We start from the raw sequence: 72,089 nt of genomic DNA on the forward strand, positions 1-72,089 counted from the left end.
CCCTCGCATTTGCGAGGGCCACCTTGCTAGTTGTGATTAAAATGCAATGAAGATGTATCCTAAATATGATTTATGAGAAAAAAAATGTACTCATTGAATTGTAGGCTAGCAACGACGACTGCGTCCCTAGTCCACGCGCTATCCGTGCTGCTGTAAACCTGGCCCAAATTTAGACCAACTTTGCTTTAAAATGGTATTCAGAGGACACGGTCCGTATATGGTTGTCCGTTGAACCTCGCTTTTAGCCACGTCAGGCCGCGACGTACGCGAGATGTCCATATGCTGGGAGAGGGGCGTTGGAGATGCCTTATCAACATTACTAAAGTAGCACCAACCTGGAGTTACAGCTTAACAATTAATTCTGAGTTATTAGTTAACAGTAAAACTTACCTACCTAGGAGCCTCCACAGCATTTTGACGTCCTTAGCCATCCGATCCGGCCATCTGATGGTCTATATGTACGCTCTATTCCCGAACTCAGCTTACCGAATCGTTACGTTGATCGATCACCTTAAAAAAGGCTCACTTCCGTTACAGGGCTGCTACTCCCCACATTGATTTAGGCCGCAGCATATTTGTTGGGCTCAAAAAGGTAAAACGGGCCTAGGATTTAGCTTTAACACAGCTTTTCTCAACGAAGAAAGCTAGGTCCATGTCGCTCCCTCTGCCCACGCTGCCGTTCATCGTCCGCCTGCGCCGCCATTCATCATTCGCATGTACTACGACGATAAGACAGCGAGCGATGCGGAGCCGCCAAGGCCGAATGGAGATGCGGCGGCGTCAACGTATCCAGGACGACGCGGAGGAGGCAGAGGATGCGGCATCGTCTCTCTGGTCAAAGGAGAAGGCAGGGCGACCTGTGGACTAGCATCTTCGACGGCGTGTCCTCTCAGAACTAGCATCTTCGAAAGGGCAATAGGGCACGAGTGACTATCCAGATTGAACCCTAAAAGTAGATGTACGCACTTCTTCCATATGCTGTACTCATCAGGTTTAATCGTTCAATCTATCACACTACTTTTTTGCAGATGCGTGTTCCATGGATGTGCTAGGAGGAGCAAATCTCATTCCATCAGGTTTTACCCAGATAAGCTCTTGGACTAAATCTCTTTAATTGTCTGATTTCTGTTTCTGACACGGGAATGGTTAATTTCTTGCTAGATACCTACATTGTGGAACATAGGTAATAGGTTATTATTTAATTGATATAGATGATCTTGGCTGGTTAGTACTTATTTATACTCGATCTGTACCAATATTTTCCCTGTGACATATCTGGTTCTGATTGAAAAATTGGTGTATTACCTTACTAATATGTATATGTGTTTTTCAAGGAAGTGTTGTTAGAACTTCAAAGAATTGAAAAACTTCTTCCATTCACTTAATATGACTGCATGTTTTTCCTTAATCACTTACAGGTAACATTCGGTGATTCGATTGATTTCAAGCAAAATAACTCCACTGTTAGCTACCATACAGTATAGGTACAACAGCTTAAGTATATTGATCGCTTCTTATCCTTGATTGCACATGCCTCGGTGAGGGATTGAACATGTGAACTATTGCTGGATTCTTCCCTTGCATAGGTAACCTTCTTTATGGATTTCTATGGTCATGTCTCTAGCTTAGCACTGTTTAATTTTGAGTTTTCAACTAGGGATCAAAAGCTCTCACACTAGCTTGCTGTAGCTTATGGTACTAGGAATCAAGATACTATTTCTTCTGGTGCTTAGGTTTGTTTACCGCTGATTTTTCTGGTAAGATGCAATATACAATTGATGAAAGATTCAATAAATAATTTAGCCGAAGGAATATATTTTACAGGTTCAACTAAGCTCGGATCTGTCCAGCTTGGAAAAGTTAGCTTTGCATCTGTCGACTTAATGAGTACCGTTGTGGGTTAGATGCATTTTCTGAATGATTGTTGAAATTTCTGTTTAGCATATTATATTTTTATGTACATGTGTCGATTCCTTGAAGCCTTGGAATTTATCTCTTACAGTGAGACTGAGAGTAGGCTAGCTAACTGGAGCATTGGCCTCTCTTTCCTTGTTTTACGGCTGCCCATGAAACTAAACTTTTGAAAATGGCATGTACAATCTCCGTTCTAAGAAGAAGGCACACTTTTCAAAGTCAAACAATGTAAAGTTTGACCAAGATAATTTTACGTCTTTATTATTGTATGAATTCTACTTCTCAAATAACTTACATCTTCTAAATTGTTTCCAGCTGTCGTATGTTGCCACTTTTCGGTGCTATTAAAATGTTTCTTCTCTTTATTCATGCGGGATATAAGATAATTCGGATCAAGTTGGCCCAGAAGTGTTAACATGATTAGAAGTGATGTAAGTAATACTTTCTTTTGAGATGATACAAGATCCTATGATCTATGAACCATTTGCGTGAGATAATTTCACATGGCAAGATGCCCACTTTCTTGGTCTTATTTCTATCATCCCAAGATAAGATTGTTTACATTGGTGGTATGCCTTTCGGAGGAAGAGCAGCTTGCTACACACGAGATTTGGACCATTGGTCCAGTTCTAGATTCAGCCGTTAAGGTTTGCCTGGCCTTAGAACATCAGTACTTATCTAATTGTACCACGTTGTTGAATTTACTGAACATCACCATTAGGATATTTTTGCTGCGACATATTGTTTGCATCAGCACAATCTGTAAGTTAATTGAGTAAAGATACACATGCATGTTAGTTATTGTCCAACATGGGCACAAAATAACTAGAACATTGTTCCCCATTTATTGTGGTTCGTATTCTAGAAAATAAATAACCAAACAAGTAGCGATGCAAGGTTGATGGCAAGTGTCAAATAAATTCGTCAGAGCTTATGCATGGTATTTCTGAATGTGGATGGCACAAACTTCCTTTACTTTGAAAGCTAATACATATAAAGCTCAGGTTCAATTCGTCCCAATCCGCTGCTCCTCTTCTCTTTTTGCTTGCGCTGACCTCAAGCAAGTACAGGTGCTTTTTGTTGTTGTGGCCTCATCTCGTGAGACATATATTTGTATGTTGGTTTGGTTTTAGATATTCTTTCGTGGAACCTCGTGGTGTTGCAAGGTATGGGCTATCGCACACTCCATACAACTGGGCTACCTTGGTTATGGCGTACTTGAATCAATAGTAGAAATCTCCTGTCAGTTGTTTGAATTTAATTTATCCTACCATTTCCAGCATGGCATGTTTCCTCTGAGATCTGTTCTGATACATAGACAATGGTTATGTTGTTAGGTAGATATTATGGAGAACATGCATCTTTTATCAAGCATATCCTAGAAAACAGGCTATGTAGGTATGGATCATATGTATTTTCTGTGGTTTGTTATTTTATTTCAATAATCTGGTGTGCATCAGTTGATCTTCTGCATTTGCAAGTGTAGGTATTGGACCAGAGGCAACAATTGACAGTTTTGTTCCTGTATGGTAACTTTAGCATTCTTGATTCTTTTACATGTAAGCAATACTATCAAATAATTTTACATCTTGGTAATAGTAGGTTGATCAAATGATTATTGCCACATATATGAATTGTCAAGATAGTTATGTCACTTTCCTCTTGGGTTTATGGTAATCGAGAACTGTGGCTTAGTAACTAACTAATCACCTGTATTCTGAAGTGTTTGTCTCAAAGGTGTCTGGTTATGTTGTGTCTGCTATAGGACGTGTTTGTGCTTTCCTGGTTTCCTGTGTTCTCCATCCACCTCCGTCCTAATTGCCCTCTTATTTCACTTATATGATGCACTAACATACTCATTTTGTTTGGATACAATTACTGTTCATGCTTCTTACACGTTAAATGATATCCTTTGTTCTTTTGGCATTGCAGAAAAAGAACGGATCAAGGTAGAGTATGGGGTGTGGAACCCCTTCCGACCTAAGCGGCACAAGCTAACAATAACCTATATATATTACTATATGACTACTTTTTGAGTCTTATCTTTTACACACGAATTGTGAACTCATCTCGATTTAACCTGATTCTTTGACTTCTAGAATGTGGATTCTTTGTATCGATTACCATCTTCTTGTTGTCGGATTCTATGATGCCATTTAATGTTATTGATGTCCAAAATTTGAATGCATATGGCCCACCAAGTTAAATGACTATATAGCTATTCAAATTTACTTAGATTGGACCATGTAAATTTTCTTTCATATTTCTATTGTTCTATATAATATGGATTCACGATGCATTGGATAAATACTGGATGTACTACTTAGATTGATATATTTATCTACATAGGAAATACCCAAGAACCGATATGTACAGTACCACGTCACACCATCGTTACGCGCTTTGCCTTTGTTCTGCTTGTCATCCATGGATCTAGAAGTATTGCAATTGGTGCAAGAAAATCCATAAATCTCGAAGTGGTGGCAATCAGTCTACTGGGAGTACATCCATGATTAGTTAATTTTCCCATTTCAGTTGAACCATTTTCTAAGAAATGATAAAAAAAAAAATTGGATGAACAAATAAATCGATATGATTGATAAGAGATTGTTGCAAGTGTGGTACTCATTTTATTATTTTAGTTATTGGAACTCTCATTTTCTGTTTTCTGAAGATAATATGGCCTTTTTTTATGAACGCTCGAGCAAATATGACTTGGTGTCTATAAATATGCACAATTGGTTGTACCATGATAATTTTCATGATACGTCATATAGTCTAAAATTATTCAAATATTTCAGTATTTTTTCCTAAAGATAGACGGGCGCGGCAACGCGCGCTTTTATGGTCTAGTGAATTATATAGTTCGTTTGGTTTTGAGAGTTTCTCTATCTCTATCTCTACTCAGGCCCGGTCCTGGGGCAGGGCGGGAGGGGCGACCGCCCTGGGTCCGTGAAACTTAGGGGCCCTTCGCTGGATTTAAAGCCTATGGCATGAGAAGGCTTCGTCGTCTACACATTCGTGAAAACAAAATCTCTACTACTTAAAAAGAGGGGGCGTGTTCCGTCGTCAATCATCAACCATGGTCCGTCGTCCTTCCCGTCCCACCGAAAACACCGCAGTCAAGAAAAAACACCCACACCCCTTGCCCCATCCAACCACGACCGCAAGCGCCCTCATGGCTCCGTTCCCCCGTGACCACCGCATCGCGCCGCCCCAAAGACCAACCCTAGCACGCTGCCGCAGAAGCCCAGCCCAGAGCGCCACGCACGCTCGCTGATTCACGCCGCCAGATGAGCCCAAGCGAGTTCTCCGCACCACCGGAGCATCTCCGTTCCAAACTTAGGATCCCCGCCGCCACGCAGGTTTCGGATCTGGCCGTGTTCCCAGATGCTGTGCTGAGGTCACCGACCGGCCGGCTCAGATCCACGCCACCTCTATCGTTGACAAGACACCCTCATATGGAGACCTAGGAGTTGGGCTCCGTTTTCCGCCGCCCCTACAGAAGCAGCTCGACGGCGCTGAGGCTCCTTTATAGGATGGGCTGGTGGAGTAGCGTCAGTCCAAGGAGCATGGCGCTCGACGTGTACACTATAGTCCGGGCGTTATTCTTGATGGAATACTGCTTTCCGATGCAATGATGGCTGGATGCAGCGAGGAGCGCAATCCCATTGGTTCATTACTTTATTGACTAGGAGTGCGATGGTTTCCTGGCCTGGTCCCCAATTCTAAGGTAAAGAATTTTGCCTTCTACTTTTGGATCTCGCAGATTGTAGTAGTAGGGACGGATGCATGAACATTGCAAATTTGCTACAAAATGATTCTTTCTCAGGTATACTTCTAGGTGCATCCTTGTAAACGGCATACAAGAAAAATCACGTGCAACTGTGTGAACATGATTCTCTATAATCAATAGGTTCTTAAGTTTTAGACAATTATAATTTATGAAATGTTTCTATTTTGCTTGAGAAGATTGTGGAGGTATCTGCTTGTTCGAATCTTCACGTCCATTCCTGACCTTGCCATCTTAGCAAGAGAGAGATAAAGCTAGGATATAGTCGCGTATCCGTTTTTTTTCTTCTGAATATGGTATTTGATGCTTCATAAATATGGTAGAAGATTATTTGATGCTTAGCTTTCTAAACGGTCCTTCTTATACCAATTGATGATGTGTTGTGCAACAGTTTACCTCCTCCGTTATCCATGGAACAGATGCTATACCCTCCACGGTAAGATTTGTTATGCAAGGTACTTTCCATTTTTAAAATCCCAAGGGCTTCTTTCTGGGTTTTTTTTTATTAGTGTAAAAGGTGATCCTTAGTTGCTGCCCGGTAGGCATTTACTAGATCTGTTAGTGGATCCAGCTTGATGAGTGCATCGGCGCTAATTCCACTTTCAATTGGTGTTTGTTTAACCAATAGATATCATTAGTTAATGGTACAAATTTGATTTTTCCAGCAAGGGAAGGGCTGGTATTCAGATGCCTCACCTCAAATAAACTCATGTTTGGTTACCTAGCCCTGTGAGGCTCAGTTTGGTGTATCTGTGTAATGTTGTATTGATATATTGATTGGTGGCAGGGAGATCCTTGATGGTGCTCTAGGGTCAAGTTTAACCCACAACCGTTGAAATGCATGTACGTCACATTATGTAAACAGTTTGGTTTCCTTGCAGCAACTTAAAATATGTCTGTATGAAAGGCTAACATAATGCACATTTCTTTCAACTATCTGAATGTGTACTTTGGATTGACTTGTTTCCATCTAATTTGTTGTTTCCTTACAGGGATGAGATTTATTCTATCATCATGGGGAAGATGGTTTTTATTATTAACGTAGAGAAGTACAAGGTTCAGGACTTCAGGTAGGTGATCCCTGACCCAAATGACAAAGATATATACACCCTCCCCCCCACACCCCAATAGGAAAATATGTACTATGACTGTTATTTTCAGTCTGTCATTTTAGACTCACCTCTCCATTTGTCACCATCTTGGTTCTACAGCTCAATTTGTTCGTGTGCATGATAGTAAACTATGTACTAATCTTTGTTAAAGTTGTGTACGATGTATGTATAAACCGAGTTTTGTGTGTATAATGTCTCGATCTAATTCATTAATCACACAGGTTATCCGTGGGAGGTCCCAGATAAACAACTTGAAGTTATAGTTATGAACAAGCTAAAAAGGTTTGCTGCATCCCTGTATATAAAAACAGTATGTTTTCTGCCGCATACAAAATTCGTTCTCTTTAAAGGACTTAAGGTTGACTTAGGATAAGAAGTAATTAAAGCTAGGTAAACTAGGCAGAACTTCGAACATCAGTTCAGTCTATACCTTGGCTTATAGTGGAATATTAGTTGACGTGTTAAGCTGCTTGTTACACCAGTCACTTTGGGATTCTTCTTTGGTGTGTGTCCTTGCCTTCAGAAAATACATATGATCCAGAATAAGGTAATTTTCAGCTATCTGGGATTACAAGTCCGCAATCGTTCTTCTTTCCTTTATTGACCGTTCCACTGATTAATTTCTATTGCGTATCTGAATTTCATGCAAAGTTGTTGCATAGATTACCATGATCGCAAGTTAACAGCCCTGCATTCCACAAAGTCGATAAGATGTAGCATACCGACAATGTAAATATTCAGGGAGGGCAGTACATCATTTGGAAAGCAAAAGAACAAACTTAGGTCAATGTGGTACTCTTAAATATATTTCTGCAAATATCACATAGTTTACTGAACGGATTTTCCACACTTTTTTTTAATGTTTGAAGTATGTAATGGCCATGGGATGTTAAGATCTTGCTAATATGTATGGACGAGGATCCAAAGGCAAGGGCTTACCGTAAAATACACACACTTGAATGTCATAAGTAGAAGCTGCTTCTATTCCAATTTAACCCACAAAATGGAATGTCACTTCCATACAGCTATTCCGGAAAAGGCTCCTTTGCAACCTTTGTCTTCAAGAAATATTGTGGGATAACACGACTACAAAATAAATATGTATCTCATTTAAAATATCATTATACATCAGATAGTTAATAAGAGAGAAATTGACCCATAGTTTTAAAAACCGGACCGGTGACCGAACCGGCGAGGCTCTCGGTTCAGGTTTTTACCGGTCGAACCACTGGTTTACCGGTTCACTGGCTGGTTTTTTAAGATATAAAATGGTATACTTTTTGTTCATAAATGCTGAAATAAACATTTAAATATGTACAAAAATGAATTCAAGCAAAAGCAAAGCATATATCATTAAGAATTTAAGATGCATGTAGCAGGCTAGCTGCTAGCAGCGTCCAGGTCTGGCTCCAGCCATAGTTGACGCATGTACACTGTAATGTACAGGAGCAAGCCAACAAGTGAACAAACAGGTAAAAATGAAAATATACTTCCAAGTTCCAAGGTTCCAGAATTTAAACAAGGAACATAATCTGATAATCGTCTGATATAACAAGGTTCTCATACATGCAACAGATGCAAGAAATAAACTTTCAAAGTCTCAAGTTCGAGAAACATGGCGCCAAACTCAACGGTATTCGAAGGTCCAATCTGTCACACTGCCACGATTCTCTTCATAAAAGGAATCATCTTCATCTCCGTTATGTTCATCTACTCGGCCTGCATCAGTGTGATCTTCCTCATCACCTCCTCCAGTATGTTCATTTTCTTGAGAAGCATTCATATCATTTTCATAATCTTCATCAATCCAGCGAGCCTCGTCTACACAAGTTCACAATTTTGTGTGATAAATATAAGAACTAATAGACATAAATCAGAAATGACAAGTATATAAGAGAAACATTACCATTCATGGCAATGGCATTGCAAATCTCTTTGTCATTTGGCACCAAACCTTTCCGATATCTCTCAATTTCTTCCACATTTAATACTTGGGGATCATCTTCAAGAATCCAATCTTCAGCAAACTTGCCAATGTCCTCCAAACAAATTGGGTCATAGTTTCTTTTGGAGAGTTGGGACCTACACATGGAATGGAAAGATGCAACCATATAAAAATAGAAAATAAACAAGGGAATACATAAGAAAGTAGATGTAATAGAGCAAGAATGAAGTACTTTTGTTCCAGCCTAGAGTTGCATTGAACATAAGCTATATCATTCATCACTTGATGCTCAAGTCTGTTTCTCTTTTTGGAATGTATGTGTTCAAACAAACTCCAATTTCTCTCACAACCAGAAGCACTACAAGTTTGGCTTAAGACACGAATAGCAAGCTTTTGCAAATTTGGAGCACTACATCCATAAGTCAACCACCATTCATCTAGAGCAAAGAAAAGATGCATATTAGCACACCATAATTCTGAAGTTATAAAAATTAATATAAATGAGCAAAGGAAATAAAGTGGCATACCAGGAAGCATTGTATCTCTATCAGCAATGGCTGTCACTCGGCCAAAATCTCCTTCCGCACCTCTGAAAATCCTCATTTCTTTAGTCAAAGCCTTGCGCAAAGCTGGATCTTTTGCTGCATATCTCTCGATAACATCAATAACCCCAGAAGTAGTGGTGTGGTACTTTGACATAAGCTCTTTATCATATTGGTTGGTTGGGTTAAACCAAAAGCCAGCTGCGTGCAGATTTTTGTTTAGGTGCTTATCCCACCTCTCCTCTATAGCTTTGAGTACAGGTTGCTGGATAGCTCTCTTTTTTTTCTGAAACCTCTTCTCAATCTCCTCTACTGCGCAATGTAATGCTCCAAATACATATCCCATAGCTGGCCTTTCATCACTATCAACAATTCTGAGCACACGAACTAAAGGTTCCGAAAAGTTACAAATAGAAGCACAATCTTTCCAAAATTTTTGATCCAATACAAGGTCAACAAAATTTCTTGCTTTTGCTTCTTTTGCACATGGGGCTGATGTCCACTCTTTTGATATAACCATGGTACGAAGAGCATCTTTTTGCTTGTGTATACTTTGCAATGCAACAAAATTAGTAGCAAACCGAGTGGGTGCTGGACGAAGTATCTCATGTCCATCAGTGAATTGCCGCATAAGATACAGTGGGTTGCAATGGTTGTACAAGTATCTAGTGATTTTAGATGCATGGTCTACGGTTTCTTTCACTAAATCAAGCTTTCCCAAATCAGTCAAGATCAAATTCAAACAATGAGCAGCACAAGGAGACCAATAAAGCGAAGGAAACTCAGCCTCTAATTTCTTTCCAGCTAGTACCATATTTGAAGCATTATCAGTCACGAAATGCACTACATTTTCGACTCCAACAAAGCGCACAACATCGCTGAATAGTTTGAACAAAAAATCACCAGTTTTGGAACTAGCAGTGGCATCCACAGATTTGAGAAAGATAATACCTTTTGGACAGTACACCAAAAAGTTGACGAGTGTTCGTTTCTTCCTATCAGTCCAACCATCAGCCATAATAGTGCAGCCACTCTCCTTCCATGAATTCCGATAGCTTTCAGCAAACATCTTAGTTGCTTCAACATTTTTTGTTAGCAAAGGGCCACGCATTCTGTACATGCTTGGCCCTTTATAACCGCTACCAATGCTAGAAATTGCATCAATCATAGGCTGATAGTATCTAGAAGTAGTTGCATTGAAAGGAATAGATGCATCAAGAAACCATTTATTTATAATCAAATCAACTCTTTCTAGAGCTTCTTTAGATTGCAACACACTCTTTATGGTTTGTTGATCACCTGGTTGGCCTCTAGATAAAAAGAATCTGTCAACTCCCTGGTTCGTTGTTGTCTTGCTTGATGCATTAGATTTACTCTTTTTCCCTCGAGTGACTCGATTGGCAGCGGCAACCTGCTGAGGTGTTTCTTCCCGATCAGCACCACCTCTAACACGAGCTGTATCTTCATCAGCCTTCCTCTTCTTCTCATTAAAATTCTCCACACTTTGTTGCATTTCATGTCTAACCTCCGCACTAACATGGGTGCATTGCTTCACTTCACCCTTTTCTCCAGCCAAATGAAGCTTCAGTCGATGAATGCCACCACCTTTGAGCACCTCATTGCAATACATGCAGCGGATCCACTTCTTCACCTTACCATTTTCTTCAATTTCAATTTCCAATCCATGCGCCCACGCTGGATCAGTTTTATTTCGGCATCTCTGTTGCACAGTCCGCACATGCGATGACTGGTTCTCTAGTGATGCTCCTGAGGCGGATGAATCCATTTACACAATTACACTGCAGTATCAAACAAATATAACTTCAAATTTAAAAATAGGAAACGGATTCATATAATTCTATAACTAGAAGTACGATAAGAAATCTGATTCATATAAATCTATCAACATCAAATTCAAACAAATAAGCTAATCCAGTAAATCTATAAGTAAATACGAGGTACAGAGTACATACATACATGGGTACACTGGTACAGAGTACAGACTACACACTACAGAACGGAAGCATAAAGGCATGATGTATAACCGCGTACACGAACTGCCAGAACAGCAATAACAAGTGCTAACTGCTGCCATCAGTTTGCTTCAAATTAAAAGATGAATGGCGACCTACTGACCTGCGGACGGAGTGCAGAGCTGAGGAGAGGAGTACGGCCGCACCGGACGGGATCACGGGAACAGGACGAAGACAGGGAGGAGTGAAGACTGTGGAGGACGATCTTCTTCCTCTACTGCTGGCGGTCGGCGTCGTGGGAGGCCGGTCAAGAGGCGGCCATGGCCATGGCGTCGCCGCGTCTGCCTCCTGGCGGCGGCGGCACAAAGGAGATGAATCGACACTGACAGACACGAAGCGACAGAAAACCTAAGAAAAGCCACGTTTTCCACCTTTTCCACTCTTGCCCTTCTATTTTTCACACAAAAATAAGTCAAACAAGGGTATTTCTGGAAACGGCACTGAACCGTCCGGCTCAGCCTAAATCGTCCGGTTCAGCGGTTCAGGCGAAAACCGGCCGGTTCGAACGGTTTTTCCCGGGTCGCTGGCGGGGGCGGTCCTGTGCGCTTAACAAACCAGCAAGGCCACCGGTTCCGGTTTTTTCCGGTTCAACCGCCGGTCCGGTCCGGTTTTTAAAACTATGAATTGACCAAGAAATTTCCAATCATTTCAAACGCAGTGGCCAAAATATACTGAAGTTAGAGTGACACGTTCATGCTTCTAATGAAGATTTACGTAATATCACACCGATATCTCACCAAGCTGCTAAAATATCTTATCACACTCATTGTAAAGTATTTCATCAGGTATACTTGATAGTAGTGCAAGCCGAAACAAAATACATAGATCAGTTGTGAAATGGTTTTCATACTGGATATAGAAGTTAGAACACAGTGGATCTTTTTGAATAATAGGAAATAGGCCTGTGTGTTGCCCGGGGCCATACATATTCTTGCTTATACAACTGGGTAGAGATTTCATGTAAATGCAAAATTCATCAAGCAAAGTGGTGAGGCTTGCCAAGCAACATAAATGTATTAATTTCACTGAGAGATAAGAAACTATAGATTAAATTGACACAACTTGTAGCAGAATAGCATAAGAGCACTATCCTCTCATTTTTCTCATCCACCTCAAAATCCCCATCACCTTTCAGCAACTCTTCGACGGCACAGGCCAAATTGTAATGTGCGGGTACTTACCTTATGATCAATCCTGGCACGACCAACTCCACAAACAGTTTATGGAGCACAACATAGAACAATTCAGTGGGCTCTTGCGTCGCTAGACTCTACACACAGAACTGAAGTAAAGTTGCATTGAACATAAGTTGCAATTTTCAGTTAGAAGAAAACATGGTCTTATACTGAACTTTACTGAAGAATTTGATGTTTTTCAGTTAACCTTCAGGTGGTATACCATAGTGACCATGCTCATTGCTCAATTAGCAAAGTAAGAATGGAATAATGAACCGACACGTACCTTCAGTTTATCAGTGGTCCACGGGAGACATTGTGCAAGCGGGTTGCGCAATCTCTCCTCTAGCAGCAACCTCCTTATCATCTCCACAAAATTTCCTTCCTTAGTTTGTTCACTCACCAGCTATATGCAATTTCTGAACCCACTCTCCAAAACATATACAGCGAGATGAACAATTTTTCTTTTGTTGTTGTGGATACCTGACTACCTGAGCGCAGACTGAAAGGATGTTGCCTCACCTTCTTGCTCCAGCTACTCTCTGATGACCCAATGCTCTGTGCCAAAACATTAACAAAACAATTCACCCAAAAAACATCTCTCATAATAATTCTGAATTTCGTCAAATTTGACTATTCCTAATGCGCAGCTTACGTTGCATCTCCTCAGATGACGCTCGTCTCCCGGACTGCTGCTGCTCCTGTTGGGGTGGGGGAAGTCGGCGACGGAGTAGGAGTTCTTGGACGACGACGCGAGGGAGGAGTACGACGCCATGTCCATCTCATTGGCCTTCCGGGCGACGACGACGCCGATGCCGCCTGCTTCGGCATCCTCCTTGTCCCTGCGCCGCCTCTGCTCTGAGCTCGGGGTTGCCGCCGCGGGATAAGAACAGGAGCCGCTCGAACGTGTCCAAAAGTACCTGACGCGGTTCTCGCCGGGCTCCCGGAGGCCGGCCATGGCTTTCTGGAGCGTCACGCCCCACGCCGCCCTCTTCCACGAGGCATGCCCATTTTTCTCCGCTGCTGCGTTGTCACCTCTTGCCTGACCCTTCTTCTCGCAGAGCTCCTCGGAGAAGCCGCACAGGTGCACGCGCGGCGCGTCGTACGCCGCCGCCAATGATTCAGCCGTTACCTTCCTCGAAGCAGGCGTGGGAGAACACCACATATTCCTGAGTACCACGAGCTTTCTGCCAAAGGGGAAGGCGGGCTTCGCCGCCGCCGCTGTTGATGCATCTCCAGCAGGGAGCGCCGCGCGCCGGCAGGTGGCGTGGAGTGTACGCGGGCGTGCTGGGGAATTGAAGAAGAGGGCAAATTTGGGCACGGGGAGAGTGATTAGAGGTGGAATTTTAGAGGATTAACTTTCGGCCTTGGGCTGGCCCATGTGTCAGCGCTGTGAGATCGCTACGGAGGATAGCTTGACGAAGCGAAGGACGGACGGTCTGACGACGGAACGCTTTCCTACTTTTTAAGTAGTAGAGATTGACCGTTCCACTGATTAATTTCTATTGCGTATCTGAATTTCATGCAAAGTTGTTGCATAGATTACTTGCTCTTTATGATGTTGTGATTTTTGTTACTCTGCTGCAAGAAGGTATCATTGCGTCAATTTCTTGGAAATAATAGCATCTTCAAATGAAATTCATCTTTTGATCACCTTTAAGTGAGAGGTATTTCCCTGTATTGAAATATAATAGTTACAAACATGGAGCTTTAATTACTTCTTATACTCCAGAATTGCACACATATCTCTACCTAGGATAGATTACCCGGCCTGATTTTTTGGTACACGTGCCAAGAAGGCTCTACTGTGTCCATGTCTTGAGAGTCTTAGCATAATAAAATGAAATTCTTCATTTAATCACCCTTGAGTTAGCATAAATTTTATACTACCAATGGTTTATAGTATAGAATTGCACAAATATCTCTACCTAGGATAGCTTATACAACCAATGGTTTACTGTCATTTTTACAGTATATTTCACCGAAGGACATCTATCTTCACAGGAAAATTTAATTGAGTATTTTTTATTTTACACAGAGAATGATGTAAGCTGCATGTTATTTGAATCATGCAATGAAACAGAGGTTTATTATTTAGGTTTATTTATGGACTGAAAGATCTTATGATTGGGGGAGCAGTATAGCAAATAAGGGGTTTCAAGGATCAGAGTGGGTCAAGCCATTCTCCATATGGGTTCCCTCGCGACCGCCCTTTGGGCAACTATTCATGCAATTATCATTTCCCATGTGTTGCTCAGGCGATTAAATCTATTTCAGCTCAGTTCTAGAGTTACTCAATGTTTCATCTTCCTTTGGATTTAATATCATTTTTGCTCATTTGCTTCCTGGCTGATGCATCTGTAGAATGTTAGTGGCTAGATTTGTTCTTAACCATTTCGCCTTTCAAAGGATGAAGCCCAACTTGCCCAAGTACCTCTCGAAGGCCTAGCAAGTGGCCATGTCCTTCACATGTACAATATATACATGTTACTACTTTGCTGAAACTCAACTTGCGGTTTTCTTTGCATTCTTAATACCTTTGGAAATGTTTTTCTCAAAGATTGCTTTATCAAACTTGACTCAGCGAGCTGTCATTGCTTTCATGATTTTAGGAAACTGAGTTGTTTTCCCTCCCTTTCAAGACGGATGCCATGAGTTTTTTCTTGATATTAATCACATGGATTTTGGTGTATCCAATAATAAGAATGGATTTGATCACATAGTCAGGGTTATCCTTTTTTTTCTTGTTTTCTAATGTACATGAGTGTTTCGGCTGATGTTCTCTTCAGAAATAGAGGTCAACTGTATGTTTGTTTTCCTTGTGGCAGTGGAGATGATGGGTATTATTGTTTCAAGATTATTTTGTTTTGAGAGAGTTAAATGATTACTTGATGCTTTCATAGTGGTGAAGAAGTTAGTACTGCTGTTCTGATGCAGCTCACCGTTTTTTACTATGCTCCTCAACGGTGGTATGACTGGAGTTGTGGTGTCGAACTGCTGATGTTAGTGGCCGTCATAGTCTTCATGGTTGCATGGAAGCGTAGCTCGGCCAGGACCAAGCAGGCAACCCAGTAGACAAGCTGGCAGCGACAACAACAACATGGACAGCGAGGTTGCAAGGCACCAGTCTGCTGTTTGATGCGAACTATTTTGACATATTTAGAGAGATCGTATAAGTTCTTTGCTTCTCGGTCCAAATGTTCATTGAATATCTAAAGCTTTGTAGTAAATCTACAGAAATATTTCCTAGCGGCTGCCAAGTTTGGCTAAGCTGTATATACAATTTACAATTTACTTAAAATATGTTTTTTTTTGCATTGTTTGTATTAATCACAATGTGGTTTTTTTTCTGAGAATTGGTGCGGCTTATAAAAGAGACATTTATTCTTTTGGTTTGCATTTCACTATGGGAATCAAAACTTTGTACACGGTAACCCGTGAACTGAATAAGAACAATTTTATTTAATCTGTACAAACTTGTGTAAAACATTAAGTGATAAAACCACTTGCACATGCCGTTACGGAAATGTGCATGTTTCAGAGAAGGCCTTGGCTCAAGAGTTGGCAATGATGTTTGAGGTGCATAAGAAACCTTAAATTATAAGAATTTTAAAGTTACTTATTTTACACGGTTGTTGTGAAATCATTAGAATATTTATAACCCGTTGCAGCGCACGGGCATTTAACTAGTGTTACAGTAACTACTGAAGGGCCTGGACCTAGAGAGCGCACATGACGGCCTTAGTCTCTTCACTCTTGGACTTGAAAGCACAGACGGAAGGGCTCGCATGAGAAAAGATATTGGCCAACGATTAATCTCCTCATCACGATCGCATCTTCCAAAATAATCATGGCGGCTGGGTGCTGGCTTGAGGGAAGGGACGGGGTCGAGTCGCCGGGATGAGCTTCAGGTTCCAATTTAATAGTTCCAGCAATAAAAAGGTTCCAACCGAACAGAAAATGCAAATACTACGGTTCAAAATCACAAGGTATGGCTGCTCCTTTCGTTCTCTTTTGGTCAATGGGGATATTTTCTTGGTCAATGGGGATATGTAGATGTAAAAATTAGGACACCGTGAGACTAACTTGGAGGGGAAAACTAATGGTATGGACATCGACTAGTACAAAGATCTCATTTTCTGTTATATGCAATCACATAGGGCATGGCTTTCCATGGATTTAGATGGGGTATTTGGTTGAGTTAATAGCAAAGGAGAGAGGGAGTTTGACTGCAGCGAAGAAGAAATCAGTCAATGTAATGGAGGGCCCCAACAACAAATTTCATGAATTTGAGCAAAATGTTCAACGTTTCAGAACTGAGGCCTGCTTCATGCCTTCATGGTGGTTCGTCCGAAATCAAACTCATATAACTCAAAGGGGTGTGGGCAAATCTCAGCCATCATGGTTTCAATATTTAAGAGGTATCAGTAAATCTCAACCGTCCTTTTGTTTCAAGATTTTTATTTCCCCGCGGCGCCGAGACGCGCATGATATAGTAACAATATATTATCTAAAAAAAAAGGTAATACATTGCATATGAACATTTTAATTTTTTATTTCATGTTGTTTTATACTAAAGGGTCCTAGCTCTACGTTCGCCCCGGGCCCCTAAAATCTCAGGACCGGGCCTGTCTCTACTACTTCTCTACTACTTAAAAAGACTAAAGTGGTTCTTTATTCTGCCATCTATAATACGTCAATTGCTTCGTCGTTCCTTTTCTCGTCGCGCTTGCTGTCCGTCGTCCACATGATGAAACCTGCGGAAATCACGGAACTAGGTGAAAACGGCATCTCCACAAATCCCGCTGCTGAGCCACGACTTGGTCTCTTCGTCAAACGACAAACCCTAACCATCCCCGCCGCCGCAGCCCGACATGCCACCCAGCCGCCGCCACCGTCCCCGGGGGCCCCCGTTTTCCCGCGGGCGGCATCTACGGTGCTCCCGGACCCGGCGCGGTTCTTCGCCCGCGAGCTCCTCGCCGCGCCGCTCCCCACCAACTCCTTCCTCCACAACTTCGCACTCAACAATGGGGACCAGCCAGAGTACACACACCCGTAGTCGGTCAAATCCGCCGCCGGGGCGCTCACGGTCTGCTACCCCAAGAGCGTCCAACTCCCCGCCCTTCCACGCCCAGACCTTCGTCGCCGACCTCACCGTCTCGTCCCCGTCGTATGCCGCCACGCCGCCCCCCACCGCATCGCCGCCTTCAACGACCTCTCCGTCACCCTCGACTTCTCCCCATTGCTGCGCGCGTTCCTCATCTGCGGCAGCCCCTTCGTCACGGTCGCCACCACAGGGGTCTCCGTCGACATCTCCCTCGCCTCCGTCCACGCCTTCCTCGAGGCCGCCCCCAGTAACAACACGCTCACCAGGTGGCGCCTCTGGATGAACAGCGTCCAGACCTTCCTCCTCTACGCTTCCGCGCCGATCCGCCTTTCGGTGTCCAGCGTCACGCAGCTCGCGGCGCCCGGCTTCTCCGGCGTCATCCGTGTCACCTTCCTGCCCGGCGAGGCCATGGAGACAGTCCTTGACCTGCACAGCGGCTGCTTCCTGACGGTCCGGGAGGCCGCGCTGAACCGTCCCTTCTCCAACGAGGCCATGGGTCGTGGACTATTTGTGTTAGTAGCGCGAAGTATTGTCTAGCAGTCCAAGCCCATCCGAAGTGATCTTCCTCTGGTCTATCTCACGCACCGGGACTCCTAATGGAAACATGGGAATATAGAGGCTCGATTGCCGGCGGGCAGTGGACAACGGCTAATGATGGTGTTTGCGGCGCAAACATGCGGTGGGGTGGCTTTGGGAAAAGTAGAATCGAGGCACTGGCTGTGGTTAGCGGTAGCAGCCAAGCAGGGGCACGACATGTAGTCGTTTGGAAGACTGAGAGGAAGGGAATGGAGCAGAATCTTATCAGAGGTATAAACGTTTTCTTCAGTGAGAGTTCAACATTTGTGTAGTTAAGAGTTTCAGCCATTCAGTGATTGTGCATCTCAGTATTGTATTTCAGACTTTGAGTGATGAGGTGCTTAGTGCTTTTCTCATGTTCTGAATTGCAGATTTGACTCACTTAATAGTGGCACTGTATCATACTTGAGTCAAAATGTTGGTGTGAATTTTGTGGAAGGAGAGCCTGATGTAATGCCATGGCTGCCGAACAATTGATGAAAACTAATGGATCGTGGCAACACATGGATGTGTTAATCAGGTATGTGAATACTGCACCATGAGGATACTTCCGCAGGTACTAATTTTGTAGAAATATACTGTTTTTGTACTACTAATTTTCCTAACTCGTGGCAAAACTTCAGCTACTTTTTCCATGACGCAGTGTAACTGTGGACATTTCGATCACTGGTAGCTGGATGGTGTCAAATATTCGAAGTGAAGTGGATAATTCAAAGTTTTCTATCAGCAGGCATCTCTATTATTTTCTGCTACAAAACTAAGTTTCAGTGGTATAAAAACATGTGTTCTCTGAAATACCTGTAATTTGACCAAACTGTTAGGCTGTGTAAAAAGTTCGATGGCCTTAAGAGCTTGCGAACTGTAGACAAGAAGATCAAGCTGGGCCAAGGTGCATATGGATTTCCATTTCTGTCTAAGAACAATTGAATGACGGAAGGTACGATTGATAAATCGACGATTACTGACATTTCCGGTCTACCCAGAGCCGTAGTGCCCGAGTTCAAGGTGAACAAGGTGAGTGCGAAACGCAGACGTGCTGATCTATTTTTTTTGCAGTTGTATATGTTTTATTTGTTTTCTCCTTATTTCTTTGATTTCCTCTACCTATGATATTTTTGGTACTACACAACCTAGTTGTGTTTCTACTAATTTATTATGATCTACTTGGCTTCCTGAATAGTAGCATATATGGAAGCATGATGAATTTAGTATGTAGTGCTATTCTTTGTTAAAGTATGTATTCGTTCTTAGTGAGCCGGTGAATGTGGTTATCATCATGACCAAACGTTAATTATGAGAGGGATACTAAGAGAATCGAACTGAAGATAATGTTAATGAGATGGCAGAGGAAGATGCTAAGTCTACTTCATATTGATTATTGGGCGGTTGATTGCTTTATGAATTAAAACAGAAATCAGTTTTTCATTCTGTCCATATTCAAGAAAAACCCATAAGGTTCAGAGGTTGCACTTGTGTACTCATCCAGTAATAATGCATAGATGATAACTCTCAAAATTATTGTGCTCTTATGTTAGTTCATCTTCCTGATCGTTGAACTTCAAGGATTCTTTACTCTTGATCTTTTTCATTTTTATATATGGATGGGTATCTTCCTGAATTGTCTTGTTTTCGGTGTGACTGACTATGGAGTTGCCTCGCTTATATTTCAGACTGAAAATGTTCTCGGTCTCTCTTTGTAAGCATGTTTCTATCAACTCTTGCTTTATATGGCTCACCAATTTCTGTTATAATTTCTCTTATCACTGATAGTTTTTTTGTCCGTCCTTGTTGTATCATTTTACTTCTACTGGGTAACTGATTAAGAAGCTCTCATTTCACTCTACTGGGTAAATTTTTAAATTTTATTGAGTAGTGCTCACTTCTACAATTTTTCATTGTGCATTTATTTACTCTCTGCTTCTATGGATAATATTACAATGAACGTGTCTCAGTGGGTTGAGAGGGTTCATAGAAATGCATTCCGATGTTCCTTGTTTCTCTAATCTCGGGAGATTATCTCAGTTGATGGATATATAAGGATATGTAGTGGTTTCCGAATTCAAGCATACATGGGAAATAGTCCTTGTGGAGGGGGCATAGCATCACAAAAGCGTTGGCGAGGTAGACGGTGGATACAAAGATCACAATTGGGTTTGTCAAATCAGACTGGAAGCCAAAATTTGTAAGGATGTTCAGCACATATTGACAGACACAGTAGAATGGATCAGAATTAGAAGCTTCAATTCATTTGAAGCAAAATACAGACTAAATAGTTCATATTGAAGTTCAGAAGAGCTATGATGGCATGGTATATAGGTATAGCTGAAGCTTATTAGACTCATTATTGTAGAATACAAATATATACATCTTTGAGATGGCTGAATTAGGATGGCTAGCTGTACAACATTGAGTTATACAATATATTGTTGCTTAAAGCATACGAATATGCAGAAAGACTGAGCACCACCGAAAATAGTTCGTATGAAGAGAGTGAATTTGGTAATCAGGTGGGTACGTGTGCATGCGTCTAATACCGTTAGATCTATTCCTACACCATTGGATGCTGCTCATGTCTGTCTGTCCACTAACAGCGACTTCACGGTTCTACTCCACTTTTCATCCTGCTATAATGATTGCATGCGAGTGGGACCCGCTTCATGGAGAGAATAAAAAACTAAGTATCCCACAACAGCAACGGACAGAGATTCGGTGCCTTGCTAGTCACAAGGTACACCTTGCACAAGGATGGATCCCACAGTTGACTAACGAGTTACGGAAACGCGAGTGAGGCAGCTCTGGTCCCGGTGGTTGCCGCATCGACGTCGGCGCTGCAGCTCTCGTTGCCGCGCCGAAGGAAATGAAGAGAGCTTCAGCGGCCTTGCCTTTCAACGCGCAGCCGGTCTGGCTGCTCCTCCAGGGTGAGCTCCGGCAGCCTTGACGGGCGCCCACTTCCTGCTGCCCAATTCGACGGCCGCCCATGGAGTTGGTGCTGTAGAGCCTCGCGTTGTCGACCACGCTGCAGTACCCGTGGAACGCCGTTGCGAATCTCTTGTGCGACTGCAGCTGGGACTTCACCCTCACTGCTCTCCCGGTGATCACCGCTCTCCTGCCAATGCCAACTTTTCAGATAGTGCTGTGTTTGCATTCAAGTATGAGCGGATATCTTGCAGATTAATGCTTTTTTGGGTGAGATGTTCAGTACAGGAAACTAACTATATAGTTCAGCTAGTGCCAAATTGTGAGGACATTTGTACGAAACAGAAATAGGAGTAAATGAGTGGAAATTTAGTGACGTAGATGCTAGTTTTGGCATGGGTCGAGACGTTGAGTAGGTTATGAGATTCACCTGATTCCCCTGACAACTGCCAGATAGGCATCACAGACTACACCGACGAGCTCAATGTGGTAAGGCTTCCTTGATCTCATCTCGCTCTCTTCGTCAGTACTGCAATTCTGAACCGGCTCCCAGTAATCCTCGGTGATTGTCCAGTCTTCAGTAACCTTGTAGCCGACGCCCATGCGGTACCGCTGCTGGTGCACAGTCCTTGCCATGGCTACTGTTTGCTCGAAGAATGGTTCCCAAGATAGTGTGCCATCCATGATCACGTCCCTCCCTTCGTTGAGGGCAGTCACCAGGAGCGAAGAAGCCGCATCCATCGATGACTGGTGCACCTGTATCAAGGTTATGAATCATAATATAAGAAAGTGTATACTGATTCATCTGCTAATTCATTTTTTCATTACTTCATTTTTATCAGTCAACTAACAGGTATACAGCATCTCACTCGCTTAGGATGTTTTTCTAAATAATATGTGTACATAAAGAACACAGTAACAAATACCAGCTCTGCCGTCTGCAGCATGTCGTTGTGGTGGCCTCTTGAGCTGATGGCTCACCTCCGGCTGCTCCGTCCACCTCCCATACAGCGTATGCTTCCGCCCGTTCTGACGGCCCCTCCGACCTCCTCCTCTTCCCCTCCAACCGTCACGGGCGTCCTGAAGCTCGAAGGCACGAGGCAGGAACAGCAAATTCAGTTAACTACAAACTACAGATAGACACAAAATCTGGTGAACTAAAGATGTTTTAGTACTGGAATCGAACTGAAAAAGGGAGAGTTCAACCCATGTATTAGACTGCTCATAGTGGGGGTAACATAGGTGGTAACATCACACATATCAAGGCATTTTGGTGACATGGCATACGAATAAATGAAGAAAGAGAGTGGGGTGGTAACTAGCTATGTTACCATAACATCACACATCTCAAAGCAATATGAGTCTATAACATAATTAATGCATATTGCATGACACCACATCTAAGTTACTACCCACTATGGAGGTAGTAACTTAGACTAGTAACATGACATATGTTACTAGTCTAAGTTACTCTCCACTATGAGCAGCCTTAGCAGAATCCCGATGCATACATTATACTGTACAATGCAAAAAAAGTGAACTGGAGGCAGCAGCTGGCGGAGGCTACCTGCAAGAGGAGTCGACGGGTGCAGATGAATTCGCCGGAGCGGGGCAGACGTTGTCGTCGAACCTGGGCGTTGGATCGAGGCGGGGCCGAACGGGTCTGGGCGCAGATGCCCGTCGTAGTGGGGGCGGAGGGCCCCGCCGGCGGCATATTCTCCGGCTGCAGCTTCCCCAGCTTTCTCCCCTCCCTTTCCCACGGCGGCGCCGGCGCTGGCGGTGTATTCTCCGGCTGCAGCTTCCCCAGCTTTCTCCCCTCCCTTTCCTGCGCACATCCATGGCGTTCCTCGCGCATGTGACGGCGGCCTCGATCCCCCGCAGGCGAGGCATTGAGGGGCCGCCCCACACAGCCACACGGCGAGACCACCGACGCAGGTGCAGGCGTCGCGCTACCTTGACCAACAAGTGGAGGAACCAACCACTCGTGCCCGACAGTGGTGGCGCAGATGGTTGCGCGTGCGGCGGCCACGGCCGGGCTCCCGTGCTGCGGCGTTCTGGTGGACGAGAAAAGGGATGAGAAAAGGGGATGAGAAAGGAGACACTTTATTTAGGACCACAGGACTGGTTCGCACCTCATCACCAACAAACGGCAGATCACACAGACGTTAGACACGTGTTAGATAGAGACCGCGTGCTCACGTACCCATGTGAATATACAGTACATTGTGGCCTAGCCAAGGGTACATCTTGTTGCATCGGTGGTGGAGCAGAGCATATCCATGTCAAAACCAAGTTTGTAGTATTATGAATCTACTTTGAGTGTCATAATTTGTAGACGTTCCTTGTGCTTGAAACGAAAATGACACTGTATTTGTAAGTAGAGATTTTCTAAGCATGTATTTTTCCTTACCCTTGTTTACACCTCAACTTGGAAATATGTATGCCTGCATTCGCCAGCTTACACCAAAAACCAATAAGAATGTGCATTGAACTAATTTATGTTGTGCTGATTTAGTGATTTTGCGAAGTTTCGCTAATTATTTTTCTATCAAACATGTGCTTCAAAATATTGCCTCCTTACAGGGTGTTCCCTATTGGTTGGCTGCTAGAATTTTGACTTTTCATGGCATGCAAAATGATGTGTTGTTGTTCACAGCACCGTGATATTTTTTCAATAAATGCAATTTATATATAATCCAGATTGGCAGATAGGTATGTGGTTATGCCATCGAAATTGGTTCTTGTTTACCAGATGTTGGTGGATATGAAAAGGACAAAAACAATTCCTTGAAGATGGGAGGCCAAATAAGCAAAGCATTTACACCCAAACCATTTTGATCACTACGTTACATCCAACTCCAACTCCAAATCATTTTAACCAAATGTTTTTGTGCCCCAGTGGCAACACATGTTTGAGATGTTCGAATATTTTGCATGCATTGTGTTTATTTACTCAATAGAAAGGAATGGCAACGTGTGGCAATTTTACTATGAATATCAAAGTGTTGTTTGGACTAATCAGAAAATAACTATTCCTTCAGTTATACGTGTTGCAACACCCATATTTTGCGAGACAATAATACATCCAAAAGAAAAGGTTATTGAGTTGATAGTGATGATGATCCAGAACACGGGTTTCAGACTTACCGTGGGAGAGCAACAAGAAGACCTAGAACTTGAAACCACGCAAAGGCACAATATTGTCTTGTTATTGCGTTCGGCATTATCATGTTGTAGTAAGTTATGATATCCCTGATTTGTTATGATTTTTGATAGTGAGTTCAAAATTATATATGCACCGAGAAATGAAATTTGAGAAGCCGTGATCATCGTGATCGACGGGCCTACGTCGTCTCAGGATGCGTCGGCGTCGCCCAACCCCTTCTTCTAATTTAGCATGCACCACTGGTCTGTAATATGATCGCGCGTCCAGTACTTTGATCGCCGCTACTCTGATCGCGACGATTCGGCGGGAACGATCTCTTTTGAATGCAAACTATTTAAATTTCTGATTGGAGGCGACGTTTGGGGGACGCGGCTGGAGAGCGACGTCCCCCAAATGCGGCACGAACAAAACACGTTCCCCAAACGCTAGATCTGGCGCGCTTTGGGGGACGGTTTGGGGGACGCGACTGGAGATGCTCTAAGTAGCTGTAGGTAAAAGAGAAAAATGATTATGTGAGTAAGAGAGAGAGATACTGTGTGATGTCGTACCGACAGTAGAGGTGAAGCTAAGCTAAGTAGCTGTTGGTAAATGAGAAGGATGATTATGTGAGTAAGAGAGAGAAAGATTGTGGGATGGAAAGTCCCTTAGTGTTATTTCCTCCATACAAATACAAAACAGTTTGCATTGAATGCACGCAGAGTAGTAATCTCCACCACACAAATAAAGGAAGCAGACCAGCCTGGGTTGAGTTACGAGTTTTCGGAGATCTACCTACTACTTATTACTACTTTTCGATCTAAATTAATTTTTTTTTTGTTTAAGTGAAGTCAATTAATGTGGATTGGAAGGAGTACTATTTGTCAAATTCATATGCCATATTTCAAGACAATGTTTATTGCATAACTAAAATTTAAACAGAGATCGCTTGTTTGTGGATTGTGCGATTGCATGCATACACCGTTAGGCCATATAACTTATTTAAGTAGGTTATTAAATCACACATAGGTAAAAGGTAAAAAAACAATTTGATTGAAGACAAGTAGGATTCCAAAGACATGTGTTATTATATTTATGAATATTAAAGTATTGTTTGGACTAATTAGAAAAGAAGTATTCCTTCAGTTATGACGGCCCAAAATACAGATGTGGAACTTACCGCCGAAGAGTAACAAGAAGACCTAAAACATGAAACCATATAGATGCAATACACTGATATCTTTTATTGGGTTTGGTATTATCATTTTGTAGCACATTATGATATCCTGATTTGTTTTAAATTTTCATATTGAGTTACAAATTATATATGTGTATTGACAAAAAAAATTAGAGAACCCGTTGTAACGCACGGGCATTTGTACTAGTCAATATATAAGGAGGACAAAACAAAACTTGAATTCAAACGTGGTGATCCTTAATGTGATTATGCCCAACCGTTGGCACCAAGATTACATTAATACAGATCGGAACTTTAAAAGCACACGAAAGGCATTTGTTGTGTGTGGTGCGGAACAACGGTGATGATCTGTCTACGGCCTGGGTAATCTCTTAGGCCATCTCCAACGATGGACTGCAAAATGGATCGCATTGAGCAGCCGAGAGGACACGCGGTGACGACGAGGGTCAAGGCAGCTCCAGCGGTGAGACGGGGGGCACGGAGGCCGGCGACCAACAAGGTAGTGAGGGCCAAATCATCTACGTGGAACAGGCCTAATGTAGTTTAACTTAGAGCATCTCCAGCCGCGTCCTCCAAAGCGTCCCCAAAGGGATTTGGAGCGCGCCGGACAAAAAATGCGTTCCAGCCGCGTCCCCCAAAGTCCATTTTTATCCGGCGCGGCCCGATACGGTGTCCGGCGCCCCGAGCCCGTCCCCGTCCCACAGGGGACGCACCGGGGACGCCGGACACAACGAAAAGCGAGGCGGGCTCCCACATGTCGGCGACTATTTGCATAAACCGTTGGTTCGCGCCTCTTTTCTCGTCGCTCCTTCGTTCCCGCGCCTCCCACCCCACCGCCGCCGCTGGATTTCCCGGCCGGTTGGGCGTCTGATCTCTGCTGAGAGTCGGAACCGTTGTCGCGGCTGGGGCTCCCGCCGGTCGTGCCACCGCCGCGTCGCCAGCGCGTCCCAGAACGCGCCGTCAAATCCGCCCCACCTCCACGCACAGAAGGTGCTCGACGACTTGCCAGGTAGGCGCGATTGGCCGCTGTTTGTTGCGTCGTCTGCCTCGGCGCAAATTTAACCATAGATTTTGCTTCAGCCATGGACAGCGACGATGAGATGGTTGCCCTGCTGCTGGAGGACGAGCAAGCCTTCGACGACGACCTGCGGGAGCATTTGCTGATCATCGCGTCCCTCCAGGAATTGCTCGACGCTGATGCGGAGAAGAGGAAGAGGCCGCGCCGCGGAGGATCAAGGACGGGAAGAAGGAAGTCGAATCCCCGGCAGAGGATGGAGGGGCATGCCATGCTGCACAACGACTACTTCACCGACGACGCAACACATGCCGACAATTTTCGGCGCCGGTACAGGATGAGCAAGGGGCTGTTCATGAATATCCTCCACGGCGTTCGAGAGTTCGACCCCTACTTCAAGCTCAAGGTCGACGTTGTAGGCGTTCTCGGGTTCTCGTCGATTCAGAAGTGCACCGCCGCCATGAGGATGCTTGCATACGGAGCACCTGCCGATACACAGGATGACTACCTTCGCATGAGTGAGTCTACTGCCATTGAGTGCATGTACAAGTTTTGCCGAGCTGTGGTGGGAAAGTTTGGCAAATACTATTTGAGAGGGCCAACTGAGGAAGAGACTGCAAGGATCATGGCACAAAATGCTGCTAGAGGATTTCCTGGAATGCTTGGAAGCATCGATTGCATGCACTGGGCATGGAAGAACTGCCTGTTTGCTTGGCAAGGTATATACAAATGCCGTCATGGATATTGCAGTGTGGTGCTTGAAGCTGTGGCAGATTATGACCTGTGGATTTGGCATTCTTTCTTTAGCATGGCGGGATCACACAATGACATCAACGTGTTGCAGCAGTCTCCGGTGTTCAGCGAGACTAGTGGAAGGGCATGCTCCACCATGCAACTATGAGATCAATGGCCACGAATATACCAAAGGCTATTATCTAGCCGATGGTATATATCCAAAATGGACCACTTTTGTCAAAACAATCTCGAATCCATCAGGTCTGAAGAATTCTCACTTTGCTACACGACAGGAGGCTTGCGGGAAGGATGTCGAGCGGGCATTTGGTGTGCTTCAAGCACAATTTGCCATTGTCCGGTACCCTGCTCTAAGCTGGTCTCACGACCAAATGTGGGAGGTGATGCAGGCTTGTGTGATCATGCACAACATGATCATCGAGGATGACCGCAAGAATCATGCTAGGTCACATGTTGGTCCCTATGAGTGTGAAGGCCCTGTTGCGGAGGTTGATCATGAGTTGCCTGCAGATTTTGCTGATTTTCTCGCCATGCACGCAGAGATCCGTGACAGCAATGTGCATGAGCAACTTCAAGCTGATCTCGTTGAGCATTTGTGGAGGATCAAAAGAAATACCGTGGCACCTTGATGTAGCATCTACCCCTATTTATTATATTTGTTTACTTGTTTTATTATTTGTTGTAACTAGCAAGGTGGCCCTCGCAAATGCGAGGGCACCATCCTTAGTGTAGCAAAAGTGTTAATTATTAATTTTATCTTATTTTTTTCCAATTTATCCCCTTTGTTGCATAAGAGAAAATAGAATATATATGTACAAATTTTAATTTTGTACATGATTATATTGCTAGTAGTAAAACTATTATGAAACATAATAGCTATTATGTTTCTCTCATTAACTCGTTTATAAGCTAGACGTGTAGTTTCGAGGACACCAACAAAACTAACCACACCTGTTACACATATTGTTGTATGCTCTCTAGTAGGATACATCTCTATCTTTTCTGTATATCTTATGTTCTAGTTTCTCTATTCCTATTGTCCTTGTATAAAATGTGAGATTGCATCCATGCTTGTTTGCATATATAACGGGATCCATATTTTATTCTGAAAATAGTTTTTTTAAATAACCCGTTACCAACACGCCTTAAGCATTTGGTTCAACCAATCAACAAACTTTGACATGTTACGATTCAGCTATGCCTTAGATATTCGTAAATTAAATGAAGAAAAATTATTAAATCAATCACTATATATATTTAGTGCTGTAATTTATATTATAAGGTGTTTGCATAAAATTCTTTACGTTCATGTAACCTTTCCACTCTACATCATTTAGAAAATTAAAATTGCATAAGAGTTTCCACCATGCATGGTGGGACACAACCTACCATAACAATCATGTTATTATGAATTTTACTCAATTTATAATTGTAGGTGTGTCTTATTTATTTTGTATCATCAACGCTGTGTATGTATAGAAATAAATATTTGAAAAATCACATATACATATATTTATACGTTTTACCTAGATCACAAAATATGTGCATCTTTTCTTATGGTTTTATTTAATTTAGAATTAGTTATTCTTTGTATGCTGAACATGAATACGTATGGGTCAATATATTGTACCACATACACATGCATATGTCAGTCTATATTCTATCTCGTAATACATCGTTAACTTATCTAGATTAGTATTTCTTCTGAACGCCTTGCCTATGCAATTTTTAAAAACGAATAGGGCTAGAGTCTCGATGATTTGTACCGATTACAATTTTGTTTTTTAATAGGCCCAGCTAAAGTCAAATGCCGTGTCCTTGCCACGTATTGTATCAAATTGATCTTGTCCTACACATAGTTTTTTCATTGAACACATACACGTGGAGCTAGATCAACTTTTTTCTCTTCTTTTTTTGAGACAAACACTTTTTCTACTTGTTTTTTTTCTTTTCTATTTTTTTTTGCCAAAAAAATAGAGGTGGCCGGCTGTGTATCGAGCCATCAAAAGATCCACATGCCAAAGGTTTACTATGAGTCACTATAGATTTTTTTATTTTCTCCGTTCTAAATTAATTGACTCATATTTATCTTGACTTATATGAATATAAAAAAATTGAGTCAGTTAATGTTGGATGGGGGGAGTATTTGGATAAGGGTTTATTATCTTGGACGGAATTTCCAAAGTTTTGCCGAAAGCCGGCTACCACGAGAGAACTGTAATATTGGACGCAATTTATCAGTACCACATAATTTTTCTCAGATTTGAGAAAATAACAAACTTTGGATGATTTTATAAATTTATTTGAAAAATGTTTGGTGGCATTTTGGTCAGTATTTTAGGAAACCGGATTTACCCATGATGAATCGGTATTTATTTCTACAAGGATCCTTGATTTGGCAGAAAAATAATAATAGAGATATGTACGAGTGCTTGCAACGTTAAATCTGCACTACGTTAAATCTGCACTATTTTTTAATTGGACACGTAGAGTCCTTGGGAGGTACGTGTGTGTGATCTAGATAACCCACTCAATATTTCCTTTTCATACTCTTTCCAATATATAACGTGTCAAATGGATTTAGAAGGTGTACTACACAGTTACGTAACAATAACTCTTTTGTTAAATCTCAACCACAAATTTTAAATCTAACTATCAATATAATTTAGAGGATGTGGATTAATGTGGTGCCTCAAAAAATACTCTTATTTTGTTTTTAGTATATAATAGATTTAATTTGAAAACAATCCTCGCAAACATTTTTATTCATATGCTATATTTGATAAATGGTTCTGTGTTAAAAAAAAGTAATTTAAATGTTTGGGGGCGGCGTTTGGGAGACGCGGCTGGGGAGCGACGTCTCCCAAAGGCGGCACGAACAAAACACGTCCCCCAAACGCTCATTCCGGCGCGGTTTGGGGGACGCTTTGGGGGACGCGGCTGAAGATGCTCTTAGTTTAGTTTAAATCGTGATTAAAATGTAATGAAGATGTATCCTAAATATGATTTATAAGAAGAAAACAAATGTACTCACTGAACTGTGGGCTAGCAACGGCCGCGTTCCAGTCCGCACGCTATCCGTTCTGCCGTAAATCTGGCCCAAATTTCGACCAACTTTGCTCTACAATGAACGTATCCAGAGATTGCGGTTCGTATATGGTTGTCCGTTGGGCCTCGCTTTTAGAAGCGGCAGACGGCGACGGACGTGAGAGGTCTATATGCTGGGAGAGGGGCTTTGGAGATGCCTTATCTGCATTACCAAAGGTTAAAAAGAAGGGATTTCTAGTTTCGTGCCCCTGGTTCGTTAGTTGTACTCAGTTTTTCCCAGTCCCTTAGTTTTTCCTCAGTTTTCCCCTCCTCTAGTTTGAAACACGCACAAGTGCTGGAACGGCCGGTAGCCGTCAGGTCAGAGGCCTTGACCGTTAGTCTGACCGGGTGGGGCCGCACAGGGGCAGCTCCTCCCCGACCGTCTCGTGCCGACGGGTAGGGTCGGGAGACACGTCGGAGCAGCCATCCATCTATCGCTGACGTGTGGGCCGTTTTATTTCATGATTTTATACGCGGTGCTGCCAATGACAAATGGGGCCGCTCTATAGGGCTGCCGCAGCCAATGACCGGTGGGGTCGTATATTTTTCGAGTAAAAGACATATATTGCCGCTCTGTGGGGCTGCCGCAGCCAATGACCGGTGGGGTCGTCTATTTATTTAGGGAAAGTCATATATTGCCGCTCTGTGGGGCCTCCGCAGCCAATGACCAGTGGGGTCGTCTATTTTTCAGGAAAAGACATATATTGCGCTCTCGGGGGCTGCCGCAGCCAATGACCAGTGGGGTCGTCTATTTATTTAGAGAAACTCATATATTGCCGCTCTGTGGGGCCTCCGCAGCCAATGACCAGTGGGGTAGTCTATTTTTCAGGAAAAGACATATATTGCCGCTCTGTGGGGCTGCCGCAGCCAATGACCAGTGGGGTCGTCTATTTATTTAGAGAAACTCATATATTGCCGCTTCTGTGGGGCTGCCGCAGCCAATGACCAGTGGGGTCGTCTATTTATTTAGAGAGAAAAAATCATATCTTGCCGCTCTGATATATGTTTTTAGAGAATATCATAGAGAGAAGCAACAAGTTCGCTAATTAATTATTCTTAAGCTAGACCGGAGAACCGCTGGCAGCTCGTTCCCCACCGTCGGACGGAGCAGCCATCGCCGGCGGCGCGCCGGCGCCTCGTCGCGCCGCCGGCTCTGTCCCCCGGCGGCGTCGGACGAACTGCGGCGCTGCACGTCAACCACGGCTCCAGCACTTGTTTCGTCCGCACGCATTGTACCCACCGCAGGAAAGTCCGCCGCAAGCAGATCCGCCGCCCATTCCCGTAATTTATTGGAGTTTGCAGGTACGAAATAGTCCTCAATGTCTCGTCGTAGCGGGTACACCGGCGAGGGTGGGGATTCGATCATGTCGTGGCCACGTTCTACTTCTCCTACCTCGTCGGAAGTGCAGGTATATAGCTTCAGCTCTCGTACTACCGTTGAATTTGAAGTTCCGCCATGGCCTGTTGGGGTGATTTCAGCTTGTTCTTTTTTCCATTATTGTTACGAGTTAGCCGGGCAAGCCGATGATCCATGGTACATTGCATACCAAGATGAATCAACCCGGTGGTGTAGCCAGAGGATGGATTTGGAGGAGAAGGTGGCCAATTTAGGTGATGAATTGGCCCGTAAAAACCTCGATGATATTCGAGCTGAAGCGTATTGTGGATGAAGAAAAGAAGAATTCAGAGCTTATTCGCAAGGAGAAGTTGAGAGTTGAGACAGATCTTGCCGTATTTGATCAAGTGGTAGAAAATCTAGAACATGAACTAAAAGTGATGGGAGAGGACAAAAGTAGATTCATCTGTGCAGTTTTATTAGGTGTCATCCCTGTCCTAGCAGTTATGTGGTTCTGGTAGACGATTTAGTATAGAATTGTTATTCAGTAGATGGCTCTAACCACCGTATTTTGTTGTGGCTCTAAGCACTCGTATTTCGGTGTACAATTTCCTACTTGTGCTAAGTAATGTGCACGATAATTTTAGCAAGGGATCCCAAAAGTGAAAGCATGTACCAGCCTCCGGATCAAATACATATCAATATCTTCCCAATCAAGTTGGGATAGAATTCAAATCATACATACGGATGTACATGGACACATCAAGAACGTGAAGAAGCTTTTTTTGAGACGGAGGTAGTAGTTCGAACAATTTTATCCCATTTGGAAATTGAAAAATACAAATTTATAATAATTTATCCCAATTTGCGGCGTCGAACACGGTCGCGCAGCGATGGGCAAGAAAGGCCGGGACGACGGGCGGCCGAGGGTGGTCATCCGCGCCATCAAACGTTGAAGCGATGTTATCGGCGATGGCTTCAATGTTCGTGGCATCGATGACCAGGTGTCGGAACCGCCGCTGTCTTGGTGTTCTTCATCAGCGACGGATCTGCGGAGGGCTGGATCGGCGGCTTTGCAGCGCGGTTGTAGACGATGGCTTCAATCGTCTTGGCATCGATTCGCACTCTCGGCACCGGAAGTGAGACATCAATAGGCTCCGACATTGAAGGCTGGGTCTGCGCCGTCGAAGCGATGTTGTAGGCGATGGCTTCAATGTTCGTGGCATCGATGACCACCGTCGGCACGGCCGCCGTCTTGGTGTTCTTCATCATTCAACAGATCTGAGAATAGAATCGAAAGTGAGACAGAGAGAGACATTTCAACTATTTCTGACGGTTAGATCCTCACCGGCACTCTTAGATCCACGGCGCACGCACGGTTAGATGCACGCCGCCGCACGCACGGTTAGATCCGCGCCGCCGCACGCCGACGCACGCACGGTTAGATCCGCGCCGCCGCACGCCGCCGCACGCACGGTTAGATCCGCGCCGCCGCACGCACGGTTAGATCCGCGCCGCCGCACGCCGCCGCACGCACGGTTAGATCTGCGTCGCCGCACGCCGCCGCACGCACGGTTAGATCCGCGCCGCCGCGACCGCCGTAGTAAGAGAGGAAATACGAGAGAGGAGGATGCGACTGGAATATGCGACTGCCAGGGTTGGTAGGTATGTGCTCTGCTCTTGTCTCCGTATGCGTCCATCGTGGTAGAGAGAGAGATACCGGCCGTCCGATCATAAATGATCGAACGGTGCAAGCGTTCGTTGAGCTTTCAACTAACCAAGATCCGTGTGACATACATCTCGACCAATCGAGAGATCAGCCGGTGAGTACAAGTTAGGAAAACTGAGTAGAACTAAGAGGGGGAAAAGTGAGGAAATGTTTATCGAAAGGGCAAAGCCGAGTATGACTGAGTAAAACAAGTGGGCCCGAGGGGGGAAAACTGAGTAACACTAAGTAAAACAGGGGCACCCAAATAATAAACGGACTAAGGGAAATTGAAGCTTTTGGCATAAAAATTGTAAAATTGTGTTATTTGAACAATATATTACATTTTGGCCGACTAGATATTGTTTGCAACTCAAAGATACACAAGTGTGACGAATTTGGACTCATTTGGACAAAGTTTGTAAGCATAGTGGGTATTTGGGAGGTGTATTGAGCAGAAAGCCCCGCATCTTCATATCTAGTAGCTCATGGACTAGGAAGTGGTTTTGAAGCTTTTGGCATAAAAACTTCATATCTCTATATTTCCTTTTCCATTATTATTTCTCTAGGTTGTAGGTAACATAATAAGGCTCCATGGGAAGGTTCCACCATGTTTTGAATTATTTTGAATTGAACCCTAAAACCCTAAAACCCTAAAACCCTAAAACCCTAAAATGATAAATGTGGCTTAAATGTGGCATACAAATTGTTCATAAAAATTCAAATTGTTCAACACAAAGGGATCCCCAATACAAAGGGAACCACAATACAAATTGTTCATACAAATTCAAATTGTTCAACACAAAGGCATCCCCAATACAAATTGTTCAACACAAAGGGATCGCCAATACAAAGGGAACCCCAATACAAATTGTTCATACAAATTCAAATTAGTTGTTCAGAATAAAATCTTTCTCTTGCTCCTGGTGTGACTCGCCGGGCCACCACCTTACTCCGGGTAACCCTAACGGGGATATTACCGGTGTCTACCTTCCTTTTGCCCTCTTTCTTGTTCTTCTTCTTCGCAAAGCTTGTGCTTTTTCTTCCGCCATGCACTCTTCGAAGTTAGCTTGTATCATGGCCTTACCACTTTCGTGGCATTCTCGACTATACTGTTCCCTCTCCTCTAGACTCATCGGTTGAAGCCATTCTATATCCATCTTTTCCCTCTGCTCTCCATCCAATGGTTCAAGCAGCTCTACATCCATATGTTCCCCCCGCTCTCGATCCATCGGTTCAATCTCCTCATGTTGAACTGCTGCTTCAATCTCCTCTCGCATTTGTTGCTTCAATCTCCTCATGTTGAACTGCTCGCTTCAATCTCCTCTCGCATTTGCTGCTTCAATCACATCATGTTGAACTGCTGCTTCAATCTCAAGTAGAATTGCTGCTTCATTCTCCTCTCGCATTTTCTCGCTCCCGCCGATCTTCCATTCCAAAAGCTGGGTCAACTCCATTTTTACAAAGCCTAGCAATGTGTCCAGGGATTCCACAACGTTTGCACTTACGTTTTCGAATCGGTGCACCACCCTCTCGCACTAGCTCTGATCCTATTCTTCCTCGGCCTACCTGCCGGTCTAGTCAATACCGGAGAGTACAGTTTGAAGCCTGGATCGACTTTCATCCATTGGTCTTTTCCCAACAAGGTAGGAACATTCATAGCATATGCAGCCCTAAATTTGGCAACAGAGAAGTACTCGACACATACCGATCAACTTCACCATCTTCACCCCCTATAACACTCATGAAAAACAATGCGTGTATGCGGGGTATCCCACGGATCCGCCATCCCCTACAATGGCATGTCCTATCAACCAAACTCACTCGGATACCTCCATCGCCTCGTTTTCTTTGTCGGTGTAGGTTACCTCAGCCTCCATTCCTTTTCCGACGCACTCGCATCCTCAATTGTTTTGCCCTGGCATGCAAAGACTTAATCAAAGACGGGAGCATGAGATGGCCAACATAATTTGTGGATGCAATTCTTTGACGCAGATCGATCTTTATCATGATCATCCGCCTAATCTTATCAAATATTTGCCACAAGCATAAGCCCTTTCAATGACTTGACCTTTGAATTGAAACTCTCCGCAAGGTTACTTGTTACATAGTCTACCTTGCAAATTTCATTGAATTGGCTTCTTGACCACACCCTACCATGATGTTCATCCAAGTACTCCTTCACCCCGGGTTTTTGTTTATACAACACATCCAAATGAAACAGATGCTTCCTAGAGCTGCATGTGTATGAAGCTGGCCATAGGTTGTTAGTAAAAACTTTACCCTTGAATTTCTTTGTAAAATTCTGTACCAAGTGTCGCATACATTCCCTATGCTCCACTCCGTGGAATACTCGCTTCTACCGCAGCCTCCAAACCTTTGCAAGCGTCCGTGTGGATAACAAGTCCCGTTAGATGACCTATAAGGTCGCGCAAATTCTGCGAAACCAAGTCCAACTTTCCCGTGACTCAACCTCCAAAACCCCATAAGCAACAGGGAACATCCAATTATGTCCATCAACCGCAGTAGCAAGCAACTAGCTGTCCTTTAAACCTGCCATGAAGAGCTGATGCATCCACGGCCAAATAAGGCCCGCAACCGTCCAAAAAGCCTTTCCAAGCAAGCTTTGAAACAAACAAAAGCCCTTCTGAAACATTCCTTGTGCATTACCTTCCCGCTTTTCAATTTGTAGGGAACTGTATGCTTGTCTATCGCTACAACACTGTCTGGACTAGCCATCTCCACTTCAGCTTTGAAAGTGTAAAGCAACTGAAAGCTTTCATTCCATGGACCATTGATCTTGTCAAGAGCCATTTCCTTTGCATAGAACATTCTCATGTAAGGTACCTTCATTTTATACTTCTCAACCACCTTTTTACGAGTGTCTGTTGGACCAAGTGAAGGATCTTCTCTCAGCCAATCTAGGATTACATCCGCCAACCACCTAGTCTTCGCTAGCTTTGTTTTCAGCTCGGCTCTCCCCCTAGAGGTGGACACCTATGGATCTCATTATTCTTCTTTATCTGAAACATAATGATAAGGGATGTCGGTAATAGATAACAAATTTTACACCGTGATCTAAATACACAACCGGTTGGCGTAGTACCCGAACCAAGTCGCTTCGCGCATTGTGGATGCATGCAGCCTAAACCTACACCTTGGGTATGGGCATTTAATTGTGAACCTACCTGGCTCACTTTTAATAACCTCGAAATTATTCTTAGTGAGAATGTGTTATGTAGTAATTGCATTACGGCAGTCCATCATCGTTTGAAACACGGTGCCTTCTACAAGCTGGGGTTTCTCCCTGTTCCACTCAATTGTTGGCAAGTCTTCACCTTCGTAATCGGCTAAAACGAGGCTGTCATCATTCTCATTCTTCTCTTCATCATCAGTGTCATCAAATCTGGCACCAAAAGCCATATCTTCCATGTATTGATCCTCCATTGCCCGCTTATCGCATCGATCTACCAATTCAGGAAACATCAACTCATCCTCATCATCTTGAGGAGGCTGATCCTCAATGTCCGCATCGTCCTCCACATCGACCGTACGAACGATCCGGCTACCACTAGCACCGGGGACAGATGGTGCTGCTGTGGACCTACAAGGAGCGCCACGGCGCACACTATTAGCGAGAGGCAGCAGCAGTAGAGAGACATGATGCCCGACCACTCGATGATGCCCCAGCACCGGATGATGCCCGGCCCCCGTCCACATGGATACGAATTTTACCGAACCGGCAAGAAGCATTCAAAGCAAAAAGAAATCCCGGATCGTCTTCGGAAATTAGTGGAACAAATCTTCCCTCCGAGCCGTTGAAATATTCGAAATGAACCGCATCGAGAGAGCTCCGGTGTAGTTATCGTAGATGTTAGCTTTGAAATCCGTTAACGAGATGGTGGTTGCAACCACCGCAGGGAAGTTAAACCCAGTCTTACAGCGTTTAGAATCACGCGTAAAGCTAGAATCCAGCCTAACCACCAGCCGAAAAGCCAGCGCTGGATCCATCCTATTCGAAAAGCAACGCAATTAGTTGAGCAACAACGATTGGCGCTCAAAAACTGCCTACTGTTAATTCACATGGGATAGGCAGACGATGCTTACCCAGATGGAATCCATGCGTTAGATCCCTCCGATTTCCAATCTTCTCCACGGCTGGCGGGAATAGTCTGCGCACCAGAAGGAATTACAAAGAGGACAGGGGTAGATCCAGATCTGGTGGAGGCGGAGCCCGGGGGTGGTGGTGGGGGCGGGGCCGGCTCGGCGGCGGACGACGCCATAAGGTAGGTGGGCAGGATGGCGTGGCGGCGGAGGGGCGGTGTGTGAGCTCCTCCAGTCTCGGACGGAGGGGAAAGCTTTGGGTCAGCTCTTCCAGTCAATAGTCAACACATTTCGAAAGCAACGGTCAAGTCAAAACCACCGCGGCTCCCTAGCCGTCACCGGTAACGGAAGGCCTCCGAACAGACGGCAACCCTCCCGTCCGAGCCTCTGGAAGGGGTTTCAAACTAGAGGGAGGGGAAAACTGAGGAAAAGTTAAGAGGCTGGGGAAAACTGAGTACAACTAACGAACCAGGGGCACGAAACTAGAAATCCCTAAAAAGAATTCCCCTAAAAAAAAAAAGGTTAAAAAGATTTTTTTTTATTGAAGCACATAGCACCAACCTGGAGTTACATCTTAACAATTAATTCTGAGTTATGAATTATACCATATATATAGTTTGTTTGGTTTTGAGAGGTTCAACAAATAAGGAGCACAAAACAAAACTTAGATTCAAAATGTAGTGATCCCTAATGTGGTTAGGGCATCTCCAGCGGCGCAACGCAAACGGACGCTGAGCGACCGTTTGCGTCCACCTTGACCGAAAATGCGTCTGGCACCCTCTCCAGCGGCGCGACGCAAAGTGACCGGGCCCTCCGCAGAGACGCAAACTACCGGGCCCGCCTGGAAGCGAGTCTGCATCGAGGGCATCGCTTCGGCGGTAAGCGCTTCCGCGTCTGCGCCGCAGCCTTCGCCATCAATGGCGCGGCTGCATGTTCTGCGCACTGGCGGGTGGCAGGTGGGCTTCTGCGCCGCCTTCAATGGCATCGTATCCCGCCCGCGGCCGCCCTTAAAAGTCCACCGGCCGCGTTCCTCCTTCGTCCACACCTCCACTCGCACCACCACCGCCGCAGCGCCATGGGGAAGAAGAACGACTTCGAGGCCTCCAGCAGCGGCAGCAAGAGGGTGCCGCTCCCCGTCACGCTGGGGAGGCTAATGCACGGCAAATGGTTGCCGTGCGATGCCTGGTCCGACGTTCAACTACCTGGCGTGATGTAGCCCTACCCAAGGTCGACACTACATCAAGACCGACAAGCCCCCCTCGTGGCCCAATGACACGAGCTCGAGCCCAAGCCATACACCAAGAGGTGAATTCGCTCCTTTCCACGTATGCATTTGATACCTCTTTGGATGGCATGCTACTTTATGCAAATACCTTGTGTTCAATCAGGTACATCGGTCAAGATACAAGCCATGGAGACCAAGCCAATGGAGAGGGAGCTGGAAACGAAGAAGATGGAGCTACAGCGCCCCAGCCGGAACTTCCGCCCCCCAGGACCGGAACTTCCGCCCCCTAGGACCGGAACTTCCGCCCAGATTCCCTGTGCAGAGCATCCAACCGGAACTTCCGCCCCGAGAGACCGGAACTTCCGCCCACCGGAAGTTCCGCCCAAGTTCCGCCCTTGTTCCGAAAACGCGCCAAAACGCCCCGGGATGTTACTGCAAGGAAATCGGTCATTTCCGAAACTAGGCCGGAAGTTGGCCGGAACTTCCGCCCCGACCGGAACTTCCGGCCTCCCGGACTGGAACTTCCGCCCAAATACCTCCAAGATGCTGTCCAGCCCCCAGTGAAGGGAATCCAGCCGGAACTTCCGCCCAGGACGACCGAAACTTCCGCCCCCTGAGGCCGGAACTTCCGCCTACACGCGTTTCAGCACCAAAACTGGCAGATTCAGCATGTAACTTACCCCTTCGCCCCACCAACTATAACTAGCCTTGTTGACTCAGATCTGACATCAGACTTGATGTGAAATTAAACCTGAGCTTTGCTCTTGACCCTTGTGGGAAACTCTACCATAGATCTTAGATCTTGTACCCACCCGGGCTCCTTATCGAATCCTATAGTATCTCTTTGGTGACTTCTACCAATCTTGGTCTATTGCTTGCACTTCTACCTTTGGGTCTTTTGCTTGCACTTCTATCGATTTTGGTCTTTTCACCCTTCTAGATCTATAGGATTTCGATTCGTCGATCTTTTGCGGGACTTCTACCGAAAGGTCTTTTCCTGCAACTTCTATCGAGTTGCTGGTTCGGGCCAACGAGGACAAACCGATTTATGTGTGTGTGTGTGTGAGTTTGTATCCCATGATTCCCCTCCGCGTTCTTCGTGTTCATCGCGTTCTTCCACCTCCCCCACGAATTCCACCCAAATCCGTGAAGATCGGGCACACCCTTGGGCTTAGCCCTTATCATATGGTATCAAGAGCTCCTTGGTTGCCACGGATTTTACCCCCACACCCCCAAAAATTTTCTTGAGAAAATTTTCGAAAATCCCAAAAAATAGCCCCAAATTGGCCTTGGTTGGATCTCGCGATTTGTTGAGTTTTTGTTGGTTTTGATCCAACAGAAACTTGTCTTTGGTGTTGATCTGCAATTCCCCCACCTTCCTACAACTTTTAGTGCCAAATTTTCCGTGAATTCGAAAATTTTCGGCCCGGATTTCGGCCCAAATCGAAGAACAGCCCGCATATCTGATTGCGACCGGAAGTTCCGCCCGGCAGGACCGGAAGTTCCGCCCCGGACCGGAAGTTCCACCCCCAGACACCGGAAGTTCCGCCTGGCCGAAATTTTCACAGCCAACTTCGTTTTTCGCATTGGTGCTATCCCTTTTGTGTTTGGACTTCGGTTTGCGTGCCATTTCAGCTACCACAAACCTTCTGCAACATCGACAACGACGACGGCACCCCGAGGATCCAAGCGGTTCATTTGACACCTCCACCACCATAGCAAGTTCAAGGTCGTCGGCCACCATCATCAAGTGGTATAACTTGCCTCCTAACTTGTAGCCCTAGCCTCTTTTGCGTACCTTTCCCATCGAGAGTGGCTTTCTAGTGTTGCGAAGCATTGCGCAAGCGTCCCGACCGTGAGGGTGTGCGTGTGTTGAGCAAAGCTACGAAGCAAGCTCGTTGTGAAAAGATAAGCAAAATAAGTGTGACATACTTACATAGATAGTAATATCCTTACATAGTGAGAAAAAGAAATAAAAATACAAAAATAAAAAGAGTGTGAGTCACCTATACACAAAAGAGTCCAAAGCTTATAAGCAAAAGAGAGAAAAGAGAAGAGAGGCGTCTTGCGCAAATCTTGTTGCTTCTCAATTTTGCAACCAAGCCACGGTCTCTCTTGCGTTGGCGTGACAGCGAGCTAGTAGTCTTCGTTAGGACCATTTTTGTTCGTGCTCATTTTCCTAAGTCGCGCTAACCCCATTTTGTCCCACGCGTGTGTTCCACCTTGTGTATGCCTTTTGTGATCACCGCCTTTGACTTGTGACTTTTGGATCTTACCCACTTTTGACAATAGACTTTTCGTTTGGTTCTTCCATTTGGCTTTCCACATCCATACCTAACACCATATAGAGTTTTTGGTTTTGTTTGTGTGCATACATATCGGTTGTCCTCCGACTTGAAACACCTTTTCGATTTTGGTTTGCAAGTTTTGACACTTTTGGTAGTTTTTTCTAACCACCCACCACATAGTTCTTGTTTTAGTTGTAACCATGTCTAGTGGAGAAGGGAACCAACTACCGATGACGCGTCACCAACATTGGATAGCTACTCAATCCGTCCACTCCAAGCTCAATGAATTTGAAGCAATGATGAAAGATACCGCCGTCCGCTATGAAGAAAGAGCTCAAGTGCAAAGGATAGACCTCAATAACCAAGTTCAAGACCTCAATGAGAAGATTGAAGCTCAAGACCAAGAGTGGAAAGCAACACTCACCTTACAAAGTCAAGAAACAAGGGAGATGAAGACGGCGTTGGACAATATCCTCCACACACTCAACCGCCAAGACAATAGGAGACACCACTCAAGGTCTTCACGCTCTCAAAGTTCAAGGTCACGAGCTCCTACACCGTCTCACCATGATTCCAATGAAGACCCATGCCACCATAATGTGGATGCTCAAGTGCTTCACCAACAAGCTCAAGAAGCGGAGCAACCTCGACTTCGACTTGTCCAAGAACGTCAACGCCTTGAAGAAGAGCGCCTTCAACAAGAGAATCTCCATGCTCAATTCCAACAAGAACAAGAACGCCTTCGACATGATCAAGAGCTAGTTCGTGCAAGGGAACAAGAGCGTATCCGCAATAAACAACAAGCACTTGAAGAACAAGAACGGCAACGACAAGTACAAGAAGATCAAGCTAGAAGGCAACGCCTTCATGAAGAGGAAGAAAGGCAAGCGCATCAAGAGCGCCAAATCATCAATGTTGTGCAACCTCAACGTAATGGTGCACCACGCCCTCAAGGTCAAGATAATCGTCGCCATCATGATGATCGACCTCATGGTAGAAGACCACCTCCTAGGGAGAGAAATGAGGAATCAAGTCATCACCAAGCATCAAGTGAAGAAAGTGTGATGCCTCGACACCGCCACAACAATGATGATCAAGATGAAGGTCATGGAAGACCACCTCCTCGTCAACAAAATAGAAGCAACAATCGAGATGCTCAAGGTCCACAACCTCAACTTCAACAACGTCAAGAACATGGTGAAGAAAGACCACCTCCTAGACGCAATGACCGTAATGAGGAAGAAATCTTTGGGAAGCTAAAGTTCACCATGCCCAAGTTCCAAGGAGAGGAAGACCCCGATGCATACTTATCTTGGGTACTCAAGGTTGACAAGATCTTCCGCATACACAACTTCTCCGAAGCAAAGAAAGTAGCCATGGCATCACTTGAGTTTGAAGGATATGCAAATGTTTGTGGGAAGAAGTAAACAAGAAGCATGGCAAGGAAGACTTAGAGCCCATTGACACATGGGAAGAGATGCAAGAAGTCATGCACAAACGCTTTGTGCCCACCCACCACAAACGTGACCTCTTTAACAAGCTCACTCAACTCAAGCAAAGCTTCAAGTCCGTTGAGGAGTATTACAAGGAGATGCACATGACCATGATGAGTGCGAATGTGGATGAGCGAGAAGAGAAAACTATGGCAAGATTCTTGAATGGATTGAACATTCCTGTCAAAAGGATAGTGGAATTCTTGCCTTACACCAACATGGTTGAGTTGCTTCATCAAGCTACAAGGGCCGAGCGCCAAGTGCGAGAAGACTTAGCAAGTGCAAAAACAAAGTCCTTCTTCGCCGCAAGAAATGCAACAAACGCATCCTCAAGCATAAAAAATACAAGTGCTATTGCTTCCAAGGATCCTCCCAAGCAAGCAAGAAGTGCCATCAAGACTACAAGCTTCAAGCCGGAGCAATCAACTATGTCCTCCAAAGCTTCCACCGGATCTAGTAACATCACTTGCTTCAAGTGTGGTGCTCAAGGACATAAATCTTTGAATGCAAGAACACAAGAGTTATGATAACTCGGGATGATGGAGATGTGGAGTACTTGAGTGAAGGTGAATATGAAGCCTTGGTACAAGCCGCAACCAATCATGAAGATGATGACTTGGAAGACCAAGAGCAAGTTCTATGTGTGCATAATGCAAGCCCATCACTTGTGGTGACCAAAGTGTTGACAACCCATGCACTCCCCAATGAAGACCAAAGATGCAATATCTTCCAAACAAGAGCCGGAATCAATGGCAAGTCAATAAAGGTTATCATCAATGGAGGGAGTTGCCACAACCTTGCAAGCACCGAACTATGCTCCAAGCTCAACCTCACACTCCGGAAACACCTCCATCCTTACCATGTGCAATGGTTAAGTGACAATGGAAACGTGAAGATACAACACACCGTCACAATATCCTTCAAGATTGGCGCCTATGAACACACCGTTGATTGTGATGTCGTACCCATGACGGTGTGCCACATGCTACTTGGTCGCCCTTGGCAATATGACAAAAGAGAAAACCATGATGGCTACACAAATGCCTATAGCTTCAAGGTCGGCGACAAGACATTCATCCTACGCCCAATGACTCCTAGCCAAGTAATTGCGGACAATGCAAAGGCTTTAGCGAGGGCTAAGGAAGCTACTATCACTAGTGAGATGAGCGGTGAGAGAGTGACCCACCGAAAAGAAAGTGAGTGCCACAAGCCATATGTGAGTGAGATGAAGAGTGTCCTCATAGCTACCAAGAGTGAGATGAGAGAAGTGCACCACAACCCATCCACCAAATTGCACTATGTGCTCATTTGCAAGGGGCCATCCTCGGAGACTAACAACTTAACAACACTTCCTTCAGCTTTGTTGTCTCTTTTGAAGGAGTTCCAAGATGTCTTCCCCGACGAGCTTCCTCATGGACTACCACCGCTTAGAGGAATCGAGCACCGCATCGACCTCATACCCGGCGCCCCTCTACCAAACCGCGCCGCCTACCGCACCAACCCCGAAGACACAAAGGAGATTCAACGCCAAATACAAGAACTCCTCGAAAAAGGGTATGTTCGTGAAAGCTTAAGCCCTTGTGCGGTTCCCGTGATTCTCGGTCCTAAACCGGATGAGTCGCAACGAATGTGTATGGATTGCCGCCCCATCAATGCCATTACCGTTCGGTACCGCCATCTCATTCCGCGTTTAGATGACATGCTTGATGAATTGAGTGGTGCCACGATTTTCTCTAAGATAGATTTGCGTAGTGGCTACCACCAAATCCGCATGGCAATTGGTGATGAATGGAAGATGGCATTCAAGACCAAACTTGGTCTCTATGAATGGCTTGTCATGCCATTTGGTCTTTCAAATGTTCCATCAACTTTCATGCGCCTTATGAACCACATCTTGAGACCTCTCATTTGCAAGAGTGTGGTTGTCTATTTCGATGATATTCTCATTTGTAGCAAAAATCTCGAGGACCATGTGCAACATGTGAGAGAAGTCTTATGCATCTTGCGCCGTGAAAAGCTCTTTGTAAATCTTCCCAAGTTCACCTTTGCACAAAGCAAGTTGGTTTTTCTTGGATTTGTGGTTTCCGCCAATGGAATTGAAGTTGATTCTTCGAAGGTTGAGGCCATCCACAATTGGCCCACTCCTACAAACGTTGGTCAAGTTCGAAGTTTTCATGGACTTGTCGGTTTCTATAGACGCTTTGTGAAAGATTTTAGCACCATTGCTTGCCCTTTAAATGAGCTTACTAAAAAGAATGTTTCGTTTGTTTGGGGAAAGACACAACAAAACGCTTTTGATGAATTGAAAAATAAACTCACCGAGGCACCACTCCTCGTTCTTCCCGATTTTGCAAAAACTTTTGAGATAGAATGTGATGCGAGTGGACTTGGAATTGGTGGTGTCCTTATGCAAAATGGAAAACCCGTGGCATACTATAGAGAGAAGTTGGATGGCGCACGCCTCAACTATCCTATATATGACAAGGAACTTTATGCTTTGGTTCGTGTTCTTGAAGTTTGGCAACACTATCTTTGGCCAAAAGAGTTTGTCATTCACTCCGACCATGAGTCTTTGAAATATTTGAAAAGTTAACACAATTTGAACAAAAGACATGCAAAATGGGTTGAGTTCATTGAGTCCTTTCCATATGTAATCAAATACAAGAAGGGCAAGGACAATGTAGTTGCGGATGCTCTTTCTCGCAAGCTCACCCTTTTACTCACTCGTTTGGATATCCATGTTTTGGGTCTTGATGAAATCAAAGACCTATATGTTCCGATACCTTCTTTCGCCCAATTGTTGCAAAGTGTTATAGTCAAAAGGGCATCGATGATTTCTATTTGCACCAAGGATTCTTGTTTAAAGCTAACAAACTTTGTATACCCGAGTCTTCCCTTCGTAAATTGCTTTTGCAAGAGTCACATAGCGGTGGTCTTATCGGACACTTTGGGCGAGACAAGACGCTCTCCATGCTATCTACCCATTACTATTGGCCAAGAATGAAGCGAGATGTGGAGCGCCTATGCAACCGTTGCACGACATGCTTACAAGCTAAGTCCACATCCAACTCTTATGGTCTTTACACACCGTTGCCTATTCCTTATGCTCCTTGGTCCGATATAAGCATGGATTTCATACTAGGATTGCCTCGAACCAAATATGGTCATGATTCAATTTTTGTAGTGGTTGATCGATTCTCTAAAATGGCTCATTTCATACCATGCTCCCGAACGGATGATGCTTCACATATTGCCTCCTTGTTTTTTAGGGAAATTGTGAGACTCCACGGCGTACCAAGAAGCATTGTTTCGGACCGAGATGTCAAATTCATGAGCTACCTTTGGAAGACACTAATGGCCAAGTTCAATGTCAAGCTTTTGTTTTCATCATCCTCACATCCACAAACCGATGGGCAAACCGAAGTGGTGAACCGAAGCCTCTCCACACTACTACGAGTCCTTGTCAAGAAGAATTTGAAGTCATGGGAAGATTGCATCCCGCATGCGGAGTTCGCCTACAACCGCGCCAAACACTCTACAACAATGAGAAGTCCTTTCATGGTCGTATATGGGTTTGAACCACCCACGGCGATCGACCTACTTCCTCTTCCACTACATGAGCAAGTAAACATGAACATCGACAAACGAGCCCAATACATGAAGAAGCTACATGAAGATACAAGGGCAACGATCGAGCAACAAGTTCTTCGTCAAGCCACTAGACTCAACATGAAGAAAAAGGCACGGATCTTCAATGAAGGAGACTTAGTGTGGATACACCTTCGCAAGGACCGCTTCCCTCAAGAAAGAAACTCCAAGCTCATGCCCCGAGGCGATGGTCCCTTCAAGGTCCTCAAGCGCATCAATGACAACGCCTACGTCATCGACATACCAATATCCAAGTACTTGGTGAGCAACACATTCAATGTGTCCGACCTCTCACCATATCATGAAGATGAAGAGACCATAGAGTCGAGGACGACTCTTTCCCAAGGGGGGGGATGATGTAGCCCTACCCAAAGTCGACACTACATCAAGACCGACAAGCCCCCCTCGTGGCCCAATGACAGGAGCTCGAGCCCAAGCCATACACCAAGAGGTGGATTCGCTCCTTTCCACGTATGCATTTGATACCTCTTTGGATGGCATGCTACTTCATGCAAATACCGTGTGTTCAATCAGGTACATCGGTCAAGATACAAGCCATGGAGACCAAGCCAATGGAGAGGGAGCTGAAAACGAAGAAGATGGAGCTACAGCGCCCCAGCCGGAACTTCCGTCCCCCAGGACCAGAACTTCCGCCCAGATTCCCTGTGCAGAGCATCCAACCGGAACTTCCGCCCCGAGAGACCGGAACTTCCGCCCACCGGAACTTCCGCCCAAGTTCCGCCCTTGTTCCGAAAACGCGCCAAAACGCCCCGGGATGTTACTGCAAGGAAATCGGTCGTTTCCGGAACTAGGCCGGAAGTTGGCCGGAACTTCCGCCACGACCGGACCGGAACTTCCGCCCAGATACCTCCAAGATGCTGTCCAGCCCCCAGTGAAGGGAATCCAGCCGGAACTTCCGCCCAGGACGACCGGAACTTGCGCCCCACCGGAACTTCCGCCTACACGCGTTTCAGCAACAAAACTGGCAGATTCAGCATGTAACTTACCCCTTCGCCCCACCAACTATAACTAGCCTTGTTGGCTCAGATCTGACATCAGACTTGATGTGAAATTAAACCTGAGCTTTGCTCTTGACCCTTGTGGGAAACCCTACCATAGATCTTAGATCTTGTACCCACCCGGGCTCCTTATCGAATCCTATTGTATCTCTTTGGTGACTTCTACCAATCTTGGTCTTTTGCTTGCACTTCTACCTTTGGGTCTTTTGCTTGCACTTCTATCGATTTTGGTCTTTTCACCCTTCTAGATCTATAGGATTTCAATTCGTCGATCTTTTTGCGGGACTTCTACCGAAAGGTCTTTTCCTGCAACTTCTATCGAGTTGGTGGTTCGGACCAACGAGGACAAACTGATTTGTGTGTGTGTGTGTGAGTTTGTATCCCACGATTCCCCTCCGCGTTCTTCGTGTTCATCGCGTTCTTCCACCTGCCCCACGAATTCCACCCAAATCCGTGAAGATCGGGCACACCCTTGGGCTTAGCCCTTATCATGGCGGCTGGCGGCTTAGCTGCCGCCGGGTGCCTATCCCTCCAGTCCCTGCGCGCGAGCCTGACCGGACCGCGGAGATCCGGCGAAGGAGTCGGTACCTACCACCAGACCTCCTCGCCGATCCGGCGTACGCCATCGACTCCGACTGTTGGCGTACGTATTTGTCGACCGAGACAGATAAGAGAAGAAGCGCGGGCTTCATGGGCGACAGGGATATTCCCTCCAGGCCTGCACCGCCGACTCGTCCACGAAGACAGGAGGTGCCGAGGCGTCGTCAGCAGGTGCCGACGCACGCGCAGTACAACGATGACGACGACCACGACCACGACGCCTACGCCACCTACGACGACGAGGACGACTACATCGAGGTGCTCGCGTACCATAACGAGGAGGTGAAGGACGACAGCGACGACTACGTTGCGGCCGCCTTCCACGAATGGCAGCAGGCCGTGACGGACGGCCGCAATTTCGAGTTCCCGGAGAACATGACGGACGACGAGATGGCGAAGGTCGGCGTCCTCTTCACCGAGAACGACGCGCATGTGCAGCCGCCGCTGCCGCTACGCCACCGGCGTCATGCCGCCGGGCCTGTCGGAGGATGAAGCCCTTCGAGTGGCACTACAGGACTCGGCGGCACCACAATCGCAGCCCTGGGCGCCGCCACAGCCGCATCCCTAGGCGCCTTCTCCGCCGCCGCCACAGCCATATTCCTGGGCGCCGCCACAGCCGCAGCTCTGGGCGCTTCCACCGCCGCCACAACCGCAGCTCTGGGCGCCTCCACCTCCAGCACCGCCGGCGCGCCCGGCGTACGCTCCCCCGGATGGCAACTGGCCGTGGCCGATACCGGAGCTCATCGTGCTCGACAGCGACGAGGAGCAGCAGTAGGCGTTAGGTTTTTTTTTTCATGTTTTAACTATGTAAGTTATGTTTCATGTATAAAAAAATGATTCGGCTAAAAAATACGTCGTGCCGCTGGAGCCACCCCCGACGCAAACGGACGCGTGGTCAATTTCGACCATTTCAGCCGACGCAAACGGACGCGCGCGACGCTAAAATGCGTCACGCAGCTGGAGATGCCCTTATGCCCAACCGCTGGCACTAAGATCACATTAATACAGATCTGAACTTTTAAAGCACTCGATAGCACACGGAAGACATTTTTATGTGTGGTGCGAAACAACGGTGATGATCAATAATTTTGACCGTCTGTCTACGGCCAGGGTAGTCCCCTAACTGGGTAGAACGAATATGGAAATGCATTTTGGACCATAACAAATGCTCCGCACATGCTCCCATCCCAAAATAATATCAGCGTATATGCGCAACATCGCACACGTTTCCCAGAGTAGCTATCGTGTGTAAATTATTTGCAATATTTCATTTATTTCTACCGTCTCTTCTTCTTTTCCCCATTTCAAGTGGAAATAACGTATGTCTTTGTATACGGATATTCATCGTGTACTATACGACTTTTATGCCCCACTATATAACACGTAACCGTACGCAGCTCCACGGTAAGTTCCGCCAAACTACAACCAACATGGTATCAGAGCAGGCTCTTCCCTGACCTAGCTGACGATCCCAAGCCGCCACCGCCGCTCCTTCCTTGAGCCGCCGCCGCTTCTCCTACATCTCGCCGTCACCGCAGCCTACCTGCTGTCACCGCGACCAAAAACCCTACACCAAAAACCAGCAAAACCTGCCGCTGCCGTGTGCTAACCCTAAAGCCACCGCCGCCGCCATACAAACAAGAAACCCGGCCGCCGCTACAATCTAGAAGCCGCTGATCCCAAAACCCCACGACCAAAAATCCCTAAAACCCTAGATCCCATCTCGTGCCCGCCGCCATGAGTTCTTCCTCGTCAAGCTCTGGCCTCGTCGCCGCCCTTGGAGCTCCTCCGGCCCAACAGCTCACCCGGGGAAACTTTCTGCTATGGAAGGCGTTGGTCCTTCCCGCCTTTCACGGTGCCAACATGATGTCCCTCCTTGAAGGAATGGATCGTGCCCCGCCGAAAACCATTGAAGTAGAGGATGCCGACAAGAAGAAAATCGCTGTGGAAAACCCGGCCTATGTTGCATGGATGGCGAGGGACCAACAGGTGCTTCGGTTCTTGCTGAACACGCTGTCTCCCGACATCCTCTCCCACCTCCTTGGAGTTGAGTCCACGGCTGAAGCTTGGATCGCCATCAATGCTATGTTCAAAACCGCCTCTCGCACCAAGGCTCAACATTTGCATGAACAGCTCAATGACACCAAGAAGCTCACTATGACTGCGGATCAGTACTACACTAAGATGAGAGGTTTTGCATCAGAACTTACTGCCCTTGGGAAGCCCATTGAGGAGGATGAGTTTCTTGGCTACTTACTTCATGGTCTTGACAAGACTGGGTACAATTCTCTCATAACCACGGTGAATGGCAACCCTGGCACTACTCTGGATGAATTCTATGATCAGTTGTCCTCTTATGACATGCGCAATGGCGTTGAAGAAAATGGCACCTTTGTCTCCTCAGCAAACCTGGCCCGCCGTGACCGTGAGCAGCGCTCCCACCGACGGTCTTCTCCTCAGCGGCGGTACTCTCATCCGCGTGGTCGCAACCCCGATCGTGGTTCCCACCGCGGCGGAGGCAGTGGAGGTGGCAGCTACCGCCACACTAGAGACGATGACCGTGGCCCCTGGCGCGGTGATGATCGTGGCTCATGGCGGAGTGATGACCGTCGTAATGACCGTGATCATCGTGATGACAGACGCGACAAGCGTTGTGATGATGGTGACCGCTACCGCCGCTCTGATGGGGGTGGACGCCGTGACCGTGCTCATACTCCTTTTATTGACATTGAATGTCAAATTGGCAAGATCTATGGTCATCCCGCCTTGGACTGTTGGTGGCGCTAATCGGATGACAAGAAGGACAAGGGGGACAAAGGAGAAAAGGGTGCACACCTTGCATCCTATGGAGTGGACACAAATTGGTACACTGATACGGGTGCCAGTGATCATATCACTAGTGAGTTGAACAAGCTCCACATCGCCAACAAGTACAATGGACAAGATCGGGTTCGCACTGCTGAAGGTAAAGGCATGCCCATTAGTCATATTGGTAACTCAATTTTGGGTACCCCTCATGGCTCTTTTGATCTTAACAACATTCTTCATGTCCCTAATGCATCCAAAAATCTTTTATCTGTGCATAAGTTCAATCTTGATAATCATGTCTTTATTGAGTTTCACCCTTTCTTCTTCTTAATCAAGGACCAGGAAACTCGAACAATTCTGTTTAGGGGCCCCTGCTATGGTGGTCTCTATCCCTTGGTTCCTATGTTTCATGAGACCTCCAAGCTTTCATTCGCCGCAATAAAGTCGTCATCCTCTACATGGCATCGTCGTTTAGGTCATCCATCTTCCTTTGTGGTTCAACAAGTTCTTAGGAAAAATAAAATAGCTTACACCCATGAGAGTACCCCATATATTTGTGATTCTTGTCAGTTAGCTAAGAGTCATCATTTGCCATATCCTACATCTACTAGTGTCTCCACTGCTCCTCTAGAACAAGTATTCTCTGATGTATGGGGCCCTGCTCCTCTCTCTGTGGGAAAACACGTATACTATGTAAGCTTTATCGATGATTTTAGTAAATTTACATGAATCTATTTGCTCAATAAGCGTTCTGATGTTTATCAAACTTTTCTTAATTATCAACAATTTGTTGAGCGCAAGTTTGATAGGAAAATAGTTACTATGCAAACAGATTGGGGTGGTGAGTATGAGAAACTCAATGGATTTTTTCAGCAAGTTGGCATCACACAGCATGTTTCCTATCCCCATGCACATCAACAAAATGGCTCAGCTGAAAGAAAACATCGCCATATTGTTGAAGTTTGTCTTGCCTTGCTTGCAAATGCATCTATGTCTCTTAAATTCTGGGATGAAGCCTTTATCACTGCCACTTTTCTCATCAATTTACTTTCCAGTAAAGTTCTAAATTTTGAGACTCCTACATAACGCCTTCTTTATGTTACACCAAATTATGATGCTCTTGGAGTTTTTGGTTGTGCTTGCTGGTCTAATCTTCGCCCCTATAATAAACGTAAACTCGATTTCCACTCCAAGCAATGTGTTTTTCTTGGCTATAGTCCTCTTCACAAAGGAGTCAAGTGCCTAGATGTGTCCACTGGTTGTATATACATTTATCGTGATGTTGTCTTTGATAAAAATGTGTTTCCTTTTGCCGCTCTACATCCCAATGGCGGTGCTCTTCTCAAAAAGGAAATTTTGCTCCTTCCATCATCCATTGATTCATCATCATCACATGAGGGTGTGCGTGATTTTGATAACCATATGTCTCCTATTGTGCCTATTGTTCATGTGCTACAGGATATGGAAGGTGTTGCTGAAAATTCTACAGAAAATGAAGTTGAAACCAGCTCAGAAATTGATGTTGAAGGTTTGCCAGAAAATGACGAACTTGGTGCTGAAAACGATGCAGAAGAACATTCCCTGGCGTTCTCCGATCCCGAGGCCGCATCGGATTCCGAGGAGGATCCTCCCGCCTCCGGCCTGGATGCTAGCGCCAGGCGGTCCCCGCCCGCTCGCGCTGGCCACACGCCCGCATCCCCTGCTGGTTCGCTATCTGGCCCCTCGCCAGCCGCGCCGGACCGGTCCCCGCTGTTGTCCCCGTCCGCGTGTGGCGCCACACGCCTCCGGCCAGCCCTGCCTCGCCACCTGGCGCTGGCAGCCCTGGGCGCCGGTCCCCTCTGCCGGCTTCTCATGTCTTGTCTGCAGGGGAATCTGGGCAGATTCTGGATCCTCTGTGGCTGCAACAAGTGGGAAGGCTACTACTGCTGAAAATTCTGCTGCAAATTTTGATGAACACTCCGATGATTCAAGCACCAATGTTGTTGCACCACAACCGTCTCCACCTGCTGAACCACGCACTCGTCTTTAGAAAGGTATAAGAAATCCCAAAAAGTATACTGATGGAACTGTTAGATATGGTATGTTGTCTTCTACAGGTGAGACATGCACTCTTGTGGAAGCTCTCAATGATCCAAATTGGTAACAAGCAATGCAAGATGAATATGATGCTTTGATTGACAACAAGACCTGGCACTTTGTTCCTCCAAGCAAAAACAGAAATTTAATTGACTGCAAATGGATGTATCGTATTAAGAAAAAGGCAGATGGTACTATTGACAGATATAAAGCACGTCTTGTTGCAAAAGGTTTTAAACAAAGGTATGGCATTGATTATGAAGATACTTTCAGTATTGTAGTTAAGATTGCTACTATCAGAACTGTTCTATCTATATCGGTCTCTCGTGGATGGAGTCTACGGCAGCTAGATGTCAAGAACGCGTTTCTTCATGGTATTCTGGAAGAGGAAGTTTATATGAAACAACCTCCATGCTCTGAAAATCCTTCTGTACCACATTATATTGCAAACATGATAAGGCTCTCTATGGGTTGAAACAAGCACCTCGAGCATGGTATTCAAGGCTTAGTTCCAAGTTATGTGCTCTTGGATTTGTTCCCTCAAAGGCTGATACTTCGCTGTTTCTTTAAAATAAGTCAGGTATCACCATATATATGCTTATTATGTTGATGACATCATAGTAACAAGTTCCTCTGATCATGCCATTACATGTTTTCTTCGAGATTTAAATGAGAACTTTGCCATAAAGGATCTAGGTGATCTACATTATTTTCTTGGTATTGAAGTCAAAAGAACTCACAATGGTTTGGTTTTGACACAAGAGAAATATACAAATGATTTGATTGAGAAAGTTGGAATGACTGGATGCAAGGCTACACCTACACATCTATCCTCTACAGAAAAGTTGTCTCTCTATGATGGTACACCTCTAGGTCCTCAAGATAGTACACAATATAGAAGCATTGTTGGAGCTTTGCAATATTTGACTCTGACACGCCCGGATTTGGCCTTCTCAGTTAATAAGGTATGTTAGTTCCTTCATGCTCCAACTACAAATCATTGGACAGCAGTTAAGCGTATACTTAGATATGTTTTTGACACATTGAAAGTTGGAATCACATTTGCAAGATCTTCCTCCACATTTCTCAGTGCTTTCTCAGATGCAGATTGGGCAGGTTCTCTTGATGATAGAAGATCCACATGTGGTTTTACCATATTTGTTGGGCCAAACTTAGTCTCTTGGAGTGCCAGAAAGCAAGACACTGTATCTAGATCAAGTATTGAAGTTGAATATAAGGCACTTGCTAATGCTACAGCTGAGTTAATTTGGGTTGAAGCTCTTCTTGCTGAACTTGGAGTAAAGTTAAGGGAAAAACCATGTCTTTGGTGTGACAACTTAGGTGCTACCTATTTGTCTGTAAATCCAGTGTTTCATGCTCGAACCAAACACATTGAGATTGATTTTCATTTTGTGAGAGAGTTGATGATAATCTCTTAGATATCAAGTTTATTTCTAGCAAAGATCAAGTTGTTGATGGTTTCACAAAAGTTCTCCCTGTTAGAAGGTTAGATGAGTTTAAGCGTAATCTCAACCTTTCAAAAGGTTTAGATTAAGGGGGGGTGTTAGATGTTAAGTTGTATACCGTATGTCTTTGTATACGGATACTTATCATGTACTATACGGCTTTTATGCCCCACTATATAACATGCAACGGTACCCAGCACCATGATTTTTTTTTTCTTTTTCTTTTTCGAAATGGGGGTGTACCCCGGCTTCTGCATCGTGACGATGCACACGGCCTTTTATTAGATAAAGAAAATCAACCACACTTTTTCGTAGAACAAATCCTAAACTCTAAAATCAACTACAGTTTTTCCTAGAACAAATCGTGCATGAGCTCAGCATTTAAAAAAAAAATTACGAGAAAAGGAAATAGTAAGATCAACAACTAAAGAATCTGCACATGTACATCCAATGATATGGACCATATCCATCTGTGTATGTACATCTCATGACATGTAAGTAGGCGACATAGATAAACGCTTCACCGATCACCCATCGCGCACCGAAAACCCGGACCAACAATCGCACAAAGTCGCAACACAAGAACCGGATACAAATGTACGAAAGCGGGGAAAGGGCACAAGTGAAGACAGTGAGTCAATCATCATGGCTTGGCCTCCGGCTCTGGGAAGTGGAACTCCGGAATGGCTGGCATCTCTGGCTTCGGTGGCAGCTCCACCTTGGGAAACTCCGGCTTGGCTGGAAGGTGCACCTCTGGGAATGTTGGTAGCTCTGGCTTGGGTGGCAGGTGCACCTCGGGGAACGAGGGCAGCTCTACCTTGGGCAACTCGGGCTTTGGTGGCAGATGAACCTCCGGGAATGGCGGCAGCTCGACCTCGGGCAGCAGTGGCAGCTCGGGCTTGTGCTCATCTTCCTTGGACGGAACGGCCTCCTCCTGCAAGGTCCGCACAGCGCCACTCATGGCGACACATGAGAGAAGCAGCCCGAGGAGGAAGATACTGGTTTTTCTCGAAGCCATACTGCTGGGCGTGTGGTTGTGCAGCTCGGTAACTCTATCTGTGTGGTTTGAATGTGGGAAAGATAGCAGATGCATCGTTCTACATATAGAGTTCAAATACGCTTGACGTGTACAGCGAGGGTCCTTCGAGACAAGGTTGGTTGCCTACTTGTTTATCCTTCATGTTCATGTGTGATGTGTGCGCTTTGATTTCGAGTGTATGTCTGGATTCTGCTTACGATTTGGGTAAATACAGACGGAGACAGTTCTTCTCGGCTGTTGTCGGCTGCAGTTGACTAGTTGAGGCCACCATGATGTTGTAGGCAGGGCAGGTACGAACCGTGCGATCACAAAGAATTGTTAGGCCAGCAGCTAAGACGAAACGCTGTGTCCTAAGTACCATGATCGTACAAGAACACAAGCAAGTTGCTGGTCAAACTTCTCCTGCCTTTTCCTTCTTCCTACTCCCTCTTCTTCATCCTCCTTCAACCAAGCTCAGTGTTCGGAATGCATACAGACTCGCCCTTCTTCAGAACTCCCCAGCAAAGCGACAATCGTAATGGAGACCATCCGATCTGGGATGTGATATGGAAAACAAAAGTACCACAAAAGGTGAAGATCTTTACTTGGAGACTAGCCACGGAAGCACTAGCGGTACAAAAAAAACCGGTGCTCGTGTAATATGACAACTGATCCAACTTGCACCATCTGTGGAAGAGAAGAAGAAGATGGATACCATGCCACTATGACCTGCACCAAAGCTGCCGCCTTAAGAGAAAGAATGAGAAAAATCTGGAAGCTACCACCTGAAGAAAAACTGAGAAATAGTGGGAAGGAGTGGACTCTGAACATTCTGAATGCTTCAAGCTCAGATATGCGCGGAAAGCTGATGCTGGTCTGGTGGAGGGCCTGGCACCTAAGAAACAACTGCATCTTTGGAGATGGGAAGGTGGGAATAAACCAGTCGACTGATTTCTTAAGCAACTACTGCCAGGTGCTGTCAAATATTAGAGAGGAAAGGCAGCCTGAAGATAGGAAAGGAAAAGGTCCAATGCTTGAAATGAAGGAAATACATGAGGAACCAAAGAAGAATGAAATGAAATCAAGGTGGAAGCCACCGGACACGGGCTGGCAATGCCTAAGAGCATGTCTAACAGGCCCCGTATTTCGCTGCCCCGTATAAGTCTCTTATTTCGCCCCGTATCGAAAAACTGCTCCATTTCGAGCCATGCCGTCTAGCAGACCCCGTATTTCGCCCCGTATTTTCAAAAATTAAAACCCCGGGAAGTTCTTCTTCATTGATCATACTAGGGATCATACATACATTTTGATCATACTACAGATCATACTACATCTAAACCTACCTCTACTCGTCCAGGATGACGTAGGGGATGAAGGCGATCCTCGCCGCCTCCTCCCGCGCCTCCCGGGCCTCCCGCGCCCGCCGCGCCTCGAACTCCTGGACGGCGGCGATGGCCGCCGCCTCCTCCTCTGCCTCCGCCGCCGCTTTCTCGGCGGCATCCGCCTCGGACAAGGCGACCGCACGGCGGTAGGCCGCCTCCTCTTCCTCCTCTTCCGCCGCCGCCGCTTCCTCCTCGCCGCCTCCGCTTCCTCCGCCGCTGCTGCCGCTGCCGATGGTCGCCCTCCATTCCGCCAACGCCGCGCGGTCGCGCAGCCACTGCGCGCGCCATTTCTCGAACGCCTCGCCGCTCATCGGCTTGAGCGGCGGGTCCCGCTTGTACCACCGCCCACCCGCGGCGAACTCGCGGAGCGGGTCCGGCACGTACAGCGCGCCTGCGTACTTGCAGGCCGCGCGACGGCTCCCGGCGGCGGAAAGTTTGCACTTCAGCCGCCACGCTTCCTCTACGGTGTCCGGCGAGCGGGATCGCTTCGATCCGCTCGCCGGCGAGGCCCTACTGCGGCGGCGGGAGTCCATCCTAGCTTTTGGGGTGGAATGCGTGGCGGGGGAGCGGCTAATTGCTCGCCGGAGCAGGAGGAGGAGGCGGCGGCGGCGCGCGGCGGAGCTAGGGTTGCGAGTGAGGGGTTAACCCCTCACTCGCACCTGCGCCCACTATATGTACGGGGCGACGGGGCCGATTTCCTGGGCCCCGTATTCCGCCGAAACAGGGCGGCCCGAATACGGGGCCTGCTAGACGGCCCAAACCGCGCCTGCCCCGTATGTCGCCGGAATTTTACGGGGTGGGCGGGTTATACGGGGCCTGTTAGACATGCTCTAAGCGTGGATGCCAGTTTCATTAAAGAATCAAACTTCGCCTCGTGGGGTGCTCTAGCTCGTAACCACTTTGGACAGATCAAATGGTCCACCTGGGGAATTCTTCCTGATTGTGATAACGCGGAAACTGCAGAAGCACTGGCTTGTTTAGAAGGGATCAAGCAAGCTGTTAAATTGGTGGATAGTAGCCTAATTATTGAGAGCGACTGTGATGCTCTAATAAAAAAGGCAAACTCTGATGTTAGGGATCGCTCCCATACGTCGAGTGTGCTAGCGGACATTCATCGGTTGGTTACTCTGTTACCTGACTTCACCTTCAGAAAAGTGGCAAGAGAAGATAATAGGCCGGCTCATGAGTTGGCCAGGTTTAGTCGTGTGAGTTGTACTGGTGGTGTGTTAGAAGGTTCAGCACCTCCCTGCGTGTTGGAGCTGACTTTGGTAGAATGTAATCAGAACTCTACTACCGATTAATACAAACCACCGTTTTCAAAAAAAAAAAAGCTCAATGATCGGACTAGACCGAAGAGGCATGGGCATGAAAGAACTAACACTTGACCAACTTCTCTTACGAACTCTATTTTTCAAATTAAAAGGGTATTAATCGCATGAAACAGAAACTTGTCTAAGGGGAATATGCAAGATTTAGTTCGTCACAACAATCGCGAGAGTAAATTTAATTGATGTGGATATAGTTTCAACAATAAGAGTTCCATTGCCTTAGTGGTTTTCAACCCCAAGAAAGCAGAGGGGGACATTGAGGGTAGCATGCATATTTTCAAAGTATTCTTACAAACAAGAATGATAATAGTGAGAACGAAACAGTTCTCGTATATATACCAAATATTTAAGCACATCACTCACAAGACTAGCCAAATACCACGACTAAACGAACACATCAGCGAAGCGACACAAGAACAGGTACATGCACGAGCAATCAGAAGACGCAAGACAACAATACTGAGAAGACAGTTCTCCATTCCTCATGGTTTAGCCTCCGGCTCTGGGAAGTGGAACTCGGGAATGGTGGGCAACTCTGGCTTTGGCGGCAGCTCCACTTTGGGCAGCTCAGGCTTGGGTGGCAGGTGCACCTCCGGGAAGGTTGGGAGTTCCACCTTGGGAAGCTCGGGCTTAGCTGGAAGGTGCACCGCCGGGAATGTTGGCAGCTCGGGCTTGGGTGGCAGGTGCACCTCCGGGAACGGCGGCAGCTCAACCTTCGGCAGCTCGGGCTTAGGTGGCAAGTGCACCTCCGGGAATGGCGGCAGCTCAACCTTGGGCAACGCTGGCAGCTCGGGCTTGTGCTCTTCGTCCTTGGATGGAGCGGTCTCCTCCTCCAAGATTCTCGCTGCGCTGCTCATGGTGGCGCACGAGAGAAGCAGGCCGAGGAGGAAGACAGCGGCGTTTTTCGAAGACATGTCGATGGACGTGCAGTGTGTGAAACACTGGCTAGCTCTAGCAGTGTGGGTTGGATGTGGGAGAGGTAACAGGTGATGCATGCTACTTATAGGGTGCAAAACGAGAGAGTTGGAGTTTTGCAGCAAGTTTGGCCATCTACTTATCTGCACTTCCGTCTTATGTTTGCGCTTTCGAGTCTCAACGTTTAGCTGAGGAAAGAGTTCTCAGGCTGCAGTTGACGACACTAACGACGTGCGCTGCGCAGGTACGACCGTGCAAACACATACACTTGTTAGGTCAGCTGTTAAGACTAAATATTGTGTCAAAGGACGCGACAGATTGTAGACTACAAGCAAGCCTGTAATTAGCATTACTGAAGTAAAATAGAATTTTTTTTGCTGAAGCAAAACCAGCTTGGAGCCTGACAATTAACTTGGAATTGCGATCATAACATTGTAATAATATGTTAGTTTTGATAGTTTCAATAAATAACACAAAACAAAACTTGATTGCAAAATGCGGTGATCCCTAATGTGGACCTACTTATGCACAACGGGAAAACATGAATGGAGTAGGTGCGCTCCATGCACCTTCTCATTTTTTGTCTTTTTTTCGTTTCTCTCAAATTATATAATGTTTTGATTATATTTTTTTGTAAGTCACTCAAAAATAACAAATATAATGGAGGAAAAATAGGTTGGAATTTGTGTGCAAATTTAAATTTTAAATTATTATATATATAGCTATTGACATAAAAAAATCCAAAATATTTTTCCCACATTCTAATTTTTATGTTTAAGTGATATGCAAATTTTCAAGTTCAAACAATGTGTGGTGTGAGAGATACAAAAATGAGAAATTGTTCGAGAGGGAACAAAAAGAACTTGCACGGATCTTGATACAGTATAGATGGTCTGGATACGGGTGCGCACCAAGCACCTGCTCTGAAAGTCCACTCTCACAGCTATGCACAACCGCTGGCACTAAGTGTATCAGCTTCACATGATATGTTGATCTAAAGTAGGGTGCAGATGTTTCCAAACTTAACTGGCATGGTTTGGGTTTTAAGGATGTCTTGTCAACCAATATAATCTCGACTGAGCTGCTGTTAGCTGCAAAACATGCAAAGAAGTTCAACGGGGGAGTGAAGCTAAGGCAAGTTATGCAGGATGTAGATGGTTACAAGTTTGATTGCTGGAGGAAACCATCGTAAGGGTGTTGGGGATGGCCTCGGCGACACACGCCGAACCAGCCCCTCCGGCGACCAACGCCGGTGCTCTCTCTCTCTCGGACAGAGGTAGAAGAAGGGAGACAACACAGATTTTCCGGCCGGCGACGAACGCCGCCACGGGCGCACGGACGCCCGAATCTTTCTTCTTATTTCAGCTGGCTCGTACCAGTTTTTCTACAAGCAGTACAGGGAAGGGAATTTATACCCGAGCTAACACCCAGAGCCAAGCACGCACACACGCACGCCGTCCAATCTTGCCGCTCGATCCGTTTCCTCCGGCCATCACGCGCACGACGCGCACTAACGCACACCACGCGACTGCCTCTCCCTACTGCATGCAGCTAACAACCTGAAGTCTGGCCAATCTACGTACATGACACACACGCACACTAGGCACACACCTGCCACGGACATGGACATGAACACGGACGAGGCCACGCACCGCAGTCCGGACTCGACCTAGGCGCGCACACGCTGGTCGACGTCGCGGCGTGGCTTATTCCTAACAAAGGGAAGGATGCTTAGAAATTTGACTGCTGCAGGTTTTAATGAAGAGCTAAATTCAGGTTCTTTGTACTACGACTACGAGACAATGAAGGAATGGTAATTCTTTCAGCCTGGGGAAACATTCATCATTGCAAAAATTCCGAGCGTGCTGACACTATTGCCAGTCTCCTTGCTTTACAAGCTGTCCTTCCAAACTATGGTGGTCTAATTCATGTTGAAAATGGTTGTGCTGAACTTGTTTCTGAAGTCAACCTGATGCAAACGAGCAACTCTGCTATATCAAGTACTGTAAAGGATATCAAAAACCTACTCCGGTTATTCCCTACTTGTGTTTTCTCAAAATTTAATCGCTCTTGTAATGAAGCTGTGCGTGATCTATGCTAAATTAGATCGTAGCGCATTTAGTGGGGAAGTGTTGCTAGGTTGTATTCCATCCTGCTTGAGGGAGCTTACCGACCATAATTGTAACCAAAACACTATTTATTAATGAATACAAGCACAAGTTCAAAAGCCTGAACAAACAAGATTATATATAGGCTTCTATGATTTTTCGATGGAAAAAATGACCCATACAAACTAAGCTAAAGCTTGTGCTGAAAACTGTACACTGAAGGAAGCATGCAAATTTTCGAAGTATTCTTATGAGAGAAAGATAACAGTAAGAACGAAAGAGTCCTCATATATACCAAATATATAACCACATCACGCACAATATTCGCTGAAAACCACGACTAAACACACATCAACAGCACAGACACGGCAACAGGTATATGGGTGAGCTGAGAACGCGAGATAACACAATACTGAGAACGCATTTCTCATGGCTTGGCTTCCGGCTCCGGGAAGTGGAACTCGGGGATGGTGGGCAACTCTGGCTTCGGTGGCAGCTCCACCTTGGGCATCTCGGGCTTGGGTGGCAGGTGTACCTCCGGGAACGTTGGCAACTCCACCTTGGGAAGCTCTGGCTTAGGTGGCAGCTCGACTTTGGGCATCTCCGGCTTGGGTGGCAGGTGCACCTCCGGGAACGTTGGCAGCTCCACCTTGGGTAGCTCGGGCTTAGGTGGCAAGTGCACCTCGGGGAATGGCGGCAGCTCCACCTTGGGCAGTGGTGGCAGCTCAGGTTTGTGCTCCTCACCCTTGGTAGGAGCAGTCTCCTCCAAGATTCTTGCCGCCCCGCTCATGGTGACACAGTAGAGAAGCAGACCAAGGAGGAAGAAAGCGCTATTTTTCAGAGCCATATTGCTGAACTGTGTGCAACAGTAGCTAGCTCTAGCAGTGGCGGTTTGGATGTGGGAGAGATTGCAGATGATGTGTGCTACTTATAGGGTGCAACATGTAGCCTGTGGAGAGACTCCGGCGCTTTGCAACAAGTTGGGTCATCTACTTCTCTGCACTTCCGTCTCATGTGTGTGCACTTCCCGAGTCTATATCTGCTCAAGGTTTAGGTGAGGAAAGCGTTCTCCGGCTGTTCAGTCTTGCGCATGGCAGGTACGACCGTACAAGCACATAAAGTTGTTAGGTCAGCTGTTAAGAAGAAACATCATGTCCAAAGGGAGCTACGGATTGCAGAACACAAGCAAGTCTGCATATATAGCATTACTGAATTAAAACACACAACTTCTGCTGAAGCAAAACTAGCCTGGAGTTATCAGCCTAACAATTAACTCTGAATTACGATCACAACATTGTTATAATATGTTTGTTTTGAGAGTTCCATCAAATAAGGAGCACAAAACAAAACTTAATTGCAAAATGTGGTGATCCCTAATGTGGAATTACTTATGTGAAACCGCTGGCACTAAGTGTAACAGCTTCACATGGTATCTTGATCTGACACAAGGTACATACGTTTTCAACCCTAATTGGCATGGTTCGACTTCTAGGGATGTCTTGCCAACAAATATAATCTAGATGATCAGAACTGCTATTAGCTGCAAAACATGCAAGGAGTTCAACACGGGAGTGAAGCTAAGGCAAGTTATGCAGGATGTAGAAGGTTACAAATTTGGCTTCTTTAATAAGATTGAAATTTTTAGAAGTTAAAACCTTGATAGCACAACATGTGGGAGGGAATCTTCATCACTATTTTATGGCCTGATGAGAGACACAGCTGGGAAACACCTCCACCACTTATGGTTACAATTCTATTACACTGTCCCCTTTCCACCAATCGGCACAAAGAATCTACAGCCATACAATTTAGTTAAGCATCTCATTTTTCCCAGAAGTATGCAAAAGGTAACGCAAAACGAAAAAATACCTTTTTGCTGTGTGAGTTGACAGAAGCAGATGCCACTGCAGCAGCAGCAAAATCATCAACGGCACGACTATGCATTGATGTGTGAAACCAATGAGATTAATTGAATCTTACTGCTGTTCTTAGATCCCACAACATTATTTTAGGAGACTGTAAGTGTGGTGTTGAGCAGTCTGCATTTTTTTCCCAATCGTATTTCTATGCTATGCAGGATAATAGAGACATAGAAGTTATGATCAATCTAAAAGGAACGCAATCTATGCTGTTCCAACCGACTAGTAGGGGTGACAAGCAAATAAAGTTAAATGACTGCTGGAGGAACCATTAGAAGAATAGACGAAACTCAACTTTTTTGAACACACAAGAGGGGTCTAGAGACCCCGGTGGAATTCTCATTTCATCACCACGTGGTAGGTACAAATTACATACAGGCCCAGACATAAACTCGTTCTAAAGAACCTATTATTTAAGGATAAGGCCTGCATTTTTGTGAAAAACACCCTAACAAGACAGAAGAAAAAGCAATCACATCCTTGGGTGTCGCTGCCACCGATCGCTGGCGTCCTCCAGGCGTCGCCGCCGAGGAACAAGGATGGACCGCTCGTACGCCCCCTTCCGGCGAAGAACCGCCGCCACTGGCACTACAAGAAAAGTTGCCATGGCCGACGAAGTTGAAGTCGCGCCGTGGTTGCTGGTGTACCATGGCCGACGATTTTGGGTTTGTCCGTTGTGCATGTCAAAACATTTTTTTCTCGTTTTTGAGGCCACCTAGCCCGACGAAAACGGCCAAAACGTTGCGTATGGTGGCCCGGGACGTGGTGCATCTCGAATTCTCGGGTTCGCCGGCCGAGTCAACGCAAATCCGCACCGCCGAGGGATGTAGGACCTAGATGGCAGCCTCTCTGGCATTGTTTTTTTTCTCGATCGCGCCATCTCGTTCAACGCTCTCCGATCGAGCCGTTTACGATGCATGATCATGGGTCCCGCATGTCATCCTCTATGAACCAAAATTCTTTCTATTCTTGGATTTTTTTGACCCCCTGATTTCTGGCTACTTCCTTTTTCTTTTGATCCCTTGCCGCCTTGGAAACGTTGACACCGCTGCTACTAATTGTGACCCGCATGTCATCCTCTATGAGCAATCAACTTTCTTTTCTTGGAGTTTTTTTTGGCACCTCAAATTTGGTCACTTGCCTTTTTCTTTCGATCCCCTGCCGCCTCTCAAACGGTGATACCGCTGCTGCTAAATGGGACCCGCATGTCATCCTCTATGTACTATAAAACTTTTTTTTCTTGGATTTTTTTTGGCACCTCATATTTGGTCACTTACCTTTTTCTTTCGATCCCCTGCCGCCTCTCAAACGGTGAGACCGCTGCTGCTAAATGGGACCCGCATGTCATCCTCTATGTACTATAAAACTTTCTTTTCTAGGATTTTTTTGGAACCTCATATTTGGTCACTTGCCTTTTTCTTTCGATCCCGTGCAGCCTCTCAAACGGTGATACCGCTGCTGCTAAATGGGACCCGCATGTCATCCTCTATGTACAATCAAGTTTCTTTTCTTGAATTATTTTTGGCTCCTGATATTTGGTCACTTGCCTTTTTCTTTCGATCTCATGCCACGTTGAGGACCCTGCAGGCTCATGGGACCTGCTTGTCATCCTCTATGTACTATAAAACTTTCTTTTCTTGGATTCTTTTTGGCACCTCATATTTGGTCACTTGCCTTTTTCTTTCGATCCCCTGCCGCTTCTCAAACGGTGATACCGCTGCTGCTAATTGGGACCCGCATGTCATCCTCTATGTACAATCAAGTTTCTTTTCTTGAATTATTTTTGGCTCCTGGTATTTGGTCACTTGCCTTAATTTTTCTTTCGATCTCATGCCACGTTTGAAACGTTGAGGACCCTGCTGGCTCATGGGACCCGCATGTCATCCTCCATGTGCTATAAAAGTTTATTTTCTTGGGTTTTTTTTCACCCTCTGATTTTTGGCTATTTCCTTTTTCTTTTGATCCCCTGCCGCCTTGGAAACGTTGAGTAAGCTCGCTGACTCATGGGACCCGCATGTCATCCTCTATGTACAATCAACTTTCTTTTTCTTTTGATCTCAAGCCGCATTTGAAACGTTGAGACCGCTGCTACTAATTGGGACCCGCATGTCATCCTCTATGTACAATAAAGTTTTTTTCTTGGATTATCTTTGGCTCCTGATATTTTGTCACTTGCCTTTTTCTTTCGATCTCATGCCGCCTTTGAAACGTTGAGTAAGCTGCTGGCTCATGGGTCCCGCATGTCATCCTCTACGAACAATAAAAGTTTCCTTTCTTGGAGTTTTTTTGACCCCTAATTTCTGGCTATTTGCCTTTTTCTTTTGATCTCCTGCCCCCTTTGAAACGATGAGGACGCTGTTGGCAGGTCGGTCCCACATGTCATCCTCTGTGAACAATAAAGTTTCCTTTGATGGATTTATTTTGAACCCCTAATTAATTTCGGGATATTTCCTTTTTTTCCTTTGATCCCCTGCCGCCTTGGAATCGTTGAGGATGTTGCTGCCTCATGGGTCCCGCATGTCATCCTCTCAGAACGGTAAATGTTTCTTTTCTTGGATTTTGTTGACCAAACGATTTTTGGCTTATTTTTTCTTTCGATCTCCTGCAGCCTTTAAAACGTTCAGGGCGCTGCTGGCTCACGGGTCCCACATGTCAACCTCTATGAACAATAAATGCTGAGGATGCTGCTGCCTCATGGGTCCCGCATGTCATCCTCTTAGAACGAAAATGTTTCTTTTCTTGGATTTTTTACCAACAGATTTTTGGTTTATTTTTTCTTTCCATCCCCTACCGCCTTTAAAACGTTGACGACGCTGTTGGCTCATGGGTCCCCGATGTCAGCCTCCCCGTACAAGAAACATGTGATATCTTGATTATTTTGCAGACAATAAACATTGTATTTCGCTCTGAGCTATTGCAAACGGATAAATTAAATCTTTATTTTTACATAAACAAAGTTATATGTTGAATCTCCTTGTTTTGTGTTTTTGCGAAGCATAGGACTTTCCTGTTTTTTTGAAAAATCCGAACTTTCCTGTTTTGGAGTGGGCTGAAATTGTACGAGTCAAAAGGCCCAGCAGGATAGTTCGAAGGCCCAGATGTCCAGATGCAGCCCAATTGAAATCTTTCTTTTCTTGGATTTTTTTCACCCCCTGATTTCTGGCTACTTCATTTTTCTTTTGGTCCTGTGCCGCCTTGGAAATGTTGAGACCGCTGCTCTAAAATGGGACCCGCATGTCATCCTCTATGTACAATAAAATTTCTTTTCTTGGATTATTTTTGGCTCCTGATATTTGGTCACTTGCCTTTTTCTTTCAATCTCATGCCGACTTTGAAACGTTGAGGAAGCTGCTGGCTCATGGGTCCCGCATGTCATCCTCTATGAACAATAAAAGTTTCCTTTGTTGGATTTATTTTTTACCCCTAATTTCTGGCTATTTGCCTTTTTCTTTTGATCCCCTGCCCCCTTTGAAACCATGACGACGCAGCTGGCAGGTCGGTCCTACATGTCATCCTCTATGAACAATAAAGGTTTCCTTTGATAGATTTATTTTTGACCCTAATTAATTTCTGGCTATTTCCTATTTTTATTTTGATCCCCTGCCGCCTTGGAATAGTTGAGGATACTGCTGCCTCATGGGTCCCGCATGTCATCCTCTCGTAAAGGTAAAAGTTTCATTTCTTGGATTTTGTTTACCAACTGATTTTTGGCTTATTTTTTTTGTTTCGATCTCCTGCCGCCTTTAAAACGTTGGACGACGCTGTCGGCTCATGGGTCCCCAATGTCAGCCTCCCCGTACTTGCAAATCCTCTTTACGCAAAGGTTGTATTTCTAGCTAGATAGCTAAGGTGGATTCGAATCGCCGTGGTTCGAGCAGCTCGGGTAAGCCTTCTTGCACCGATTAATGGAACTAGTGTATAGCAAGGTCAAGACATGTGGCTTGGTGTAATGAATCTATTTGAATCATGTTGTGGATTCAATCTGATAGTTCTCTAACATGTCGACCAAAATAGAAATTAAGTTTTTTTCTAAAACGGAAATGCAAATTAAGATGAACACAAACATTAGTTATCATAATAGCTGATCATACATACATACTTGCTAAGAGCAAAAGCTTGCCAGTTTTACCACCCATACAATTAATTAGCAGTTCAGATAAGATAACCTTATATAAGTATAACTACAAATGCATTTGCTAAGGGCTCATGGGACAATAGAACTAGACAACCGCAAACTTGATGACCAGCATGTCACAACGGCATCGAAAGATCTTGACCTTCAACTTTGATCCAATGCGAAGTTTGGCACCGTCAATGAACTTTTTCCACCTGGAAGTAATGACCAAGCGGCCATCCGTGGGACCGACGGAGTACCGTCCCTCCACGGTGAGACCTTCACTCTCCATGACGAGGGAAATCTTGCCCCTTCGGCCAGCATTGAGATCCTTGGCGATACTTTTAGGCAATTTCTGATTCAAAGCAAGAGATACCAACAAAAATTAGTCAATGGCACCAATGCACCGAAGACTGAACCATGTGAGACTTTGAGCAGAGAAGACATCAAGATAAGAGCGGTTATGCTCGTCATATACTCACGAACATAGCCTTCGGATGCGTCCTGGTCACCACACGGGTGGCCACAGCAATGAGCCGAGACCTCGGTGATCCGGGCCGGGCAGGTGCGGGAGCTCGGGCTGGTACACGAGCTGAGTGCCGATGCGGGAGACTCGCTGGGCGGGTGCAATAAACGGTGCCTCTAGAGGAACCGGTGCGATGCGAGGAGATTGTTGGGCAGGGTGCGATGAACGGTGCAGCTAGAGGAACCGGTGCTGATGGAGGAGCCTCGCTGGGCGGGTGTAGTATATGGGGCCTCTACGAGAACCAATGCCGATGTAGGGGCCTGCTCGGGTAGATGCAATAAACGGTGCTGGTACAGGAACCGGTGCTGATGCAGGAGAGTGGGAAGCCGGTGTCGGTGCTGGTGTGGGTGCCCTTTGTGACATCCGCTCCTGTTCCATCAGGGGATCTGCAGCTTTGATCATGTTAAACCAGCAAGCTAGAACAGAGGGAATGGTTTAGAACAACTGCTCAGAATGCAGTATCAAAGGATATGAGTACAAAAAAGTTACATATTATATATTTGGAAGTGTCTCCAACTCTGTAAGAAGTTACGTATATCTGCCCGTTTGAGTTTCTGATCCTCAGCTCGTCGCCCTTCTTCAGACCGTAGTCAAAAGCAAACTTTCTCCAATCATGTCCATACAAATATGTGATGGCCTGCGTCTTGTTGACATACACCTCATAGACCGTGTAGGTGTTCATCAATTTGCCATTGCCATGCATAGTGAAAGACCCTTCATGCGGACACATCTGGTTAATCATTGGACGAAGTTCACAAGGTACAGTCTGCAGGTGAAAATTGATACTAACACTACAAGAAAAGTTCTGATAGACAACGTCTCAAAATCGTCCGCTAAGGGGTATTTTTTGTCGCCTATGGGCCTAACCCGACGATATGGGTTCTGTTGTGGAAACTGCGTCAGGCAAAGTCCTACGACGATTTTTCGGTCCGTCGCGCTTGGGCGCCCTTCCGCCACGGAAAATCGGACCGTTGCCCAAGTGTTTCCGGGAGCCCGTTGATTGCCGACGTCATGCAAGCCGACACGTGGCGGACGCCGTTAGCCGCGGTTAACGGCGTTAGCCGGCTGAAACCCCGTGGTAGATGGTAGGCCCACACGAGGCCTGCCACGTCTTAAGCGGGCCGGCCCATTAAGTTTGCGGGCCGGGCCGGTGACTTAGTTTGACCGGCAACTATATAGTCGGGCTGGTCCATTAGTTACGTGGGCCGGGCCTAACCTCTAAGGTTGGTCGGTCAAAACATTAATGGGCCGGCCCACTAAGCATGTGGGCCGGGCCGAATGCACTCGTTTGACCGGTCAACAGGCAAAAGGGCCGGCCCACAAGACATGTGGGTCCCACTTTCCTGTTATCGGGCCGGCCCATTTACAAAGTGGGGTCCACATTAAAGCAACTGGGCCGGCCCAAGAAGTTAGTGGGCCGGCCCAATTAGCATGTGGGTCCCACTTTCCTGTTAAAGGGCCAGCCCATTTAGTATGTGGGGTCCACCATATAGCAAGTGGGCCGGCCCAACAAGATAGTGGGTCGGGCCAAAAACACAGGTGGGTCCCACTTTCCTGTTAAAGGGCTGGCCCATTTAGCATGTGGGGTCCACCATAGAGCGAGTGGGCCGGCCCAACAAGATAGTGGGTCGGGCCAAAAAAACTCTGGTGGGTCCCACTTCCCTGCTAAAGGGCCGGCCCATTTAGTATGTGGGGTCCACCATATAGCAAGTGGGCCGGCCCAACAAGATAGTGGGCCGGGCCAAAACGCTGGTGGGTCCCACTTTCCGGTTAAAGGGCCGGCCCATTTAGTATGTGGGGTCCACCGTATAGCAAGTGGGCCGGCCCAACACGCTAGTGGGCCGGGCCAAAAACACAGGTGGGTCCCACTTTCCTGTAAAAGGGCCGGCCCATTTAGTATGTGGGGTCCACCATACAGCAAGTGGGCCGGGCCAAAAACAAAGGTGGGTCCCACTTTCGTCTTAAAGGGCCGGCCCGTTTAGTATGTGGGGACAACCACAAAAGCAATTGGGCTGGCCCAACTAGTTAGTGGGCCGGCCCAGTAGTGGGTGGGGTCCACCTTAAAGCAAGTGGGCCGGCCCAATAAAAGTGTGGGGTCCACAGTTAATCTAGTGGGCTGGCCCAATAAGTAAGTGGGCCAGCCCGTTTAGTTGCTTGTTTATATGCCTGGCGTAAAGGCGCTTTAGGATTTTGCGGGCCGGCACGTATGTGATTTCGCTTAATTGGGCCGTTTAAGGGATGGGAATTCGTGATTTAGATACGGAGAATATTTACGCAGCATTGATTTATGTCGGATAGCCTCACTTACCACAAGCACCAAAGAAAAAATGCGCGAAAGAACTATAAAAACTAACTAAATATTACATCAGTTGCAAGGCTTTGAAAAAATATTACAGAACCCAGAGAAATTGAATGGTAATTAAACCTAGCAATACAATGAAGCGATCAGGCAATCTTTTAAGTTGTCCATGCGGCACCTATATCCGAAACAAAGACATTACAAGTTAAGACGAGCAACAATGGAAACGCAAAGACACTCGCAATATTGTTTGCCAAAGAATTTGGAACTCATCATTTCGTCGTTATAACAAGATCATTGTAATGCGCACAATAAGCAAACAAAGAGTGCATGCCGCATACCAACGACCAATATAACGAGCATGTTAGAATGAAACAACGAGACTTACTATCGTCGAGTCCCATGCAAACCAACATGTTCGGGGAGTACAAAATTGGCATGAACAACATAGTAGCGAGGCTATAAATTTTGTAACAACGACCGAGCAAGATGAAGTTATGATGGCTACATCTACGGAGCGAGGGAATGTAAACCAAAAATAGAAGTTACGATGGCAAAAGCTAAAGAGGAGGGAATGTGAACCAACATGTGCCAAGTGCAATTACTTAATTTTGGCCGTGAACTAAATAATACTCCTGAACTTATAGTGAAGGGGATGCAAATCAAGATGTTTCGGGATATAAACTTGTAATGAGCAACACATAGAGGATAGTTAATGCTGGAGCTTAGGATGGACCGGATACGGAATATAGTGGGATCACTGTGAACTTGTATAAGAGGGAATGCAAACCAATATGTTCAGCTTTCCATATGTGAGCGTCATGCCAAGTCGGAGAAACAAGTCAATAATGCAGCTTTTGAAGAACAAGATGGCACGCAAAATTATTATCTAGTAGTATGACAAGTTTATTTGTACTACGGGCTAGATAGCGAGTGATAGCATGCCAAACTAAGTCCTTACTTTGTTAGCTTACAATGAACTAGATACAAAACAATGGCATCACCGTAGTACGGGGAATGCAAGCCAACATGTTCATGGAGTAAAAAATTGGCACAAACAACATAGTAGCGAGGCCATAATTTTTGTAACAACGGCTGAGCAAGATAAAGTTATGATGGCTAGATCTACAGAGCAGGGAATGTAAACCAAATATAGAAGTTACGATACCAAAAGCTATAGAGCGAGGAATGCGAACCAACATGTGCAATTACTTAAAATTGGCCATGAACTAAATAATAGCGAGGATGTTACTATAATACCTATAATTTTTGGAACAACGACTGAGCAAGATAGAAGTTATGATGGCTACATCTACAGAGCAGGGAATGCAAACCAAAATGTTCAATCGCTTAAAGTTAGCAATGAAGTAGAAAATAGCAACGTGTTACGGTCATAGCTAGGAATGAACTAAAAGAGCTTCGGACAAACAAGCATCCGAACCCGGAACATGGCGCTAAAACAAGGGACTTACATTAGGAGAAGCACTCGTGGGAGTCACGAGCAGATCTTCCTGGGGTTGATAGATCCGGTGATGAAGTACGCTACATGTGCTACTTGGGGTTGGAGAGACGGCCATTACACTTCATGATTACTCATCTCATCTGCAAAAACGCAACGGCGCGTCGTTAGCACAAACAGGTTCCCCCAAGATTAAACAAGAACTTGCAGGCAAGCAATAGAAAAGCGACAATAGAAGAGTTTAGATCATGCACAGCGCCGGTGAAGCAGATCCGGTTCATGCACAGCGGTGTCGGTGAGCAAGATCCGATGCGGTGGACGACGGATCCGGCGAAGCGGCTCAGCTGAAGCGACTGCGGTAGACTGCTGGATGAGCATATGGTTTAGAGGTATGGCGGGGATGATCCGGTCCGGTTGATGACGGCGTCGATGAAGCGGCTCCGGCAGGCAGCCGGCTGACGAGGATCGCGAGGGCTCGGGTAGACCAGGGAAGTCCGGCGGGGATGTGGGAGAGAGGGACTTGGGAAGTTCCGGTGGGTGGTCTGAGGGAAATGAATTTTTTTGGGAGGGTCTCCGGGCTAGGGAGGTGGTGATCCAAAAAAATGACGGGCATACCCCCCACCAACCGACTTTGCTGCCATCTCCACAGGGGTAGAATGGGAATTTGGAAGCGTGTGAATTTTTTGTATTTTGTGGGCGGGAAGTTTTGCCGCTATGAGATTTTGAATTTGGCTACCGTCCAAGTATAATGATAAAAAATGTGAGACCGTACTAGTACCTCTGTTCAAGGCCGAGTGCAAAATCAAATCATCATCACATTAAATACCGGTTACTATCATCGTGATCTATCTTGTTATCCCATTCAAAAACCCGTCTGAAATATTTCGGGATTGGCGGGAGATTTTGCCGCCCGACTGAGATTTGATTTTGAATATGGCTATGGTC

At 45.7% G+C, this 72,089-nt stretch overlaps 2 protein-coding genes and 2 long non-coding RNA genes across 7 annotated transcripts; 2 read left to right on the top strand and 2 right to left on the bottom strand.

Annotated features, from left to right (window-relative positions):
• The first annotated feature begins 5,041 nt into the window (after positions 1-5,041).
• On the top strand, positions 5,042-15,825 carry LOC124670740. 3 transcript variants are annotated; one of them, XR_006992637.1, is made up of 6 exons: positions 5,042-5,647; positions 6,099-6,143; positions 6,495-6,550; positions 6,700-6,777; positions 7,041-8,291; positions 8,395-15,825. It is a non-coding gene; the product is annotated as an uncharacterized LOC124670740 (long non-coding RNA). The 3 variants fall into 3 exon arrangements; XR_006992638.1 differs by having other exon boundaries at positions 7,041-7,101; positions 7,170-15,825; XR_006992636.1 differs by having other exon boundaries at positions 7,041-15,825.
• Positions 15,826-18,378: 2,553 nt separating this feature from the next.
• Positions 18,379-19,081, top strand: LOC124669922. The gene is made up of 3 exons (XR_006992354.1): positions 18,379-18,428; positions 18,569-18,717; positions 18,821-19,081. It is a non-coding gene; the product is annotated as an uncharacterized LOC124669922 (long non-coding RNA).
• Positions 19,082-20,688: 1,607 nt separating this feature from the next.
• Positions 20,689-22,858, bottom strand: LOC124677282 (calmodulin calcium-dependent NAD kinase-like). 2 transcript variants are annotated; one of them, XM_047213286.1, is made up of 4 exons: positions 22,681-22,858; positions 22,040-22,193; positions 21,544-21,869; positions 20,689-21,303 (listed from the first exon to the last, which is right to left on the bottom strand). In XM_047213286.1, exons 2-4 carry the CDS (start codon positions 22,058-22,060, stop codon positions 20,919-20,921), a joined length of 732 nt encoding a protein of 243 aa, XP_047069242.1. In that variant the 5' UTR covers positions 22,061-22,193; positions 22,681-22,858; the 3' UTR covers positions 20,689-20,918. The 2 variants fall into 2 exon arrangements, with proteins under 2 accessions (XP_047069242.1, XP_047069243.1); XM_047213287.1 differs by lacking the exon at positions 22,681-22,858 and having other exon boundaries at positions 22,040-22,324.
• Positions 22,859-58,247: 35,389 nt separating this feature from the next.
• LOC124669529 (protein PELPK1-like) lies at positions 58,248-58,718 on the bottom strand. The gene is made up of 2 exons (XM_047206136.1): positions 58,494-58,718; positions 58,248-58,418 (listed from the first exon to the last, which is right to left on the bottom strand). Exons 1-2 carry the CDS (start codon positions 58,716-58,718, stop codon positions 58,287-58,289), a joined length of 357 nt encoding a protein of 118 aa, XP_047062092.1. The 3' UTR covers positions 58,248-58,286.
• Positions 58,719-72,089: the final 13,371 nt, after the last annotated feature.

Source organism: Lolium rigidum, chromosome 7 (assembly GCF_022539505.1).
Source record: "Lolium rigidum isolate FL_2022 chromosome 7, APGP_CSIRO_Lrig_0.1, whole genome shotgun sequence".
Lineage (NCBI taxonomy): Eukaryota > Viridiplantae > Streptophyta > Magnoliopsida > Poales > Poaceae > Lolium > Lolium rigidum.

Bases quoted from the DNA above. Each gene is read 5' to 3' on its own strand.
- LOC124669529 (XM_047206136.1), bottom strand. From the start codon at position 58,718: ATGTCTTCGAAAAACGCCGCTGTCTTCCTCCTCGGCCTGCTTCTCTCG. The intron at 58,419-58,493 runs GTGCACCTGCCA...GAGCTTCCCAAG, and splicing joins AGCTGCCGCCGTTCCCGGAG to GTGGAACTCCCAACCTTCCC.
- LOC124677282 (XM_047213286.1), bottom strand. From the start codon at position 22,060: ATGCTGCAGACGGCAGAGCTG. The intron at 21,870-22,039 runs GTATTTGTTACT...ACCTTGATACAG, and splicing joins TGCTGCAGACGGCAGAGCTG to GTGCACCAGTCATCGATGGA. The intron at 21,304-21,543 runs GTGAATCTCATA...TGGCATTGGCAG, and splicing joins GCAGTTGTCAGGGGAATCAG to GAGAGCGGTGATCACCGGGA.